The sequence below is a fragment of the Oryctolagus cuniculus genome, chromosome 2 (assembly GCF_964237555.1).
Source record: "Oryctolagus cuniculus chromosome 2, mOryCun1.1, whole genome shotgun sequence".
Classification (NCBI taxonomy): Eukaryota; Metazoa; Chordata; class Mammalia; order Lagomorpha; family Leporidae; genus Oryctolagus; species Oryctolagus cuniculus.
The window spans coordinates 93,795,296-93,867,384 of NC_091433.1; the positions used below are offsets into that span (position 1 = coordinate 93,795,296).

General features: G+C 41.3%; 1 protein-coding gene across 1 annotated transcript; it reads right to left on the reverse strand.

The window, feature by feature from the left end:
• Nucleotides 1–6,986: 6,986 nt before the first annotated feature.
• LOC103346526 (zinc finger protein 286A-like) lies at nt 6,987–37,024 on the reverse strand. The gene is given in 11 exon segments (XM_070069511.1): nt 6,987–7,156; nt 11,490–11,555; nt 20,431–20,477; nt 20,839–21,211; nt 21,214–21,407; nt 21,409–21,760; nt 21,763–21,951; nt 32,224–32,316; nt 33,223–33,337; nt 35,922–35,996; nt 36,935–37,024. Coding segments are annotated over 11 exon segments (1,764 nt in total).
• Nucleotides 37,025–72,089: the final 35,065 nt, after the last annotated feature.

Here is a 72,089-nt window from a genome sequence, read left to right on the forward strand (position 1 = left end):
CTCCTGGCTCCTGGCTTTGGAAAAGCACAACTCTGGCTGTTGCAACCAATTGGGGAGTGAACCATTGCATGGAAGACCTTTCTCTCTTTCTCCCTCTCTGCCTCTTCTTCTCTCTCTTTGTAACTCTGACTTTCAAATAAATAAATAAACCTTAAAAATTAATAATGATATGAGCCTTAACCTCTGAAAATTAGGGATGCATGTGACCAACATAGAACTACTGATCAAGTGTTTCTTACAAAACTTGTATTTCAAAGTCACTGTTAAAACACTTTTTTAAAATCAGATTAATACCTATTCCAAGCACATATACACTTGAATGTCCTTAGGTAAAATTAAAATATTCAACATAACATCTAATTTCTAGTCTTGTCCTTTACAGCTTTCCAACTTGATTCAGTAGCTTAGTCACTGTTCACTACTTCAAAGTCTGCCTGTAAGCTCTCTTCTCACCAGGATACCCTCACAAATACTTTTTGACAAGTTAAATCCCACCTATAATTGGGTAACAGCTTAAATCTATTCTCATGAATTTTCTGTTGACCAACTTAGCTAACACTAATGTCCCAACTGAAAGATTCTTTAAGAAAAAAGATCTATTTTTAATTTTTTTTAAAAAAACATTACTGTTTATTTTATTTTAGCGGATATCTCCATCTCCTGGTTTATTTGCCAAGTATTCCAACAACTAGGGCTGCACCAGGCTGGAGCCAGTAGCTGTGAATTTTTGGAAAGTGAATCTTCTAATAGATTGTATTTTACCATGATGAACCCAAATTTCCTGTGTCAAATTGTTAGGTTCAGTTTCCAGAGAGGGTTGGGTGAGGCAAAGTCCCAAACTTCAGAAGTAGAATACACGCAAATCAATACAGCAGGTTGGAAACAGAGGAAACCTTAACACACCAGAGGTCCAATGGAAAAAAAAAAAAAAAAAACTACAGCAGCCATGATCTCTGCTTCTGTGTTTCCCTCTCCAGAAAGAGTCGAGTCCGGCAAAGACATATCTGCAGAAGACAGGAAGTCACACAAACCAATATCGCTAGGGAGTTTCAGATACAAGTGAGCATGATCTACCTAAGGGAACACAAGAGTAATGTTCAAGATGAGAGAAGACCAAAGACTTTTGGTCCAAGAGATCTTGAAATCTGTTGTAATAATTATTTTCTGTAATTGTTTTAAAAATTGATTCTAAAGGCAGAGAGAGAGAGAGAGAGAGAGAGAGAGAATGAATGAATGAATGTCAACCGCTGGTTCACTGCCAAATGCCTGCAAAAGCCAGAACTGGGCCAGGTCAAGGTTGGGAGCCAGGAAATCAATCTCTCTCCCATATGGGTGGCAGAGACTGAATTATTTGAGCCATCACCTGCTGCCTCCTGGAGTGAGCATTAGCAGGAAGCCAGAACCTAGAACAGAGCCAGTACTTTATCCCAGGCACTACAATATGGGATGCAGGCATTCCAGGCATCTTATCTGCTACACCTAATGCCCATCCCAGATCTCAAGATTTTAATACTATTACAGGTAGTTACAGTTAGCAGGCCAGACATTGTACAAAGATTTTTTTTTAAAGATTTATCTATTAACTTGAAAGGCAGAGTTACAGAGAGGCAGAGAAAGAGAGAGGGGTCTTTCATCTCCAAATGGTCACAATGGCTGGAGCTGAGCCAACCTGAAGCCAGGAGCTTCTTCCAGGTCTCCCATGTGGGTGCAGGGGCCCAAGGACTCATGCCACCTTTCTACTGCTTTCCCAGGCCACAGCAGGGAGCTGTAATGGAAGTGGAGCAGCTGGGACTCGAACTGCTGCCCAAATGGGATGCTAGCACTGCAGGAAGCAGCTTTACCTACTAAGCCACAGAGCTGGCACCAGAGTTTAAAAAATACTCTTGGGGCTGGAATTATTTTATAGTGGGCAAAGCCACCACTTGTGACACCAGCATCCCACATGAGCATTTCTTCAAGTACTGGCTGCTCCATGCTTGCACCAGGGAAAGTAGTGCAAAGTGGCCCAAGTACTTGGGCCCCTGCCACCCATGTGGGAGATCCCTGGCTTCCGCCTGGCTAAGCCCCAGCCATTGTGGCCATTTGGAGAAGTGAACCAGTGTATAAAAGATGTCTTTCCAGCTGGCGCCATGGCTCACTAGGCTAATCCTCCACCTGCAGTGCCGGCACCCCAGGTTCTAGTCCCAGTTGGGGTGCCGGATTCTGTCCAAGTTGCTCCTCTTCCAGTCCAGCTCTCTGCTGTGGCCTGGGAAGGCAGTGGAGGATGGCCCAAGTGCTTGGGTCCTGCACCCACATGGGAGACCAGGAGAAAGCAGCTGGCTCCTGGCTTCAGATCGGTACAGCGTCCGGCAGTAGCAGCCATTTGGGGAGTGAACCAATGGAAGGAAGACCTTTCTCTGTCTAACTCTGCCTGTCAAAAAAAAAAAAAAAGATGTCTCTCTTTCTCCCTCTCTTTAAATAAATCTTAAGATAAAAAAACTATCATTTAATGTTCACATCAAGCCAACGGAGATTATATTTATATTCCATATATAAGGCAAGAGAGGTTTACAATAAGGAAACTACATATTTAAGGTCATGCAGATACATGACTTCTAATCAATGTAATTTCTTTCTTTTTTCCTTAAAAGATTTATTTATTTTATTTGAAAGGCAGTTACAGAGAGAGAGAAACAGACTGAAAGATCTTTCATCCTCTGGTTCACTCCCCAAATGGCTGCAATGGCTGCAACTGGCAGATTAAGCCAGGATCCAGGAGTTTCTTCCAGGTCTCCCACATGGATGCAGGGGACCAAGCACTTGAGTCATTCTTCGCTGCTTTCCAGGCCATTATCAGGGAGCTGGGTCAAAAGTGGACCACAGGCAGAGAGTTAACTCAATACACCACAGTGACAGGCCCTAATCAATGTAATTTCAAAGCTCATACCTTTCCCACTAAATCAATTTGCTGTATAAAGTGGAAGAAAATTCAATGTTTCTTTGACACAGTCACCCTCTCATTAAACAAAGAAATATTCCAAGAATATCTTTTTCCTTCCTTTTGTGTGAAAAGTCAATTTTTAAAAAATATTTCTGTTTTATTTGAAAGAATTAGAAGAGAGAGAGAGAGAGAGAGAGAGATCTTCCATCTGTTGGTTTGCTCCCCAAGTGGCTGCAATATCCAGAGCTGGGCTGGGCTGAAGCCAGGAGCTTCATCTGGATCTCCCATGTGGATGCAGGGGCCCAAGGACTGGGGTCATCTTCCACTGCTTTCCCAGGCCATTAGCAAGAAGCTGAATTGGAAGTGGAGCAGCCAGGAATCAAACCAGTGCCCACATGGGATGCCTGCATTGCAGGCAGCAGCTTTACCCATTACATCACAACACTGACCTTGAGTCAATTTCTTAAAATTTCCAGAGACTGCAGTTTCACTAAAGGGAACACCACAACTTCAAAATTTAAATACTGGATACCTTGACATTCCCCCTCTAATCTCATATTCAAATAATTTTTAATCTCTCTTTCTACATAAGGCAAATCAAAATAAACAAGACACAGGGATAACAAGAATAATAGAAAATAAAGTGGAATTCAATGCACAAAGCATTGAGTAGTCTTTTTATATTGAAGACACATGCCCATTCAAGGTTTTATACTATGGAGGAGTAGGGTGGTGGAGATCTTGTTCAGACGTGCCTGGCACTGATTCTACTTTTCCACCTGTATAAAGGAGGTAACTTGCTACTGCTGAATCTGGTTCAAGAATCAGAAGCACCCGATGTATAACATTTCCTTATACCCCCTGGTAGAGACTGTTAACACAAATTCTTCCAGGATGGGACCGTAAGACTCAGGAACAAAAGGGCAATGACAGAAAAAATATTTTTCAAAGATTTATTTATCTTATTTGAAAGGCAGAGAGAGAGAGAATCCTCCATTCACTGGCTCACTCAAATGGGTGCAATGGCAGGAGCTGGGCCAGTCTGAAGCCAGGAGCCAGGAGCTTTATCCAGGTCACTCACATCCGAGCAAAACCCAAGTACCTGGGCCATGTTCCACTGCTTTCCCAGGTGCATTGCAGGGAGCTGGATTGGAAGTGGAGCAGCTGGGACTCAAACCAGTGTCCACGTGGGATGGTGTTGCTGCACATGGCAGCTTTACCAGCTATACCACATCAGCCCTGAAAGAACAAGTATTGAGTTTTGGAAAACTCTAACTTGTGTAATTAAATGTTCCCTCATTTAGGGACTCTGTTATGCTTAAACATACTGACTCTGCACCTGCCATGAATGGGTACCTTACTCCCCATAAGGTTTAACAGCTTGCCCTATAAATAGAGCAGAACTAAATCTAATTTTAATATAGACTATGCCAATCAGAACCTCATCTGAATGATACTTGCAATAGTTAACCAGTACTTTGCTGAAAAGCAAGAATTAAAATACATAAAGCAAGACTGTCATAAATGCAAAGAACATTAGAGATACAGAAGTTAAGCAGATGTGAATATAATAAAACTAACATCTAAAAGTTATTTTCAGGCACTCAGGGAGCATTTGCTAAGATCTGCCACAGACTGCAAAGAAAAAGTTACAATCAAAAAGAAGAAACTAGGGTTGGTGCTGAGGTGTAGTGGGTAAAGCCACCACCTGCAGTGCCGGCATCCCATATGGGCTCTGATTCGAATCCTGGCTGTTCCTCTTCTGATCAGTTCTCTGCTATGGCCTGGGAAAGCAGTGGAGGGTGGCCCAAGTCCTTGGGCCCCTGCACCCATGTGGGAGACCTGGAAGAAGCTCTTGGCTCCCGGCTTCAGATCAGTGCAGCTCTGGCCATTGTGGCCAATTGGGGAATGAGCCAATGGATGGAAGACCTCTCTCTCTCTCTGCCTCTCCTCCTCTCTCTGTGTAACTCTTTCAAGTAAATAAATAAATCTTTAAAAAATAAAAAGAAATTGAATAGAGTACATTCTCTAAACATGATGCAATAGGATACAAATGTAAATGGAAGTTTGGACCAGAGGAATTTTTTTTGGCCTTGAACTTAAAATAGGTACTACTTAGTAGCTACTAAGTCAAAAATAAAATTTTAAAATTTAATTGCCAGTGAGTTAGGAAATGAAAGTATTATACATTAGACATACATGATTGCTGCCAAAGTTTTAAGGAGATTGAATTTATATCCCTAAATACTTTCAGGTAGGATTTTGGCAAAGAGCAAAAACATTATGTGTTCAAAATAAAGAAGAAAAACACTTAGCAAGGTAGCCATAAGAAAACTAAGAGGTAAAAATGATAAAGGAAGAAACTAATGAATTAAAAAAAAGCAAATAAAAAACAGGTGACAAAGCAAAGATCTGATTCTCTAAATAATGAAATCTAGAAGCCACTGGCTAAAGCAGGAAAAAAAAAAACAAAAAAAAAAACAAAACAAAACAGAAAAAAGAGGCTATAATAAACATTTTTTTCTTTCTTTTTTTTTTTTTTTTTTTTGACAGGCAGAGTGGACAGTGAGAGAGAGAGAGACAGAGAGAAAGGTCTTCCTTCTTGCCATTGGTTCACCCTCCAATGGCCGCCGCAGCTGGCGCGCTGCGGCAGGCGCACTGCACTGATCCGATGGCAGGAGCCAGGTGCTTCTCATGGTCTCCCATGGGGTGCAGGGCCCAAGTACTTGGGCCATCATCCTCCACTGCCTTCCCAGGCCACAGCAGAGAGCTGGCCTGGAAGAGGGGCAACTGGGACAGAATCCAGTGCCCCACTGGGACTAGAACCAGGTGTGCTGGGGCCGCAAGGTGGAGAATTAGCCTAGTGAGCCCCGGCGCTGGCCTATAATAAACATTTAAAAACATGCCAATAAAAATAAACTTCTCAAAGGATAATTTGTTTAAAAATGTTCTGTAACTGGAGGCAGGTGTTTGGTGCTGCTTGGGAGACCAGAGACCAATATTTGAGAGCCTGGGTTTGAGTCTCAGGTCCTGATTCCAGCTTCCTGCTGACGTGCAGCCTAGCAGACAACAGGTGGAAGACCTGGACTGAGTTCTGAGCTGCGGGCTTTGGCCTGGCCCAGCCATAGTGCTAGCAGGCATCTGGGGGAGTGTCTGTCTTCCCTGCCTTTCCAATTAAATAATCAGATCTGTAAAGATGAATCAAGTCTCACTTGGCAACACACTCTGTAGATTATGCTTGTAAAATATGTTTCACTACCAGGCTGTGCAATTAGCACATTTAAAATTGTAGACGCAGAAAATGTCATGCTAGTTAAAGGTCAGTATTATTCAGCTTTGTATCAGTCGATATCAACATACCCACAGGAAGAAAAGGCTGCAGGTGACCAAGCCAAAACTCTCCTGAGACCTCAGGGGCTGTGTTTCCCACTCCTCATGTTCTATATGGTCCAGGTGGACAGTGAGAAGCGGCCACACACAGTGTGGAACCAGCCTAAAGGAGGAGAAACTTCCCTCGCTTGTCTAGACCCCAAGTCGGTGCGGTCGTCTAAGAGCGATGAAGGACCACACATTCCTGAAGCAGCCTGCAGCGGCCAAGAATGCCACCGTCAGCTCACGGGGGCGACAGGTGATGTACCCGTGATTCTCCGAAATGCCCCCAAAATGGGCCCGCAAGGAAGAGCGGCACAGGCTGCCCAAAGGGAAACCGAGGTCCACCCGCCGGCCTCATCCTCACTCCCTAACCCGCTCTGGGTTCCCGTCCAGGAAGGGCCGGCCCAAGCCCAGGCCCCGCGTCTGGAGCCCGGCAGGACTCCCGACCCTGGAGAGGAAGCTCGGGACCCGGTTGAGCAGGAGCCCAGGGTGAGGGATGCCCAGACAGAGACGGTGCCTGGGGAGCTGCCCAGCCCCAATCATGTCCCTCACAGGTGGGCGGGCCCGGGTCTGCCCCCAGGTCCGGGGTGCCAGAGCGAACGGCCACGCCCCGGATGCCTCCACGAGCCAAGCGCTTAAGGAGGAGCGGAGAGTGAAAGAGGCCTGGCGCCAGGGCAAGGACTACCTGATGGTCTCACTGAGGACAACCAAGGACACTCTCAGAGCAGGGCGGGAACGCTTCCAGCAATGGCGCCGACTCGGCTGGCGAAATGCCAAGCAAGCCAGTGCGCCTGCGCCAATGCGGGACTGGAACTGCAATGCCCAGAATCCTCCGCACGTGTGGCTCCGCCCCCTTACAGCAGCCTTTGTGAGGAAGTTGACTGCGTTTAACCCTGCTCTTTGGGGGACCTCTGTAATTCAGCTGAACACCCTGTTCTCTGATCCTCAGAAGCTGAATGGGCAACCCAGACTTCCACCCTCACCTGACTGTGGAACCGATTAGTTACTGCGGCGGTTATGTCAGTGTGTGCAAAGCCTAGACACCTGCTGATACTGAACCTCTCCTCAGTCTCAACTGGAGCCCTGTGGGAAGCAGGAATAATGAGCTTCCTCCACTCCCAGCCAAGGTGTTATCAGCGGTGGCTTATTGGGGCGCCTGAAATATTATCCCTGCTCAACACTAACAAGGGACTCCCCCTCCCCAAAGCTGCCAAGGGAGGCCGGGTCCGGAGCTTGGAATTCCACTCTCAGCCACAGACAGGTAAGTGACTTTCTTCCCCACCAGGCTGGTGCCAGGTGAGGCTGGCTTGCTATAAACCCGAGGTTTAAGTAACATCCAGGTTAGCATAATACTCAAAGTGTACCCAAATTTAGCATGAATCCACAAATTCAAGAAGGTAAGAAAATGCCCAGCAAGATAACACACAAAGAAATCCTCTCTGAAAGATAATAACCCCTGGAGAACTCAAGACAAACCCTGACAACAGCAAGAGAGGAGACAAAGCCATGCAAGTAACAGCAACAACACGTTCAAATACCAGTAGATTTCTCATGAGACAGCTGGGAGGCCAAAAGGAAGTGGAATGTTTTTCAAGCACTGAAGAAAACAACTGTCAACTCAGAATTCTCTATTAAAATACACATAGGATTTTTCTATGAAAAGATACATAGGAATCAAAGCATTCTCAGATAATGGAAAACAAAGATAATTTATCATGGGCAGATCTACTCTAAAAGAATGGCCAAAAAATTGGGGGTACAAGTAAAAAATTTCAGTCATAGGAACCTGACAAAATTCATTACCAGCTGTGACAGGCAAAATAATATCCTCCCAAAGATGTTCACGTCCTAATCCATGGAATTCGGAAAAGGAGCTTGGCAGATGTAATTCAATTAAGATACGATTAAGAAGGGGAGAGTACACCAACTTATCCAGGTGGACACAATACAGCTATCTATGGCCCTTTAAGGTGGAGATCCTCCCTTCGCTCTGGTCAGAGGGGGATGCGACTATGGGAGAATGGCACAGGGGCTGGTGTTGTAGCCAAGCAAGTCAAGTCGATGCTTGTGATGTTGACATCCCAGGCTGGAGTGCTGTTTCCATTCCTGACTGTTTTCCACCCAGCTTCCTGTGAATGTGCCTGGGAAGGCACCAGAAGATGACCCAAGTACCCTGCCACCAATGTGGGAGATCAGGTTGGAGTTCCAGGCTTGGCCTGGCCTCGACTTGGCTGTTGTAGTCTTTTGGGGAGTGAAGCAATGGATGGAAGATATCTTTTTTCTCTATCACTTTGCCTTTCAAATAGATATATCTTTAAAAAAGAGGAAAGCACAGAGAAGCACAATGATTTTTGAAAATTTATTTGAGAGGCAGACAGAGACATAGAGAGAGGTCCCATCTGCTGGCTCATTCCACAACTACAATCACTTCTGCTTCCCAGGGTCTGCATTAGCAGGACACTGGAATCAGGAGCCATAGCTGAGAACTAAACTAGGTACTTTGAAATGAGGCATCGGCAGCCTGACCAGAATCTTTTTTTTAAGGATTCATTTATTTTTTTTTTTTTGAAAGGCACAGTTTACAGAGAGGAAGGGAGGGAGGGAGAGAGGGAGAGAGAGAAAGAAAATCTTCTATCCACAGGTTCACTCACTAAATAGCTGCAATGCTTGAGTTTGGGCTGGTTCAAAGCCAGCAACCAGGTGCTTCTTCTGGGTCTTCCCATGGGGGTGGCAGGGGCCTCAGGATTTGGGCCATCTTCTGCTGCTTTCTCAGGCATAATAGCAGAGAGCTGGATCTGAAGTGGAGCAGCCAGAACATGAACCTGTGCTCGTATGGGAGCCAGCATCACAGGTGGCAGCTTTATCCTCTATACCACAATGCCAGCCCCCTTAACCAGAATCTTAACTGCTAGGCTGAATACCTTCCCCAAGAATGGTGGTTTGCTCCCCAATTAGCGACAATGGTTGGGGCTGGACCATGCCAAAGCCAGGAGCCTGAAACTCCATCTGTGTCTCTCACATGGGTGGTAGGCCCAAATAGTTGGGGCATCTTCTGTTGCTTTTCCAGCCTCATTAGCAGGGAGCTGGGTGGGAAGCAGAACAGCCAGGACTCAAACCAGCCCTTTGATGTGGGATACTGGTGTTACAGGTGTCCGCTTAACCCACTGTGCCACAATGCTGACCCCAGTGACGATGATTTTAAATGAGTTTTTTTCCTTTTTGGAAAAGCACACACAGTATAAAAACTTAATAATCCACTCTATCTGAGTTTTCATAGATCTTCAACTTCAGCTCTGTATTTTGCAAACTTTCTGGCAGGTTCTGAATTTTTGTATTAGATGGAATAGCACAGGAAAATCTGTCAATTTAGTGATTTGGCTAATCATTTTCCTCAGAATGGTCACTACTTTGACTTACTTATCCTTCTCAAAAGCTGTTTGATGTGTGTGCTGCTGTTCTGAACAAGTGATTCTAGTTTCTTTTGTTATTGGTATAAGGTTATAATACTTAATGTCTCAATGCATTAATGATCAAATGTGACTTCTTTAGGTGTTTTTCAATGGCACCCTCTGGTATCGATTAACATGTTGGGAAAACCAGACATAGCTCCTTGTGCAGCCATAGTGCCTGCTGCCAATTGGTTTCACTCAAGTCCATTGACAATGTGTATTTCCTTGCGCTTTACAGGAAATTATTTTGGGGGATGGAGTTTATTGAGTGAGAGAGAAAGAGCAAGTACTAAGTCAGAAGATTGCCCTAGCTTCAGGTGGAAAGCTCCTTCTGTGAGAGGAAATGCTTTCTGAGAAATTGACAAATACCTCTGCATGTTGCCATTATGAAATCTGTATTCTTATGCAGATGGGAGATATCTCTCTCTGCTTTTCAAATAAAATGACAGCAAAAATCAAGTTTAAAAAAGTTTAGAGGTCTTCCCCTTTCAAAGGAGAATTGCTTTTTATTATATCAAGTGGCAGTGTATGTGTTTTGATATGCCACTGTTTGAACCTCCTTCTTGAAAGAATCTCAAATATGCTGATATTAGATGTTCAGTATGTTTGAGACAAAGCAATCTGGAAAGAATATATTTTTTTTTCCTGGGGTAAGATCAAAATGCTAATTTTTGGTTTATTGTGTAAGACTATGAATACTTTTGTCTGAGTTTTGTTTCTGTTCTTTACTGAAAACAAATATTCATTTGCCCAAGAAGAGGGGTAAAATGTGAGAACTCTCCTTGATAAGTACATTAATTCACATTGTGGCCTTTTAAGAGTTCTGAGAGGGGCTAGTGCTGTGACATAGTGGGTTAAGCCACCGCCTGCAATGCTGGCATTCCATATAGGCTCCAGTTTGAGTCTCAGAGCTTCACTTCCAATCCAGCTTCCTACTAATGTGCCTGGGAAAGAAGTGAAAGATGGCCCCAGAGCTTGGATCCCTGCACTCATATGGGAGACCTGGATGAAGCTCCTGGCTCCTGGCTTTAGCATGGCCAGCCCTAGTTGTTGTGCCCATCTAGGGAGTGAGTGGAAGATCTCTCTTTCTGTCTCTCCCTCTGTCCCTCTGTAACGCTGCCTTTCAAATAATTAAAATCTTAAAAAAAAAAGACAGCGCTGTGGTATAGTGGGTAAAGCCACCACCTGCAGTGCCGTAATCCCATATGGGCTCTGATTGGAATCCTGGCTGCTCCTCTTCTGATCCAGCTCCCTGCTATGGCCTGGGAAAGCAGTAGAAGATGGCTCAAGTCCTTGGGCCCCTGCACCCATGTGGGAGACATGGAAGAAGCTCCTGACTCCTGTCTTCAGATCAGCGCAGCTCTGGCCATTGTGGCCATCTGAGGAGTAAACCAGCAGATGGAAAATTATCTCTGAGGCCGGTGTCACAGCTCAATAGGCTAATCCTCCACCTGTGGTGCTGGCACGCTAGTTCTAGTCCTGGTAAGGGCACTACATTCTGTCCCAGTTGCCCCTCTTCCAGGCCAGCTCTTTGCTGTGGCCCAGGAGTGCAGTGGAGGATGGCTCAAGTTCTTGGGCCCTGCACCCACATGGGAGACCAGGAGAAGCACCTGGCTCCTGGCTTCGGATCAGTGCAGTGAACCAACGGCAAAGGAAGTCCTTTCTGTCTCTCTCTCACACTGTCCACTCTGCCTGTCAAAAAAAAAAAAAAAAAAAAGGAAAAGAAAAGAAAAGAAAAAGAAAATTACTTCTGCAAGCTCTCCCAAATTCATTGCATTTGTATGGCTGTTCTCCAGAATGGGTCCTGAGGTGCCCAGTGGGATGTGGGTCACTGCTAAAAGCTTTCTCACAATTTGCTGTATTTAGTGGACTTCTCTCCAGTGTGAACTCATTGATATCTGGCAAATTTGATGTCTAGTCAGATGCTTTTCAATATTCATGAAATATGTAAAGTTTCTCTTCAGTATCAATTCCCAGATGTTGGGTAAGATGTGCATATTTATGGAAGGCTTTTCCACAGACTGTGCACTCATAGGGTTTCTTCCATATGAATCCTCTGATGGATTGAGTTGGGAGAACAACAGAGGGCTTTCCCACATTCGTTACATTTTTTTCTTCTTTTTCTTCTTTTTTAAAGATTTATTTATTTACCTGAAAGTCAGAGTTACACTGAGAAAGAAGGAGAGGCAGAGACAGAAAGGTCTTCCATCTGCTGGTTCACTCCCCAAATGATGGCAATGACTGGAGCTCTGCCAACCCAAAGCCAAGAGCCAGGAGCTTCTTCTGGGTCTCCCACACAAGCAAAGTGGCCCAAGGACTTGGGCCATCCTCTACTGCTTTCCCAGGCCACAGCAAAGAGCTGGATCAGATGTGGAACAGCCGGGACTTGAACCAGCACCCATATGGGATGCCGGTGCCATAGGCAGAGGCTTAGCTTTCTATGTCCCAGCGACAGCCCCTACAATTGACTCTTGATTCATATAGGGCCTGTGTGTAGTCACCATTGACTTATAAAAAAGATAAAGCTGTACCAACCAGTAAGTTGTAAATGATTTTTGTTTGGTAGACAAGATAGTTCCAAAGGTTATGGTAGTAGCCCTGCAGGACCAATTTTCTAATTAGCAATCTTATTTGAGCTTTTATTACTTCTCTACACACTCTCTCTCACACACACACAAATACCCCTTCTCTGGTGTTTTCTTTCAAGCTGATCTACTAGTTTAATAATTCCTTCATCAAGTCCAAATCTTTATCAACTTAAAAAAATTATAACTTGACATCTTGTCTCCCAAGAAAACAGCAACATTTATTGTCTCATTTTCTGTTTTGGATAATGGAAACTGCTTTTGTTTTAAGAATGTGGCTTATACAAACCAAAAATAATGTCTACCCAGTATATGTGTGTATAACTGTGTGCTTAAGAGATCTTAGTTATAGCTGTGAACCAAGATGAGCAATGGGAGAAGACAGAGAGCCCTTTACAGAGGATGAGAGGAGGAAGCTTTATCTGAGATGCCTCCGTCTCTTCCCTACTTGCTGATGTACAACCTCCACACTTGCTCCCAGCCATCAGTTTTGTTCTTCTTCCTTCTATTGTCCATACTGCAAAACTAAACTTGGTCTGTGTTATCTCACTTGCTAAAAATGACAATTGAAATCCTCTGGTTCCTTGCTTCCATATCTGAAGCACCAGCATCCCATATGGGTGCCGGTTTGAGTCCCAGCTGCTCCACTTCTGATCCAACTCTCTGCTATGGCCTGGGAAAGCAGTAGAGGATGGGCCAGGTCTTTGAGCCCCTGCACCCATGTGGGAGACCCAGAAGAAGCTCTTGGCTCCTGGCTTTGGATCACCATAGCTCCAGCCCATTGCAGCCAAATATGGAGTGAACCAGCGGATGGAAGACATTTCTCCCTGCTACTCTGGTTTTCCATGCTCTACACAAATATAAACACATAATATGTAGTTCCTGAAAATCACAAACCTTCAGCTCACACCTTCTCCCTCTAGAACATCATACCCTTCCATATCATTTCTTCATGCACAATTCCTTCTCCCTGGGATGCAGCTGTGATGGCATCTTCTTGGCTTTGTAAGGTGCCAACTTATCTGACCATGAAACACTGTGTTGGGTGTTCCTCCTGTGTTTCTGGTCTCTGATGCACCCTGTGAACTAGCACTTCTCATACCAGATTGCAGCGATCTGTTTGCATAGCTATCTCTCTTAGCTAAGGGCCCTGTGTCTTTGCCATCATTTTATCATCAGTACCTAGCACCTGGCACATAGAACTTGCCCACAAAGACAGTCTGAACCATACTGGGCATGGACAAGGAATATCCATGGGAACCAGTCACCAGAATGAAAAAAAAATCATCATTAAGCTAAGGAGTTCAAATAATTATAAGGTCAAAATGTCAGGCATAGCATACATATGACTTCTCATAGTACTTAGAAAGCTGCAAAGGAGACTATATTTTCTGGACCTCATTAGAGAAGTTTGGATGGGAGCAAGTGGTTTATTTTGGAGAATAAAATTCTAAGTAGAAGTGAAGGGTATCAGTGCAAGGTCCCTTAGTTCTTGTCTTTCTATGCAGCATGGCAAAAGCTATACAAGTTGAGTATCCCTTAGCTGATGTCCTTGGGACCAGGAGTGTATTTGATTTTGAATTTCTTGGGATTCTGGTATATTTGCAAATATATAATCAGATATCTCAGGGTTAGGATCCAAGTCTAAAAAATTCATTTGTATTTCATCTACACCTTACACACATGATTAAATGGTAATTTTATACAATATTTTTAGTGTGTCTGTGTTTGGACAAGTCACATGAGTCCAGATATGGAGTTCTCACGTTGGTGTTTAACATTTTTTGATTTCCAGATTAGAGATTTCCAATCTGTATCTGAGACAGTGGCTATTTTTTTTATTTGAGAGGCAGAGTGGACAGTGAGAGAGAGAGAGACAGAGAGAAAGGTCTTCCTTTTGCCATTGGTTCACCCTCCAATTGCCATCGTGGCTGGTGCACTGTGGCTGGTGCACCATGCTGAATTGATGGCAGGTGCCAGGTACTTATCCTGGTCTCCCATGGGGTGCAGGGCCCAAGCACTTGGGCCATCCTCCAATGTACTCCCGGGCCACAGCAGAGAGCTGGCCTGGAAGAGGGGCAACTGGGACAGAATCCGGCACCCTGACCGGGACTAGAACCCAGTGTGCCAGTGCCGCAGGTGGGGGATTAGCCTAGTGAGCCATGGCGCTGGCCCGACAGTGGCTATTTCAATAGAGTGTTGTGGGGCAATAGGTTAAGCTATGGCCTGCAAGGTTGGCATCCAATATGAGTGCTGGTTCAGTTTCCAGCTACTCCACTTGCCATCAGTTCTCTGATAACGGGCCTGGGAAAGCAGCACAGGATGACCCAAGTCTTTGGACCCCTGAGCACATGTGGGAGACCTTGAAGAAACTGCTATCTCCATTCTATGGCCTGGCTCCACCATTGTGATCATTTGGGAAGTGAACCAGCAGATGGATGACCCCTCTCTCTCTGCAACTTTGTCCTTCAAATAAATATATATGTATAAGTATAAAAAGAATGGGCTTGATCTAGCAATGCCTCTGATTCCCATGATGTGAACTTTTCTGACACTAATCATGTGTTTATGGGTGAACTGATGGGAGTAGGAGGGAGGTGAAGTATGTACCTTTGATTTAGAGTAACTCAAGCTAAGGGCAGATTATCTGGTTTATGGATGAACAGATTAAAAAAAACAAGAGGTATATAGTGAAAAATGTAAATGATTCAGTGAAAACATATAATTTTTTTAGGGCATTAACTGGAACAATACAGTAACCCATAGATGCCGCATTGCATGTATTACCAACTACAGGGGAATACTCTTTCCCCTGACCAGTAAAATTTATGGTAAGGGAGAACTCAGATGGGTCTGGGCCCCAATATTTCCCATTTTAGGCCAAAAATAAGTATAAGAAGGGAAAAGAGAACATGGGAACATATAGCTTCTAACTTGAATCCTGTTCTAGTATTTTATTTTTTAAAGATTTATTTATTTACTTACAATCAGTTACATAGAGAGAGGAGAGGCAGAGAGAGAGAGAGAGAGAGAGAGAGAGAGATCTTCCATCCGATGGTTCACTCCCTAATTGGCTGCAATGGCTAGAGCTATGCCCATCTGAAGCCAGGAGCCAGGAGCCTCCTCTGGGTCTCCCATGCAGGTGAAGGGTCCCAAGGACTTGGGCCATCTTCTATAGCTTTCCCAGGCCACAGCATAGAGGTGGATCAGAAGTGGAGCAGCTGGGTTTGGAACTGGCACCCATTTGGGATGCCACTGCACCACAGTGCCAGCCCCATTTTAGAATTTTTAAAAGTGAGGATTTATCTAAGAAATAAAAACTATGAGTATCTTTTAAAAGATGATTGAACACTTACCAACAGATTTGAATGTTTAATTATTCTTAATCTTTTTTTAAATTTTTTTTGACAGGCAGAGTGGATAGTGAGAGAGAGAGACAGAGAGAAAGGTCTTCCTTTGCCGTTGGTTCACCCTCCAGTTGCCGCCGCAGCCAGTGCACCACGCTGATCTGATGGCAGGGGCCGGGTGAATATCCTGGTCTCCCATGGGGTGCAGGGCCCAAGCACTTGGGCCATCCTCCACTGCACTCCCTGGTCACAGCAGAGAGCTGGCCTGGAAGAGGGGCACCGGGACAGAATCCGGTGCCCCAACCAGGACTAGAACCCAGTGTGCCGGTGCCACAAGGCGGAGGATTAGCCTAGTGAGCTGTGGCACCAGCCCCTATTCTTAATCATTTTATATCTGTGTGCTGTTAAATTGCTTTTCCCCAAGCCATATATATTTCAAACTTCAGTGTTTTAAAGCCTATTTTGCCTGGTTTTACTGTCTTCCTTTTATTGTTGCCCCATTGCCCCTGCAAAGGGAATAGTGCCTGTGCTTGGCCTGAGATTCAGTACTACATGATAGAAACCACCCTCCTCTCCTCCTCAACTTATATATATGTAGGCTCCCAAGGGCATCTCCATCTCATCTTCCAGATGAACAATTAGGAATGTGATTGGCTTCCTGGATATGGAGATAATTTATGTTGGTCCTTCTTTACATCATGAAAGATTCTATATTATGTGAACTTAAAAGCAATTTACACAAGTTCCTCTCTCTCTCTCTCTCTCTCTCTCTCTATATATATATATATATATATAATATAGTTCCTATATAGATACAATATATAAGTTCCTGACTATATATAATATATATGTATATATTATGTATAATATATAATATAGCTTCTAACTTGAATCCTGTTCTAGTCTTTTATTTTTTAAAGATTTATTTATTTATTTGCAATCAGTTACATAGGGAGGAGAGGCAGAGAGAGAGAGAGAGAGGGAGAGAGAGATCTTCCATCTGATGGTTCACTCCCTATTGGCTGCAAATACATATATATATATATATATATATATATGTATATATATATGTGTGTGTTTCAAATGTTTTTGGTTACCTACAAACAATTTGTTCTTACTATCCCATTGTCAATATATACAAACAACATCTTTATTGATAATGGGATAGTAAGAACAAATTGTTTATAGGTAACCAAAAACATTTGAAACACACAACATTAAAGCTTTCAACATTTACGCTGGAGTACAAACACACAGTCAAGTTGAACATCGGGTGTAGTGAATACAAATACTGAAACACAAAGAGCCATATTTCCCAGTAAAATTAACAGTGGAGTTAAGTCCCTTCACATTAAATTGCAAACTTGTTTCTGGAGCCAGCAAATAGCCCCTGTTTAAGTCAGACCCATAAGGAAAAAAGCATGTTCCAGGAGATCTCAAAGAGGCTGTGCAGCACCAGAAAAGAAGCAAGAGCAGGAAGAAGTAAATCTTCAACTCTGTGACAGGCCAGGAAGCAGGGCAGTCATGGTTCTTAATAGGTAAAAAAAAAAAAAAGTATGGAGAATACAATGACTCTCAACTTCCACGGGCTGATTCTTAGCCACATCATTTTACACACACACACACACACACACACACACATACATATACACACAGGTTCCAAAAAGCTCTTGGGAAATCTGAATTATGAAAATATATTATGCACAGGTTTTGAAAAACTTTAGCACCAAAATATACATACTTTTAATTCCACTGACTTTCTGAGGCACTCTTGTATACAAGTGTACACATATGTACACAAACACACATACACACACACACCACACTCTGATGCTTAACTGCTTCATTTAGGAATAAATGTAGACAGTGAAGGGGGAATTGGGAGTACTTGCTCGCATAAGTGGAAGGGGGGCTCCTCATGCTTTTGCACCAGATTCTTTCGATGTACTGTCTTATTTAATCCTCATGACAACATTATGAGAAAGGGATGATTTATTTCCATTTTATGAATAAAGAAACTGAGACTCAGAATAAGTTGCTTCCTAAGGTCACACAATTGCTAACTGAGCTTGGTAGATTTTAAGCTCAACTTTCAAACACCCATGGTGGGCATGCATATTTTGTTAGTTTAAATGTGGCCCCCAAATGAATTTCTTTTCACTGAACCATATGGTATATTTAAAACATTTCACAGCTTCAATTCTCTCCACAACACATTGTAACATCCTAAGTTAGGAACATTTTGATGCATTTCCCATCTCTTTTATTTTCCTTTCACATAAACTCACACGGTTCTGTAATCTTAACAACAAACTAGAGGGACAGGGCTACTGTTATGGAGTAGTAACAACTCAGTGTTCATCTGCATTGCTCTGCTTACCAGTTTGGTACATGGAGGTAACTTCAATGGCTTTAGTCCCTAGTGAAGGATTACTTCACCATTACTACAACTTCTCCAATTTCTCTGTTTTCTCTGTCTCTACCTCACTTCTTGACAGATGCTCTAGCATAGGAGCTAGCATTTTCTGTAGAGCCAGATAGTAAATATTTTAGGGACATGCAATCTGCTGTTGACTGAATGTCCAAAGTCCATACCCTGAAACCCAGTCAATACCTATGTGATGGTCTTTGTAGGTAGGGCCCTTGTGAATGAGATTAGTGTCCTTATAAGATGGGCCCCATTCTACCTAGTGAGGACACAGTGTAAAGGTGCCTTCTATCAACCAGAAAGTAGGCCTTCATCAGACCCCAAATCTGCCAATGCCTTGATCTTGGGACCTCTTAACTTCCAGAACTATGAGAACTATATCTCAGCTGCTTATAAGCTACATAGTTTTGTTTTGTTAAAGCAGTCAGAAGACAATTTCTATTGTAGCTACTTGATTCTGCCACTGCAAGGAAAGGCAACCAAAGACAACATGTAAATGAATGTGTGGCTGAGTTTCAATAAAATTTTATTTAGAGAAATGGACTGTAGGCCCAAGTTTATCTATGGGTCTGGGCTACAGTTGTCTGCTCAAAACTATTAATACTGAATATTAAGGTGGTGAAAGAGTTCCTTTTCCTATATTGTGATGAGTCAGCCATTATCCTACCCAAACCCTTCAGACCCAAGTCTTCCCTCCCAACTCTATCTCCTTCAATGTTTTTTGTTCATTCTACAATCTCTTTGTCAAGAGCCCTTTTGTTCTCATTTCCATCATTGCTAGATTTATATTCCATGCATCCCTAATGATAGTGCTCTTCACTATCCCTACTTCTTTAATCTATCTCCCTACTTTTCTTCCATCATAAAATTAAGTTCTACTGAGAGGGAACTGTACAGGTAACTGGGATTATGTGGAAGGGACAAGAGTATAGACTGATAATTGATCATGAAGGATAGGAGTCAGGAGAGAAGAAAGTAGAAATCTGTACTTTTTATCATTTTACATAATTTTCTTTATATAGAACATATATAGAATAAAAATGGCATTTACATAGTGTTTTACTATTTATTTGACCTTTGGCTTTTGTGTTTCCAACCCCACCACTGGTCTTGGTCACCCTTGTAATTTATGCTAATATATCACTGTGATTTCATGCCTTGTCCATCTTTAGAACTCTGGGATAAAGACCAACCAATACATGGAGAACAACAATAACAACAATAGGATAAACATTAAGGACAGAGAAACTGCTTTTTCAGCTGCTTATGTCAAGTGAGTTGCTTGAGGATTGTCCTGTTATTATTTTCCATACCTGACAGGGATGTATGAGCTACTGTCTCACAGTTGCTTCAGTTCTTCTTGACTGGAACCTTAAATATAATAACACATTGATCCAATCCATCAGCTTTCCAAACCCTCAATACCCATGGGGTCTTTTCTCAAAGTGACACAGCACAATTTACAGAATGCTAAATAACATGGAGAAACAATGTTTCCTGGATATTTGTGGACATTAGAAAACCAAGGATTTATTCAATGCCAAGGATAAACAAAGAGGGGCTTGATCAACACTTAAGATTCTGACCAACTCTGTATTTCAGGCTAACTCCAGGAAAAGGTGGAAAATGAAGATAGATTTCCATATACAGGGATAACAGTGCCTCAATCTATAATTAATATAACTCATATGACCATAACCCAGAACCTGCTGTAAATACTTTGTTTATATTCATAAAAGTAGATAGCAACTTTTGGGAGATAGGAAGGAAATCCAAAACAACTTTCAACTCTTGGCTTATTTAGCTTTTTTGGATAATAGATATGACATTTTCTAGAGAAATGTATCACCTGTATATCTGGATCTCTATTTTGGATTCAAAGATTTATAACTTTGTGAACTCTTCATGATAAGGATCTACTATAAGCTATCAACCTAACCTATCAAAGAATTTCCTTTCCAAAGTGACAAACTACAATAGGGCTCCAATATGACCAGGAGAAGGGAAAACAATTTCATAATTTATAATGCTACCCTCTCTGGGATTGCATGCATTTCCTTGGATGGGTATTTGAGAGGTTGAATATTAAAATTTTGAGATCTCTGGACAGAAGTTTTAATAAGCAAATCAATGGACATAAGAACCATCCTGTCTGTGGCTCAAAACTATGTATTATGTGAGTGAAATTAGATGCTTATATAAAATTAGTCTTCAAGTGCATACAATGGCTTTACATCTAAACACTTAGGTACTTAACACAGTTATAAACCCAACTTACATTATTTTACATTCAGGGATTTTTTAGGGTTATTCTTCAATGTGAATTCTTTGATGAGGGATGAACTACACTTAAAGCTTTTCCCACATTCATTACATCTAAAGGGTGTGCTGGCCAGCCACACCAGTTGAACGGAACCTGAAGGAGGGAGTGGCAATGAAAACAGGGACAAGGGTGCAGAGAATGGAGCCAAGACAAAAGTCTGATCAAGGCTCATTTATTCCAGTATCTCAGAGATATTTATGTATAACCAGCTGTAACTCAAGGCAACTCAGAAGTTAACAACACATGCAAGCAACTTATCAGGCTTTCTGCAAAACAGTCACAACATAGTCAATTTTAACAGAGTGTTCTTGTTTGATCATTCTCCTTCAACATGGGAGTATGGGGCTTTTTCATCCCAGGAATTCCACAAGCCAAGACTGACCTTGACTTGTCTATGACTTGTTTATGGGCTGCCTACAAAAGGGCTTCTCTCCAGTATGAGTTCTCTGGTGTTGAGTAAGAGCTGATGAATGAATGAAGGCTTTTCCACACTCACTACATTTGTAGGGTTTCCTTCCAATGCAAATTCTTTGATGTTTAGCAAAATCTGAGCTCTGACTAGAGGTTTTCCCACATTCACTACACTCATAGGGTTTCTCTCCAGTATGAATTCTCTGATGCTGAACAAAATGTGTGCTTTGACTAAAAATTTTTCCACATTGACTACATTCATATGGCTTTTCCCCAGTATGAACCCTCTGGTGCTTAGTAAGGGATGAACAGTGTCTAAAGGCTTTCCTACATTCTTGACATTTACAGGGTTTCTCTCCAGTATGAGTTCTTTGATTTTAATAAGTGCTGATAAATGAATGAATGCTTTATCACATTCATTACACTCATAGGGCTTAACTCCAGTATGAATCAACTGATGTACAAGATGTGTACTTTGGTTAAAACCCTTCCCACATTCGCAGCATTCATATGGTTTTTCTTCAATGTGAATTCTCTGATGAATTGGAAGGGATGAACTTTCTGTGAAGGTAGAGAATTCTAGTATGAGTTTTCTGATGCTTTGTTAAATTAGCTCTGTGGGTAAAAGATTTCCCACATTCATTGCAGGTATAAGATTTCTCTCCAGTGTGGACTCTCTGGCATTGAATAAGTACTGAATGGTAAGTGAAGAGTTCACCACAATCATTGCAGTTAGGAGGCTTCTTTTCTTTAGACATTCTCTGCTTTTCCATTAAGCTTAACTTCTGTTTCAATCTTTTATCAAGTGTATGAAAGGAACAGGATCCTTTGGGAACTCTGTCTTGAGTGGTAAGAACAGACTTCTGACTGTAGTTCTCCCCATCAACATCATGTTCATGATCTGTTTCTTCAGGTAATGAACAATGTTGGTGAACATTTCTCCCAAGTGTCTCTCCTGACTTCCTTGCATATTCTCTAACCAACTGTCACATTCAAGAGCTGTTTCCAAGCCATTATTCTTTGTCAGTCTCTCTATTATTGCAACCTGGCAGGAATCTTCTTTGGAAAAATCTTGCACTGAAGTTGAATCCTTGCTCTTGGGTCTTGTCTCCATGTCTGAAAGACATTGGAAATGCAAATTCCCTTCATTTTCTGTGCTCAACAGAAAGGCAATTCTGTAATAGGTAAAAGTTAATGAAAGTGAAAGGCATGCCTTCACGGAGTAAGTGGATCTGACTCATTAGATGATTTGTAAAGAGAAGCAAATGGAGGGAAACAAATATTCAGTATATGCAGAGAAAATGAGTATACTCCATCCAGGAGAGTCCCAAGAGGGAAAAGACATCCAGAAATATAGGAAAATATGGGTTATATATGAAGCAATATATCCATTTATGAGCAGACAATGAGTGCATCAGGTCAGATGGGAGAAGTAACTTTTTATACAACACACATTGCTGCAATAAATATCCAGGCAATTATCTCAGCATATAGTTATGACTTCTAAGTTCTCAGTCTTCCAATCTTACCACTTCCAAATTTAAAACCCACTGCCAGTTTAATGTTCCTAACAATGCTTTTCTACTATTCTCCTCATTAGAAACCTTCTATGGTCTCTCAAAGTAATTTCTAAGTAAAAAAGAGTATAATTTAGCATGCATGGTTTGATTTTGGTGTAGGAAAAAAGGGAAGGGTAGCAATAAAAATCTTCAAAAAGATCGTAGAAAATGCATATCATGAAAAAACCAAAGAGGGTTTTCAAATCTTGCCACACCCAAATAAACATCTTTTGGGACCGGCACTGTGGCATAGCAGGTAAAGCCGCTGCCTGAAGTGCCAGCATCCCACATGGGCACCGTTCGAGTACTGGCTGCTCCACTTCCAATCCAGCTATCTGCTATGGCCTGGGAAAGCAGTAGAAGGTGGCCCAAGTCCTTGGTCCCCTGCACCTGCATAGGAGACCCGGAAGAAGCTCCTGGCTCCTGGCTTCAGATAGGCACAGCTCCAGACATTGCAACCAATTGGGGAGTGACCCAGCAGATGGAAGACCTTTCTCTCTCTCTGCTTCTCCTTCTCTCTCTGTGTAACTCTGACTTTCAAGTAAAATAAATAAATCTTTAAAAACAAAACAAAACAAAACAAAACAAAACAAACATCTTTTAATTCTATTTTCCACGATGTTTCATGTACCCTGTATATACGGTATTTGGTTATAGTTTCAAAAGCCAAAGGATGCGTGAAAAACTAATGAAAATGATTACTTATAGAGAAAATATCAGAACATAAAAAAGAGGGCCAGAATGAGAGCTAAACTTTTCTAAATACCTTTAATATAAATATACTGCAATTTTTGTATCTAATAAACTTTTATAAAGACAAAATAAACTGTGGTTCAAAGGAATAAATATATTAGTGAAATAGAAGAGCAAGTTCAAAAATAAATTCAAGTATATATAAGAATTAGAGATAATATGAAGGAGGTATTTCAGTTAGTGAACAAGATTTGTCTTTCCAACAAATGGTGCCATGACAATTAAACATTTGAATAATATTAAATTAGATTTAGTTATATCTCTCCTTTTATTACACCGAAATAAATTCTATTCACCAACTTATCTACTATTTATTGATTTTATTCAATAGTATTCATATCTAATGAATATACACCATGTGCTACATGCACTGTTAGTCCCTGAGGAAAACCACATATAGTTCCTATGTATGTGATGGAAGAGAATTTAATCTAACAATCACAAATACAAAACTATACTTGTTAAAAGTACTGAGGTATTGAGAAGTCAAAGGCATATGATGCTATGAAGACAGAATGAGAGGAGGAATATGAGGGAGACACTTCTCTGAAGGAAGTACATCACTGAGCTGAACCAAAGGAGCTGGAGCTGGGGTTTGGGATGAGCATTTGAAATAAGCACACAAGTGGGCCGGTGATGTGGTGTAGCAGGTAAAGCTGCCTCCTGCAGTGCCAGCATCCCATATGGGTGCTGGTTCGAGTCACAGCTGTTCCACTTCCAATCCAGGTCTTGCTGTGGCCTGGGAAAGCAGAATATGGCTCAAGTCCTTGGGCCCCTGAACCCATGTGGGAGACCCAGAAGAAGCTCCTGGCCCCTGGCTTCAGATTAGTAAAGCTCTGGCCATTGTGGCCATCTGGGGAGTGAAGCAGTGGATGGAAGACCTCTCTCTGCCTCTACCTCTCTGTAACTCTGTCTTTCAAATAAATAATATTTAAAAAAAAGTACACAAGCACTGATGTGAGTGTTGCAGGTGGAGGGAAGGAAATGTAGGAAAGCCCTGTGGGGAGGGGGCCATCCAGGTAAAGCACAGTGCAAATTGGGCTCTGCCATCAGAACATATGAATCTGAATCCCAGCTCTGCCTTTTACAGGGGCATCAGGGACCTAAGCATTTGAGCCATCACCTGCTGCCACCCAGGATCCCCTCTAGCAGGAAGCTGGGATTAGGAGCACAGCCAGAATCTAAATCCAAGCTCTGATAGGGGATGCAGGTGTCTTAACCACTAGGCCAAATGGCTGTCCTTGTATCTAATCTTTAATTAACTACCTCCTGCTTAGTTTGAGAGTCTTATAGCAGAACAGTCATAATTATATCTGACAAGGATTGTAAATATAAAACACTTCTCCCTTTTCCAACTATCTATCTAGTCATAATGGATTTTCTTCATACACTTAAACTAGAACAACAGCATATCACAGGTGCTGGTACCATGGCACAATGGGTTAGGATGTGGCCTGTGATGCCAGCATATCATATCTCAGTGCTGGTTAGGATTACAGTTACTCGGCTTCCAATCCAGCTCCCAGCTAATGTGCTTGGGAAAGCAGTGGAGGATACCTCAAGTACTTGGGCCCCTGACACCCAAGTGGGAAACCTAGATAGAACTCCCAGCTTCTGGTTTCAGACTGGACTAACTACAGCCATTGTGACCATCTGTGTAGTTAAAGCAACAGATGGAAGATCTCCCTCCCCTTCTCCTTCAAATAAATAAATCTTTAAAAAGTAAACATAAAATAACCCCAACATATCACAAAAAACTACATTCAGCAGCAACTATGAGAATAATTATCTTTGATGTGCATATTTTGGAGAGATTTACAGAAATGTGAAAAAAAAAAAGAAATCCTGTATGGGTGTTGATTTGAATCCCAGCTGCTCCACTTCTGATCCTGCTCCCTGCTAATGAGCCTGTGAAAGCAGCAGAGAATGGCCCAAGTCCTTGGGCCTCTGTACTCACATGGGAGACCTGGAAGAAGCTCCAGGCTCCTGGCTTTGCTCTGGCCCAGCCGTGGTCATTATGGACATTTGGGAAGTAAACTAGCACATGTAAGACTTCTCTCTTTCTCTGTAACTCTGCCTTCCAAATAAATAAAATAAATCTTTAAAAAGTCAAGAAAACTACAAAAACCCACCACTCTTATAGGTAACATATTTTTGTTCATGAAATTTTCTTCATAAAAATTGTAATGCATTATCACTTCTTAGCCTTTTTGTTAAGATAAAGTGTAGTAAAAATTGTAATGCAGTAGAGGGTAATGGGTTTATAATTATTTTAAAATTAATAGCTTATTTTTGCTCAGTCTTAATTTTTTTTTAATATTTCCTCCTTTTTTGATTTATTTATTTACTTGAGAGGCATAATTACAGACAGAGAGAGGGAGAGACAGAGAAAGAAAGTTATCTGCCATTCACTGGTTCACTCCCCAAATGGCTGCAATGACTGGAGCTGGGCCAAGCTGAAGCCAGGAGCTAGAAGTTACTTCCTGGTCACCCACATGGGTGCAGGGGCCCAAGCAGTTGGACCATCCTCCACTGCTTTCCTGAGCCATAGCAGAGAGCTGGATTGGAAGTAGAGCAGCTGGGATTAGAACCAGTGGCCATATGAGATGCAGGCACCGAAGGTGGATGCTTAACCTACTGCACCACAAAACTGGAACCTTAGTTTTCATTTCTAATGTGGTATTTTGGTAGATATCACCTGTATGGACAAAATCTCTTTACAGTCTTCAATAATTTTTAGTTACACTAGGTCTATGGATGCGAAAACATTCAAGAACTGCTAAGACATAGCCCGGGGAAGGAGGGAAATCAGGGGAGGTAAAAATGTCAAAGTGAGTAAAAGCCAGAGTTTTACAAGATTTTGTCAGCCTCAAGGATTTTGGTCATTAAGCCAATGGGTGTGAGAATCCTTGAAGTGTTTGGAGCAAAGGGATAACTTGATTTGACTTGATTTTGAAAACATCACTCTCAGTACAATGTAGAGAATGGAAGGCATGGGGCAAAGGTAGAATTGGGGAGATTTATCATAACCATTCAGGCAAACAACAGGCATATGGGTGTTAATAGTGCATGAGTATTTGCTAATTACATTAAAATGTAATTAAGAAAATGTGTTCATGCATAAAGGAGAGGAGAAAAAGTAAAAACTGTCCACAGAGTTCTGGCATGTACATTTTGATAAGGCAGGGAGTATCAGTAAGACAACTACTGGAAAAGTATCCTGTTTGCATGGGAATTTGGGCATATTTCAGGCATTCAGTTTTAAGCATGTTTTACTGAGATGTCTTTGACATAGTAAATAAAGGCATCAAATAGTTATACTGTGCAGGTGTTCAGAATAGGCTCTGAGGAGAGACCTAGGATGGAAATAGCAATTTGGAACTCATTTGGATAAATGATAGTGGGTTGTGGGAATGATGAGACGACTAAGGGGAAGGTAGAAGCTACAGGTAGATGTCCTGTTGGCCAAGTCTGACTGCTATGTTGTGTTTGACCCATACTGTTTATGCAAATTAAAAACAATTAGTTGCCAACATTTAAAAATAGGGAGAATTTACAAAGTAATCTAAATTTTGATCATGTCTTGAAAATTACCATAGAATGATACTCTATGTCAACAACCAGTGAGGGCAGGAATTGGCAACAGTCACCTGCTACCTACTTTTCTAAATAAAGCTTTATTGGAATATAGTCATACCCATTTATTTTTATACATTGTTGAAGCTGCTTTCACATGAATGGTTGTGAAGACAACATGTGCCACAAAATTCACTGTTTGCCATCTAGCCCTTTATATCAAAGTCTGCCTACCCCTGAGTGACAGTGAGTTGAGTGAAGGCTTTTGCTTTCAGTTGAGGCATGTATTCTAGCTTCCAGCACCCACCCAGCTCACTTCACTTAGTAATATTACATGACAGCCATCTAAGCACTCAAGTTTACAGCTATTTATACAGAGGAGAGGAAATTAAAATCAAAGTCTGAACAATTCAAACATCTAACTGCTCTAAAAAGAAGGCTAAGAGGATGCTCCCAGAGGAGTAAGAGGTGACTCCAAAAGGATGAAGGATTTCAAGGAAAAATCAGGGATGGTTCAATGTGTGCAAAACAATCAATGTGATTCACCACATTAACAGACTGCAGAAGAAAAACCAAATGATTATCTCAATAGATGCTGAGAAAGAATTTGATAAAATACAACACCATTTCATGATGAAAACTCTAAGCAAACTGGGTATGGAAGGAACATTCCTCAATACAATCAAAGCAATTTATGAAAAACCCACAGCCAACATCCTATTGAATGGGGAAAAGTTGGAAGCATTTCCACTGAGATCTGGTACCAGACAGGGATGCCCACTCTCACTACTGCTATTCAATATAGTTCTGGAAGGTCTAGCCAGAGCTATTAGGCAAGAAAAAGAAATTAAAGGGATACAAATTGGGAAGGAAGAACTCAAATTATCCCTCTTTGCAGATGATATGATTCTTTACTTAGGGGACCCAAAGAACTCTACTAAGAGACTATTTGAACTCATAGAAGAGTTTGGCAAAGTAGCAGGATATAAAATCAATGCACAAAAATCAACAGCCTTTGTATACACAGGCAATGCCATTGCTGAGGAAGAACTGATAAGATCTATCCCATTCACAATAGCTACAAAAAACAATCAAATACCTTGGAATAAACTTAACCAAGGACGTTAAAGATCTCTACAATGAAAATTACAAAACCTTAAAGAAAGAAATAGAAGAGGATACCAAAAAATGGAAAAATCTTCCATGCTCATGGATTGGAAGAATCAACATCATCAAAATGTCCATTCTCCCAAAAGCAATTTATAGATTCAATGCAATACCAATCAAGATACCAAAGACATTCTTCTCAGAACTGGAAAAAAATGATGCTGAAATGCATATGGAGACACGGGAGACCTCGAATAGCTAAAGCAATCTTGTACAACAAAAACAAAGCCGGAGGCATCTCAATACCAGATTTCAGGACATACAACAGGGCAGTTGTAATCAAAAGAGCATGGTACTGGTACAGAAACAGATGGATAGACCAATGGGACAGAATAGAAACACCAGAAATCAACCCAAACATCTACAGCCAACTCATATTTGATCAAGGATCCAAAACCAGTCCCTGGAGTAAGGACAGTCTATTCAGTAAATGGTGCTGGGAAAATTGGATTTCCATGTGCAGAATCATGAAGCAAGACCCCTACCTTTCACCTTACACAAAAATTCACTCAACATGAATTAAAGACTTAAATCTATGACCTGACACCATCAAGTTATTAGAGAGCATTGGAGAAACCCTGCAAGATACAGGTACTGGCAAAGACTTCTTGGAAAAGACCCCAGAAGCACAAGCAGTCAAATCCAAAATTAACATTTGGGATTGCATCAAATTGAGAAGTTTCTGTACTTCAAAAGAAACAGTCAGGAGAGTGAAGAGACAACCGACAGAATGGGAAAAAATATTTGCAAACTATGCAACAGATAAAGGGTTAATAACCAGAATCTACAAAGAGATCAAGAAACTCCACAACATCAAAACAAACAACCCACTTAAGAGATGGGCCAAGGACCTCAATAGACATTTTTCAAAAGAGGTTATCCAAATGGCCAACAGACACATGAAAAAATGTTCAAGATCACTAGCAATCAGGGAAATGCAAATCAAAACTACAATGAGGTTTCACCTCACCCTGGTTAGCATGGCTCACATTCAGATACCTACCAACAATAGATGCTGGAGAGGATGTGGGGGAAAAGGGACACTAACCCACTGTTGGTGGGAATGCAAACTGGTTAAGCCACTATGGAAGTCAGTCTGGAGATTCCTCAGAAACCTGAATATAACCCTACCATACAACCCAGCCATACCATTCCTTGGAATTTACCCAAAGGAAATTAAATTGGCAAACAATAGCTGTCTCCACATTAATGTTTATTGCAGCTCAGTTCACAATAGCTAAGACCTGGAACCAAAACGGGACATGTACTCTATAGAATACTATACAGCAGTCAAAAATAATGAAACCCAATCATTTGCAACAAAACGGAGGAATATAGAAAACATTATGCTGAGTGAATTAAGCCAGTCCCAAAGGGACAAATATCATATGTTCTCCCTGATTGGCGACAACTAACTGAGCACCAAAGGGGAAACCTGTTGAAGTGAAATGGACACCATGAGAAACAGTGACTTGATCAGCTCTTGTCCTGACTGTTGATGTACAATGTAATACTTTATCCATTTTAATATTTTTTGTTCTAGTACTATTGGTTGAACTCTGTAATTAACACACAATTATTCTTAGGTGTTTAATTTTAACTGAAAAGTTATCCTTGCTAAATGTAAGAGTAGGAATAAGAGAGGGAGGAGATGTACAATTTGGGACATGCTCAATCGGACTTGCCCTAGATGGTGGAGTTAGAAATGTGCCAGGGGATTCCAATTCAATCCCATCAAGGTGGCATGTACCAATGCCATCTCACTGGTCCAAGTGATCAACTTCAGTTCACAATTGATCACACTGATAGGTCTAAAAGTCAAAGGGATCACACAAACAAGATTAGTGTCTGCTAATACTAACTGATAGAATCAAAAAGGGAGAGAACAATCCAACATGGGAAGCAGGATACACAGCAGACTCATAGAATGTCAGATGTCCTAAATAGCACTCTGGCCTCAGAATCAGCCCTTAAGGCATTCGAATCTGGCTGAAGAGTCTGTGAGACTGTTTTAGGCATGGAAAGCGAAGACACTCTGGAAAAAAAAAAGAAGAAGACCCAAATGAAAGATCTCTGCAAGTGAGATCCCAGTGGAAATTATGGGCCATCAAAGAAGGAGGTACCTTTCTCTGAAGGGAGGAGAGAACTTCCACTTTGACTATGCCCCTGTCGGAATAAAATCAAAGTCTGCGAGCCCAAAAGGCTTCCATAGCTTTGGCAACTCATAACTAGAGCCTAAGGAGATTACTGATGCCATAAACAAGAGTGTCAAATTGTTCAGTCTACAACAGGAGTCACTGTGTACTTACTTCTCATGTGGGATCTGTCCTTAATGTGTTGTCCAATGTGAAGTAATGCTATAACTAGTACTGAAACAGTATTTTTACACTTTGTGTTTCTGTGTGGGTGCAAACTGATGAAATCTTTACTTAATATATACTGAATTGATCTTCTGTATATAAAGATAATTGAAAATGAATCTTGATGTGAATGGAATGGGGGAGGGAGCAGGAGATGGGAGGGGTGCGTGTGGGAGGGAAATTATGGGGGGGAAGTCAATGTAATCCATAAACTGTACTTTGGAAATTTATATTTACTAAATAAAAAAAAAAGAAAAACTGCCGCCTGCAGTGCTGGCATCCCATATGGGTGCCGATTTGAGTCCTGGCTGCTCCACTTCTGATCCAGCTCTCTGCTGTGGCCTGGGAAAACAGCAGAAGATGGCTCAAGTACTTGGGCCCCTGCACCCATGTGGGAGACCCGGAAGAAACTTCTGGTTCCTGGCTTTAGATCACTGCAACTCTGCCCCTTTGAGGCCAAATACGGAGTGAACCAGTGGATGGAAGACCTTTCTCTCTCTTTCCCTCTCATTGTCTTTAACTCTACCTCTCAAGTAAATATATATATGTAATAGCATTTTACACCAGTCAGACTGATGAAAATAACAAGTCTGAAAACATTAACTGTTGGCCAGCATGGCAGTAGGAGCTTTGCATCCCTAATAAAGCTAAATCTGTGACACATTAAGTCTCAGTAATTCCTCTTCCTGTTACGCACCCTAAACCAACTATCAGCATGAATATATAAGGAGACAATAAATGGATGATCATTGCAACTCTGCTACTAATAGTACAGAAATAAAAAATAAACTGCTGAGTTTATTTATATAGTGGACTTACTCCATAACAGTTAAAATAAATATGATTCTTATGTGTTAAAACATAGCTTAATACAAAAAGACAATATGAAGTTAAAAAATACAACAGAAGGAAAAAATAACAAAGTATATATATATATATATATTGTTTTATGTACACACATAACTGTATATGTGTGTATACATACATATGGATGCAAACAGGGAAGTGATTCATATCAATTTCAAGATATAGTGTTATTTCTAGTAGAGGAAGAGAATGAAAGGGTTTTAACTGAGTCTAATATTTTTTATTAAGTAAAAGATATCACACATTCATAAGAATGGCTCAAATGAAGACAGACAATTAGGTGTTGATAAACATGTGGAACAAATAGAACTGACAAATTGTGCTGGTGGGTATCTAGAATGATGATGCTACAAACCTCTTTGGTGTTACCTACTAAAAATGAACACACACCTACCTCATGGCTTAATAATTCTAATTGTATATATCCAATAGGACTGCATGTATGTGTTCACCAAGACATGTAAAGAATATAAATAGCAGCAATGTTAGCCCCAAACTGGAAACTATTCAAATTCCTACCTTCAGGAGAATGGATAAATGGTATACTGACATAATGGAAGCATGTACAACAATGAGAATGTGGGAAATACAATGATATGCACAAGCTAATGTTCTGCAAAGGAAGCCAGAATATATACAATATGGTTTCATTTATGTGAAGCTCAAGAGCAGTCAAAATTAGTCTATGGTGTATCCAGTTAGGATCAGGTTACCCTTGGGAGAAGAGAGGTGATACGAAGAGGGGCCTGTAGGGGTGCTGCTGAGTTGTTTTCCTGATCTAGCCACTGGGTATGTGGATGTCTTTACTTTGTGAAAATTAGGACTGTACAGTTAAGATGCAGTTATAATGCTTTTATGCATTTTATATTGTGAAGAAAGAGGCAAATGAGGCAAAATATTACCATGTCTTTAGTCTTGGTGATGAATACATGCGTATTACTTTCTTTTCTGGACTTCTGTATGTATCTGAAATGATTTAGAATTTAAAAGATTTAAAAAAATAAAGGCACATTACACTCCTAATATTCTTCCTTGGGCAGTGAAAATGCCACTTCTTCACTGTCCTGCTGGACTGTCATGTCTAAAGACGCCCATCGCCAACTCACCTAGATAGCTGCTACTGGGCACTTTTCTCTCAAGCATCAATGGCTCTTTTCCATTCTCCAAATCGTAGCTCTCAGGTTTGGAAATGGGAAGCCCTATTCATAAAAAAAGAAAAGGAAAGGAAAGAAAGAAGAAATGGGCCTTAGATACTTGTGGTATGCATAAAGATCTACAGCATAGTTTCCACCCCCTTGATCTACAAAGAAGACAAGTTATTACAGAAAGATCTGGTAAGAAGTAGCTAAATGGATTTGTACAGATGAATTGTTCATCAGTCAAAAGATGAGAATGTCTTTTAATTGTGTCAGGAAATTCCAGAGAGATATTACATATTAGTGCTATCTTAGGAAAGAAAATGGAAAAAGTGGGACCTCATGGCAGCAGGACAAAATTATGACTGCAGTAATTAGAAGTTTTGTCTGGTTTTTACTTCCCTCCTTCTTCAGGTAGTAGTAGAAGTTTCTGATGGGATTTGCCATGTGAGGTTTGGGAGGGGCTTATCCGCATACAAACATATGCATACAGGTTTGCATACACACACACACACACACACACACACAGGCAAAGGATCCAGAAGAGGCCAGAGAGTCCTTGGCTTTTCTGGCTCCAGTGCTGGGCTTGTGACACTATTTGCAGGCATTTTTTTGTTTTTGCTGATCTCTCTAACAGGAAGAATACCACAGCACTGGGGCTGCCAATGGCCATCTCTGCCATGTGGGAGATGTAAGAATAAAGCTGAGTGAAGCCCAGCCAACTGACTGCAAATAAACAAAAGAAATCCTAATGATGCATTCGATTCCTTGAACCAAGATGTGGATTTTGTTTCTGTCACTTGAATGTGGACTCAGAGCAAGCACACACATTTTACCAAGAACATAAAGCAGAAACAGATTTTTCTCAACGTTCCAAAGAATGGACACTTTGTTAAGCTGTTTTTACTTTTATAAAGTGACGACATCTCCCTGAGTAGGTTTCAAGTCAGAGAGTGAGTCTGTTCTTACACAGTGAGACCAGGTTCCTGTAGTTCTCCAGCAGCACTGCCCTTTGTGTAGGGCCCAGCTTCTCCCACTCTTCCAGTGTGAAGTCCATGGCCACATCCTTGAATGTCACTGCTGTCTGGGACACAAAATACACTTTTGGTCAGTTACATGCGACAGCCTCTTTGTCATCCCTCACTTTCTGCATAAACCACTGCTTAAAAGGAGGGAAAATACCAAAGGAGAAACAAAGAAAGCATAGGAAACAGAAACATAAAAGTCACTTGGTGGGGCAGTGCTGTGGCATAGCGGGTAAAGTGCTGGCATCCCATATGGGCGCTGGTTCAAGTCCCAGCCGCTCCACTCCCAATCCTGTTCTCTGCTATGGCCTGGGAAAGCAGTATAAGATGGCCCAAGTCCTTGGGCCCATGCACCCATGTGGGAGATCCAGAAGAAGCTCCTGGCTCCTGGCTTCAGATTGGCTCAGTTTTGGCCATTGGGGCCATCTGGGGAGTGACCAGCAGATGGAAGATTGATCTCTCTCTCTTTCTGCCTCTCTGTAACTTCCTTTCAAATAAACAAATCTTAAAAGTCACTTGGCAAGAAGAATTCAAAACATATATTTTAAATGTGAATGAGTAAATTTCCTTATTAAAAGGTTTTTTGTTTGTTTTCTAAAAAGCTATATCCTGTTTACATAATAGGCCACCCAAACAAAATATTATTGCCAAGGCTGGAGACTAGAAAGGAAATGGAAGGAAATACAATACAATAGATGCCTACAGTAGTGCAAGCTCAAACAAAAGTATGGGAAAATATACATCAGTAGGGAGAGGTGAGAAAGTAATATTACCTTTACATTTCTAGTCTGTGCTGTTCTTTCTTGTTAAATAGGCTAGAAAATTTTGTAAGTAAAAGATAAAAAATAGCCAAGTCAAATTCTAACAAGAAAAGACCTGCAAAACCAGAGGTGTTTTTAATTTCTCTAACAGTTTCCAACCATCCTGCTGCTACAACAATCTTGAATCCAGTATCACAGGGTTGGAATGGATGAAGTAATCACCCTCCCTCTACTACCTGAACCCTGACGTTCCCTCTAGCCCTGATCCCTGGCCACTTTCATTGAGTCGGTATAGTCTGGGTAGCACTGACTCTTGGGTGAGATATGTTTGTAGCGTATGTGTAAGTCTATTCCACACAGAGTTCCACATAGAGTTGACCAGTAACTGGTTCAGATACGGGCAAATTAACTTGATAGAATTAATCTCAGCACTTCTGCCAGAATTTCTAGGAAAGAAGCTGCCTCTTTTCTCTGGCCCTCAACATGAGAAGATGTAAGTAAGCCTAAACCTGTTTGTAGCCAATGCTGGAGGAAAATTGTGCTTGAGAGCAAAACCCATGGAGAAAAAGAAAGCTTTGTGAAATGAAGACAATAGGTTTTAACATTATTTCCTGGGCCCCACATCTGGCCAGACCTCAATTTTTCAATAACATTTCAGTCAATAAATACCTCTCTTTGCTTAAGCCAGTTTTTTTCATCAGCTCCAACTGACTAATAAAGTCTTCAAGAGTAATGTAAGGTGGCTGAGAAGCCAATGGAAGACAGCAAGTATATAAAGGACCTGCAAAGTCACTTGTATACACACTGCCAGTGTCTAGTAATTACTGTGTATGCCCTGGATCACAGTGGCCAAGAGAAAGGCAGAGGAATCTTTGGGTTGTGGCACTCCACACACAACATGGACAGCTCCCTTTCTCCTCAGCTCCTTCAAATAAAACTTTTCAAAATGTATAAACTTGAAAGACAAACACAATGATCACCCATATAGTATGACTACCACCTAAATTCAGCAATTTAAATATACATATTTATATATATATATATATATATATATTTGAAAGGCAGAGCAACAGGGAGAATGAGAGAGAGGACGAGGGAGTGGAGGGGAGAGAGAGTGAGAGCTAGAGAAATCGATCCTCCATTCACCGGTTAACTCCTGAAATGTCCACAACAGTCAATGCTGAGCCAGAAATTCTATCCAGGTCTCCCATGCAGATGGCAGCAGCCCAAGCACCATCAGCAGGAAGCTGGGCTGGAAGTGGAGCAGCTGGGACTCAAGCTAGCACTCCGATACATGATGCTCACGTCAGAAGCAAAAGCTTAACCCACTGTGTCATAATGTTAGCCCCAACAATTCTTAATATTAGCTATTCTGGCCCTGTGGGGGGAAGGGCAACAACTTACAATTGCAGACACACTACCTCAGCATACTTCATCTTGGAGGGCTGAATTCTAATTGTGACCACTGGATTCTCATAGAACTTCCTTTTAACTATCCGGACACTTGTTTTTAGAATCACATCAGCATTTAAGGTGCTTTCCTAAATTCCTTCAAAGGTATATGTGTGTTGTTTCCCCATAGAAAAACAAGTTTTAAGTGACATGTACCACATTATCTGCAAAATAGTTTCCCATATGACCAAACAGCAGGTAGAAAGAGGAAAATACTGCTTATTTGTCTGCCAAACAATAAATATGGATGGAGAAGAAAGGAACCATGGGTAAGTAGGAGACATTTTCTACTGAGCCCTTTGTAATTGCCTAGAACTCAGCTCTCTATAGAGTGGATCTAGTGGACAAAGAAACTCCGTATCACAAAGGAATGCACCTGTACTTTGAGAAGTAAGGTGGGATTTCCACAATCATTAGCGCTCACACTCACCTGGGATCTGGCTGTGAGGTGCAGAGCTGCCACTTCACCTTCTTCTGCACTCTTTTCTTGGGAAAGAGGAGACTCCTGGAACAACAGAGCCAAGGGCAAGGAAGCAGTAATGATGGGGCCTCAGCCACTCTTGTCCTCAGAACTGCAAGTCTAAAAATCCTGCTCCCACACAAAATGTGCTCCCTACAAACACTGAGACTGAAGGGAGCCCAAGTCAACCCACTGCCTCGCAAGACCATGGAAAGTGTTCATGAATATTGCTACTTGGGTTTATATCTGAACACATTCTAGAAGGTGGCACTCTCTGATCCAGAAATTAAAACAGATCAGTTCCTTTTGTTGGAGAAGTAGGCTCCATGGCCCTCAAAACTTATTCCATATGCTTATTTAAAATGTAGACTGCTGGAGCTGATGCTGTGGCATAGCTGGTAAAGCTGCCACCTGCAGTGCCGGCATCCCAGTTGGACACCAGTTTGAGTCCCAGCTGCTCCACTTCCAATACAGCTCTCTGCTATGGCCAGGGAAAGCAGTGGAGGATGGCCTAAGTCCTTGGGCCCCTGCACCCACACAGGGCACCTGGAGGAAGCTCCTGACTCCTGGATTCTGATCAGTGAAGCTCCAGCCATTGCAGCCACTTCGGGGGTGAACCAGTGGATGGAAGATCTCTCTCTGCCTTTGCCTCTCTGTAACTCTGCCTTTCAAAGAAATAAATCTTAAAAAAATAAATAAAATGTAGGATGCCAAACACCACCTCAAATTAACTTTCACTGGTTGAGCCCGGGGTGCAATCTAGAAGTTTTTTAAGTATGAGAGAAGGAAGAGAAATCTCATGTAGAGATCACAAACCAAACTTCAAGTGACCATTGGTCTAGCAGAATTGGAAGTCGCTGACCAACTTCCACATCTGTTTTCTTGTATGTTCAATGACAAAATTCGCTGTACTGAAATCACAGGGTAATTGTACAGATAAGTGGGTAGCAGGTTTGGGGCCCTGTTTTTTGCCAAGAGCAAACCTTAATTCTCAGACCACCGGATGGAGACCGCTGGGACAATAATTTGGGAGGAAAAACGTGAGAAAAAGTAATTGAGGACACTATGCTCATGCCTCTAGAGCTTAGCATTTTGCTGTTTTTGGTGGTTCTGAAGGGTCTACCAGCACCCTGCAGGGCTGTGGCTCCATCCCAAGCCCTGCATACTCCAAAGAGCCCATGCATCCCCAAGATGATCGCGACAGCCAGCCAAGCAGGGATCTCCCCCGAAGCAACCGTTTTCCCTTCCAGAGTAGAATCCCGCCCTTCCACAGGTTCAATCCTACCTCTTCCTCAGCATTGCGCCAAATCTGTCTCCATGCTCCCAGCCTCCTCCATGCCCCAAAGATGCTGTGCTTCTCCCCAGCTCAGGACTCTGCGGGCAGAACAGCCAGAAGCCCTCAAGGGTCTCGCAGTCCTCCTTGCTGCCTTCCCGTGGGGGAATCTGCAGAAAGGCCATGGTCAGGTCTGGATGGTGTCTGGCTCACGGTGGAGCTTGCCTCGGTCCCACCAAGCAGGAGCCTGGAAAGCCTGGGACAGCACCCTGAGGCTGGGTCCTTACTCGTCCCTACCCTCGGCAGCAGTCCTTGGGGTGGGGGTGGGGGCCCAAGATGATGCGGGGGTCATCCCTGGGGCACAAGGAGCGTGGACAAGTCCCACTCCGCTCCAGGCGCTGGCCCCAGACCAGCGCCTGCCCCGCGTCCACGGCTCTGCCCGCCCCGCCCGTCGCGCACCGGTGTCCCAGAGGGGAGGGCTTCCAGCTTGTGGTCAGTCCCTCCAGCCCCCTTTATCAAACACAGACTCCTCACGGAACAATCCCCAGGCCCAACACCTAGCCCACACACCCAACTCACCTCCCATCCCAGGCTGGACAAAGGCTACAAACTTCTTGGGCCAGCTCAGAGTCGCGCATGCCTAAGAAACAGCGGAGCGAGGCTGTCGGGCCTTTTCCCACTCGGAACTACAGTTCCCAGGAACGCCTGCGCCCCGCCAGCCTGTTTCACAGGTGGGAGTGCGCATGAGGCTCCGAGGTTCCAGCAGGATCCTTCCCTCTCGCGAGAGTTTTTGGCGGCGTGTCTTGCATGTGATAACTGAGTTGGGGAGGCAGCAAACGCCTGAGACGTGGGTTCCTCCTTGGGCTTTGTCTACCCCTGTGCTCATAGTGCGGCACTTAGGACTGCTGAGTTTAAACCAGGTTAATGTGCTGTTAGGCATGTTGGAGTATTTGGCTTTTATCCATGCCTTTGCCCTCCTCAAACTCATCCTTTGCCTTCAAACAACGTGAACGGTTTTAGGTTCTTAGGAACAGGGCTTGGATGCAGACTCCGTCCGATGTTCTTGCATCCGTAGGCTACCTGTAATACTTAAAATTCACCTGTGTGAGATGAGCTGGAAAAATTGAACCATTAAAAAATGTTCAAGCAATAGCCTCTTTGGAGGCATAACAATTAGTTTCAATCTATCAGAAACGTTTGTTCTTGCTAGGGAGTGTACACTGATTCAACCCCCTCAAACTCAGCATGTCTAAACTGTCGTCCCTTCTCGGTGAATGATACTGCTTCCCACACCAGTTCAACAACCCAGAACCGGAATATTCTCGTCTTCTCCCTCACTGGCTATTTTTTTTAACACTGAGTCCTATTTATTATATGACTTAAATAACCCTCCAATTTGTCCACTTCTGTTTTCACTAGTGTTCCCTTGGTTGGGGGCCCCATCATTTCTTTAGGAATACAAACATAATCATCCTAAATGAATTCCTTAAGTCAAGTTTTCTCTCCCACCAATCTGTTCTCCATTCCTTTTGGGTAGTGACCATTGTAATGCCAGAATGTGATGGTGCTTTACTGCTTAAAACCCTTCAATGACTTTCAAAAATTTCGAGGAAAGGTGGTTTCCAGATCCCACAGAAGGGACTGTGACTTGCATTTCACAAGTCTCCTGGAAAGTCATGTCCTTGCGTGATCCCTTCCCCTTCAGTGTGGTTGGGATGCGATGCGCTTCCAACCAGTATATTACAACAAAAGCTGACACAGAGTCTAATGCTTGTCTTGCTAGGAGACTCTTCTCTTCCTGGCTTTGATGAAGTTGTGTGGTGATGTTGTAGAGGTCCACATGACAAGGAACTGGGCATGGCCTCCAGCTTAGGTGAGCAAGAACACAGAACCCACAGTTCCAGAGACTGCAAGGACCTGAACCCTTTCTCCAGCCCACATGGTTGAGGTAGAGCATTCTTTTTCTCTTCCCATGAGAACCCAGTCCTGCCTGACACCTTGATACAGCAGGCTGCAGAGGACCCAGGTGGGCCATGCCCAGACCCTCACCCACAGAAACTCTGAGATAATAAGTGTGTGCTCTTATTGTTATGTGTGGTATTATTATGCAGGAAAACAGAAATAACACAGCATTCTAACCTAAACAGCTGTTTTCTTTCCCAAAATGGTGGCTATAATGGAAGATTCCTAGATGCCACAGGGGTTTTGTGTAGAGTTGCTACAGGAAGTGGGGATGCATTTTAGGGTTTTATTGTGCTGCCTCCTGTCTACTTCCCACATTACTTTGGGTAAATCTTTGCCCACTTTTCGCTATTGCAAGGGATAGTTTAGTGCTGGGCTGGGAGAGGGGTGGATATCAACAGATATAAGCAGACTCACCTCAAAGGGTTTTATTTACATTCCTCTGACCACATACACACAAATACACTGTGAGACAGATTATTACTGTACAAAGAGATGGAAATAGAGAGGTTTTCTGAGGGATAGGGTCCCCTGGTTGAAAGAAAATGGTAGACAGAGCTTGGTCTCACCCAATTGGAAAACCACAGACTCTCTGCTTTAGGATACACATAACACAGCTTCCTGGCAATACTGGCCCTCAGAAGCAGCAGGGAGATGGCTCAAGTAATTGGGTTCCTACTGGGTCATTCAAGAAATCAAAAGAGAAATCAAAAACTTTCTGGAAGTAAATGAGGATAACAACACAACATATCAAAACTTATAGGATACAGCAAAAGCAGTACTGAGAGGCAAGTTTATAGCAATAGGTGCCTATATCAAGAAATTGGAAAGGTACCAAATAAATGAGCTTTCAGCGCATCTCAAGGACCTAGAAAAACTGCAGCAAACCATACCCAAATCTAGTAGGAGAAGAGAAATAATTAAAATCAGAGAAGAAATTAGCAGGATTGAATCCAAAAAAAGTTACAAAAAATAAGCCAAACGAGAAGCTGGTTTTTTGAAAAAATAAACAAAATTGACACCCCATTGGCCGAACTAACTAAAAAAAGAAGAGAAAAGACCCAAATCAATAAAATCAGAGATGAAAAAGGAAACATAACAACAGACACCACAGAAATAAAAAGAATCATCAGAAATTACTACAAGGACTTGTATGCCAGCAAACAGGAATATCTATTAGGAATGGATAGATTCCTGGACACATGCAACCTACCTAAATTGAACCATGAAGACATCGAAAACCTAAATAGACCCATAACTGAAACAGAAATTGAAACAGTAATAAAGGCCCTCCCAACAAAGAAAAGCCCAGGACCAGATGGATTCACTGCTGAATTCTACCAGACATTTAAAGAAGAACTGACTCTAATTCTTCTCAAACTATTCAGAACAATCAAAAAAGAGGGAATCCTCCCAAATTCTTTCTATGAAGCCAGCATCACCTTAATCCCTAGGCCAGAGAAAGATGCAGCACTGAAAGAAAATTATATACCAATATCCCTGATGAACATAGATGCAAAAATCCTCAATAAAATTCTGGTCAATAGAATACAACAACACATCAAAAAAATCACCCACCCAGACCAAGTGGGATTCATCCCTGGTATGCAGGGATGGTTCAACATTCACAAATCAATCAATGTGATTCACCACATTAACAGATGGCAAAAGAAAAACCATATGATTATCTCAATTGATGCAAAGAAAGCATTTGATAAAATTCAACACCCTTTCATGATGAAAACTCTAAGCAAATTGGGTATAGAGGGAACATTCCTCAATATTATCAAAGCAATTTATGAAAAACCTACGGCCAGCATCCTATTGAATGTGGAAAAGTTGGAAGCATTTCCACTGAGATCTGGTACCGGACAGGGATGCCCACTCTCACCACTGCTATTTAACATAGTTCTGGAGGTTTTAGCCAGAGCCATCAGACAAGAAAAAGAAATTAAAGGAATACAAATTGAGAAGGAAGAACTCAAACTATCCCTCTTTGCAGATGATATGATTCTTTACTTAGAGGATCCAAAGAACTCTACTAAGAGACTATTGGAACTCATAGAAGAGTTTGGCAAAGTGGCAGGATATAAAATCAATGCATAAAAATCAACAGCCTTTGTATACACAAGCAATGCCATGGCTGAGAAAGAACTGATAAGATCTATCCCATTCACAATAGCTACAAAAACAATCAAATACCTTGGAATAAACTTAACCAAGGACGTTAAAGATCTCTACAATGAAAATTACAAAACCTTAAAGAAAGAAATAGAAGAGGATACCAAAAAATGGAAAAATCTTCCATGCTCATGGATTGGAAGAATCAACATCATCAAAATGTCCATTCTCCCAAAAGCAATTTATAGATTCAATGCAATACCAATCAGGATACCAAAGACATTCTTCTCAGATCTGGAAAAAATTATGCTGAAATGCATATGGAGACACAGGAGACCTCGAATAGCTAAAGCAATCTTGTACAACAAAAACAAAGCCGGAGGCATCTCAATACCAGATTTCAGGACATACAACAGAGCAGTTGTAATCAAAAGAGCATGGTACTGGTACAGAAACAGATGGATAGACCAATGGGACAGAATAGAAACACCAGAAATCAACCCAAACATCTACAGCCAACTCATATTTGATCAAGGATCCAAAACCAGTCCCTGGAGTAAGGACAGTCTATTCAATAAATGGTGCTGGGAAAACTGGATTTCCACGTGCAGAAGCATGAAGCAAGACCCCTACCTTTCACCTTTCACACAAAAATCCACTCAACATGGATTAAAGACCTAAATCTATCACCTGACACCATCAAGTTATTAGAGAACATTGGAGAAACCCTTCAAGATATTGGCACAGGCAAAGAGTTTCTGGAAAAGACCTGGGAGGCAGAGGCAGTCAAAGCCAAAATCAATATTGGGATTGCATCAAATTGAGAAGTTTCTGAACTGCAAAAGTAACAGTCAGGAGAGTGAAGAGACAACCGACAGAATGGGAAAAAAATATTTGCAAACTATGCAACAGATAAAGGGTTAATAACCAGAATCTACAAAGAGATCAAGAAACTCCACAACATCAAAACAAACAACCCATTTAAGAGATGGGCCAAGGACCTCAATAGACATTTTTCAAAAGAGGATATCCAAATGGCCAACAGGCACATGAAAAAATGTTCAAGATCACTAGCAATCAGGGAAATGCAAATCAAAACCATAATGACGTTTCACCTCACCCTGGTTAGAATGGCTCACATACAGAAATCTACCAACAACAGATGCTGGCGAGGGTGTGGGGAAAAAGGAACACTAACCCATTGTTGGTGGGAATACAAACTGGTCAGGCCACTATGGAAGTCAGTCTGGAGATTCCTCAGAAACCTGAATATAACCCTGCCGTTTGACCCAGCCATCCCACTCCTTGGAATTTACCCAAAGGAATTTAAATTGGCAAACAAAAAAGTGAATTGCAGCACAATTCACAATAGCCAAGACCTGGAACCAACCTAAATGCCCATCAACAGTAGACTGGATAAAGAAATTATGGGATATGTACTCTTTAGAATACTATACCACAGTAAGAAACAACGAAATGCAGTCATTTGCAACAAAATGGAGGAATCGGGAACACATCATGCTGAGTGAACTAAGCCAGTCCCAAAGGGACAAATACCATATGTTCTCCCTGATCGGTAACAACTGACTGAACACCAAAAAGGAAACCTGTTGAAGTGAAATGGACACTATGTTAAACGGTGACTTGATCAGCATAGCCCTGACTGTTAATGAACAACTTAATACATTATCCCTCTTAGTAGTTTTTTTTTGTCTGTTCTACATAATATGACTGGTTTAATTCTGTAATTAATACACAGTTATTCTTACGTGTTAAAATTTAACTGAAATGTGATCCCTGTTAAACATAAGAGTGGGAATAAGAGAGGGAAGAGATGTACAATTTGGGACATGCTCAAGCTGACTTGCCCCAAATGGTAGAGGTAGAAACATACCAGGGAACTCCAATTCAATCCCATCAAGGTGGCATGTACCAATGCCATCTCACTGGTCCAAGTGATCAATTTCAGTTCACAATTGATCATAATGAAAGGACTAAGAGTCAAAGGGAGCACATAAACAAGTCTAGTACCTGCTAATACTAACCGATAGAATAAAGGGGAGAGTGATCCAACATGGGAAGCGAGATACTCAGCAGACTCATAGAATGGCAGATGTCCTAAACAGCACTCTGGCCTCACAATCAGCCCTAAAGGCATTCGGATCTGGCTGAAAAGCCCATGAGAGTGTTTCAGGCATGGAATGCCAAGACACTCTGGCAAAAAAAAAAAAAGACCTAAATGAAAGATCTCTGCGAGTGAGATCCCAGTGGAAATAACAGGTCTTCAAAGAAGGAGGTACCTTTCTCTGAAGTGAGGAGAGAACCTCCACTTTGACTATGACCTTGTCTAAACAAGATAAGAGTCAGAGAACTCAAAAGGCTTCCATAGCCTTGGAATCTCATGACTGGAGCATAGGGAGATTACTGATGCACAATTCAGGAGTGTCAATTGGTAAAGTCAACAACAGGAGTCACTGTGCACTTACTCCTCATGTAGGATCTCTGTCCTTAATGTGCTGTACATTGAGATTTAATGCTATAACGAGTATTCAAACAGTATATTTCACTTTGTGTTTCTATGGGGGTGCAAACTGTTGAAGTCTTTACTTAATATATACTAAACTGATCTTCTGTAAAAAAAAAAGAAGAAGAAATTATCAATTCCCAACTTGACTCTCACTGGGATTAAACATGACAATAGGTCTGATCTGATTTCATCATCATTTTAAAAATCACCTATTATTTTTCACTTTATGTTTCTGTGTGGGAGCAAACTGTTGAAATCTTTACTTAATGTATACTGAACTGATCTGTATATTAAGAGAATCAAAAATGAATCTTGATGTGAATGGAAGGGGAGAGGGAGTGGGAAAGGGGAGGGTTGTGGGTGGGAGGGACGTTATGGGGGGAAGCCATTGTAATCCATAAGCCGTACTTTGGAAATTTATATTCATTAAATAGAAGTTAAAAAAAAAAGTAATTGGGTTGCTGCCTCCCACATGGGAGACCTGGATTGTGTTCCCTGCTGCTGGCTTCCCTCCCACCCCCTTCACTTGGGTGTTGCAAGCATTTGAGGAGTGAGCCAGCAGTTAAAATCTCTCTCTTAAATCAATAAATGAGTCTTTCTAAAAAAATAAAGAAAAGTTATGGGGCTGGTACTGTGGTGTAGAGGGTAAAGCACTGCCTGCAGTGCCGACATCCCATATGGGTGTCGGTTCAAGTCCCAGCTGCTCTAATTTTGATCCAGCTTTCTGCGATGGCCTGGGAAAGCAGTAGAAGATGGCCCAAGTCTTTGGGCTCCTGCACCCATGTGGGAGACCCAGAAGAATCTCTTCGCTCCTGACTTAGGATCGGCACAGCTTCGGCCATTGCAGCCAATTGGGGAGTGAACCAGTGGATGGAAGACTCTCTCTCTCTCTCTCTCTCTCTCTCTCTCTCTCTCTCTCCCCCTCTCTTTCTCTCTGTGTGTAACTGACTTTCAAATAAATAAATAAATATTTTTAAAAAATAAGAAAAGTTAAGGACCTTATATTGATAATTTGCATAAAGCCAAATAAGAAAAGTATGAAAAGATACCACACATGATAGTGAAATCTAACTATAAAAAAAGAGAAAAATTCAGAGACAGAACACAGATCATAGGATCTCTGTCCTTAATGTGCTGTACAGTGTGATTTAATGCTATAACTAGTACTCAAACATTATTTTTCACTTTGTGTTTCTATTTGGGTGCAAACTGTTGAAATCTTTACTTAATATATGCTAAACTGATCTTCTGTATATAAACAGAATTGAAAATGAATCTTGATGTGAATGGAAGGGGGGTGGGAGAGGGAAAGGGGAGGGTTGCAGGTGGGAGGGAAGTTATGGGGGGGAAGCCATTGTAATCCATAAGCTGTACTTTGGAAATTTATATTCATTAAATAAAAGTTAAAAAATAAATAAAAAAGAACACAGATCATGTACAAAACAGAAACTTGAAATTCTTTGAAAAAACTTATTGTATCTCCAGTGTCAAAAATGGTGCTTGACACTTTGTGGGCCTTCTACAAGGAATAATTGGAAAACATATCTGATTTGTCAATCTAAACTGACAAGTAATCAAGACAGAAATTAAATCAATAATAAAGACCCTCACAGCAAAGAAAAGCACAGGACTGGGTGGCTTCACTGCTGAATTCTACCAGACATTTAAAGAACTAACTCAAATACTTCTCAACCTATTCAAAACAATTGAAAGAGAGGGAATCCTTCTAAACTCCTTCTATGAAGCCAGCATTACCTTAATTACTAATCCTGAAAAAAAAGAGAAGAAAAGCTACAGAACAGTTTTTCTGATGAACATAAACATAAAAATTCCCAACAATATAAGTCAATTGAATCCAACAACACATCAGAAAATCAATCACCCAGAATAAGTGGGGTTTATCACAGGTATGTAGAGATGATTCAACATTTGCAAATCAATGTGATACATCACATTCACAAAATGAAGAACAAAAACCATATGATTATCACAATAGGTGATTTCAAAGAGAGATTTTAAAATTCTCTATGATGAGAATTACAACTCATTAAAGAAACAATAGAAGACACAAAAAATGCAAAAAATTGTTCCTGTTCATGGATTAGAAGAATCAATATCATCAAAATGTCAATACATCTGGTGCCACAGCTCACTTGGCTAATCCCCCGCCTGCAGCACTGGCACCCTGGGTTCTAGTCCTGGTTGGGGTCCTGGATTCTGTCCCGGTTGCTCCTTTTCCAGTCCAGCTCTCTGCTGTGGCCCAGGAAGGCAGTGGAGGATGGCCCAAGTCCTTGGGCCCTGCACCCACATGGGAGACCAGGAGGAAGCACCTGTCTCCTGGCTTCGGATCAGCACAGCGTGACAGACGTAGCAGCCATTTGGGGGTGAACCAATGGAAGGAAGACCTTTCTCTGTCTGTCTCTCTCACTGTCTAACACTTCCTGTAAAAAAAAAAAAAACACCAAAATGTCCATACTATCAAAAGCAATTTACAAAATCAATGTGATGCCAATCAAAATACCAAGGACATTCCTCTCAGACATAGAGAAAATGATACTGAAATTCATATGGAAACACAAGAGACCCTGAATAGCTGAAGCAATCTTATAGGACAAAAACAAAGTTCGAAGCACCACAATACCGGATTTGAAGATATACTGCAAGAGATCTATAATGAAAAAACCCAGGTACTGGCAGGAAAAAAGACAGACAGACCAATGAAACAGAATAGAAACTCCAGAAATCAACCCATGCTTCTACTACCACCTTATCTTTGACAAAGGAGCCAAAATCAATCCCTGGAGTAAGGATAGTCTCTTCAACAAATGGTGCTGGAAAACTGGATCTCCACTTGCAGAAGCATGAAGCAAGACTACTACCTTACTCCCTATACAAAAACTACTCAAAATGGAAAAAGACATAAATCTGTGACTCAATACCATCAAATTACTAAATAAAACATTGGTGAAACCCTCCGAGATACTGGCATAGACAAAGAGTTCTTGGAAAAGAGCCCAGAGGCACAGCCAATCAAAGCCAAAATTGGCAACTGGGATTATATCAATTTGAGAAGCTTCTGCACTGCAAAACAAACACTCAGCAAAGTGAAAAGGCCACCAACAGAATGAGAGAAATTATTTGCAACCCATGCGACTAATAAAGGATTAATAACCAGATTATGTAAAGAGCTCAAGAAACTAAGCAACAATAAAACAAACAATCCAGTTAAGAGATGGGCAAAGGTCTTAAATGGTTATTTTTCAAAAGAAGAAATCCAAATAGACACATGAAAAAATGCCTGGTATCACTAGCTATCAGGGAAATACAAATAAAAACCACAATGAAGTTTCACTTCATCTCCATTTGAATGGCTTTCAACAACAAATGGTGGTGAGAATGGAGGAAAAGGTAATCTGATCCACGGTTTGTGGGAATGTAAACTGGTACAGCCACTATGAAAGACAGTATGGAGATACCTCAGAAATCTGAATATAGAACTACCATATGACCCAGCCATCCCACTCTTGGAATTTTACCCAATGGAAATGGAATTTGCATATGCAAGAGTTATCTGTACACCCATGTTTATCGTAGCTCAATTCACAACAGCTAAGACATGGAATAAATCCAAATGCCCATCAGCTGAAGACCTGATAAAGAAATTATGGGGTATATACACCATGGAATACTACAGAGCAATAAAAAAATGAAATCCTGTCAGTTGGGATACAATACATGTAACTGCACAACATCATACTTAGTGAAATAAGTCAGTCCCAAAAGGACAAACACACTCTCTATAATCTGTGATACCTAATACAGCACCTAAATGATAATCTATAGAAGTGGAATTAACATTTTGAGATTTCATGACTTTGAACAGCACTTGTCTTGACTGTTGAGAAAAACAATTTTTTTTCACACAACTTGTGGAACTCAGTATAGTTAATTGAATGCTTATGAAATTATTTGAAAATAGATCTTAGTAAAAATAAGACTGGGAATAGGAGAGGGTGGAGGAAGAGGAGTGGGAGTGTGGGAAAAATCACTATATTCCTAAAGTTGTTTTTATAAAATATAAATAAATATTTACACATTCAAAAACAAAAACAAAAAAAAAAAGAAAACAAGATCAAAGTTGGAGGTCTCATAGTTCCTTAATACAGAAGGGAAAGTAACCAAAAAGTGTCCTATTAGCATTAAAACAGATACACAGACCAAAGGACTGGAACAGAGAGACAAGCATTTAATATATAAGCTATGCTAATAAAAGAAAATGAAGGTTTGATAAATTCATTGATAGAGAAAAAACTGACTAAGTTCAGCTTATGATTTAAACCCTAAACAAACTATGAATTGAAGAGAATCTCACCACAGGAAGGGCACCAATGGATAATCTATAATAAATTCCTACAAAATTGTCAACCCAGAATACTATACTCAGCAAAGCTCTCATATATGATTGAAAGTGAAATAAAGAAATTCCTTAAGAAACAGAAATTGAAAGAGTTTGTCACTGCTCCTCCAGCCATACAAAATATGCTTTAGCTACACACAGCAACACAGAAATAGGCATAGATATTTTAACACTTCTGTTCAACAGTGTAATGGAACATTGTGCTAAAGAAATCACACACAAAAGAAAAATACTCCAGATTGCATACAAAAGAGCAAACGTGTCTTGTAACATCTAAGACATATTTGCAAGCAAAAGACATTGTGAGGTATTCACTAAAATCCCAAAGTAAGACTCAGTGATGTTCAGAATATAAAATAAAGATATAAGTATCAATTATATTTCTGTACAGTTGCAATGAACATCATGAAAATACAATTAGCATTAGCATTCAATGTAGCATCAAAGTGAAATATTACTAACACATTTTAAAAAATGGATTTTATATTAGAAAAGAAAAATATAAGAACACAATTTTTAAAACAAAGCAGTGATTTCAGTAAGACATTTAGATTTTAATACTCAAAAAATGATTGCTATTAGTCATTGGAAATGCAATCAAATCTTGGGAAATATATCAATTCATATTCAGTAAAATGACTGATTCAGTCATAGATAAATGTGCCAGGGACATGATGAGCATGGAACCCTCATAAACTTCCAGAGCAGTCACTATGGACACTAATTCGGCAGTTTCTCAGCATGTTCTACATGGGACTGTTTATTGCCTCAGTAGTTTATCTCCCAGGTATGCCACTAAAAGATATAAAATCCACATACCAGTAAAGGCTCACTGCAGCAGTATTCATGAAAGCCAAATATAAAAGCAACCCAAATACTAATGTGTAAGAAAAACAGTGTGCAGTATATCTTTTATAATGGCATACTATTTGGCAATACAAATCAATTAAGAAATGAAAGACCACAAAAATAACGGAAGTCAAAATATTTTAAGAAAGAGAGGAAATCAGAAGCAAAACCCCACACACTGTAGCATATCCAAAAGAATGGCCAATCTCTGGAGATAGAGTTCAGATTAATGCCTGTCTGGGGCTGCTGGTGGATGAGGAGTTATTATAAACAATATGAAGAATTTGGTGATTAATGAAAATGCATTTATATTAGACTGTGCTTATGATCATATAACTCCAAAAATATGACAAAGCATGGAATACTCACTTGAAACATTATGGCTGGGCAGAGAGGCTTCTATTTTTTAGCACATGCAGTACACAGAAGATCTGTAACCTAGGGGTAGAGAGACACAGTTTACAGGAGTTCTGTAGCCTGACTGTAGCAGACACAGTATACGGGAGTTCTGTAACCTTAGTGTAGGAGACACAGCTTACAGGAATTCTTCAGGTTGGGAGTGGCATACGCAGTATACGGGAGTTCTGTAGCCTGAGTGTAGCAGACACAGTTTATGAGAGTTCTGTAACCTGAGTGTAGAGAGACACAGCTTATGGGTGTTCTGTAGTTTGGGAGAAGGCAAAAGCAACACATGGGATTTCAATAACTTGGGTGTAGAGAGATGCAGTTTATGGGAGATCTGTAGCCTGAGTGTAAAGAGAGGCAGCTTACGGAAATTCTGCAGCTAGGGAGTAGACAAACGCAGTACATGGGAGTTCAATAATGTGGGAGAAGAGAGATGCAGTTTATGGGAGTTCTGTAACCTTAGTGTAGGAGACACAGATTACCAGAGTCTGTAGCTTGGGAGTAAGTATACGCAGTATACTGGAATTCTGTAGTCAAGAGTTGGCAGATGCAGTATATGGGAGTTCGGTAACCTAGGGGTAGAGAGTGCAGTATATGATAGATCTGTAACCTAGAGGTAGAGAGAAACAGTTTACGTGAGTTCTGTAGCCTGAGTGTAGAGACAGAGCTTACAGGAGTTCTGTAGCTTGGAGGTAGGCATAAGCAGTATATCTGAGTCTGTAGCCTGAGAGTTGGCAGATGCAGTATATGGGAGATCTCTAACCTAAGTGTAAAGAGTGCTGTACACGGGAGATCGGTAACCTGGGGGTAGGGAGACACAGCTTACGTGAGTTTTGTTGCCTGAGTTTAGGAGACACAGCTTACAGGAGTTCTGTAGCTTGGGAGGGTTATACGCAGTATACTAGAGTTCTGAAGCCTGTGATTTTACAATCGCACTATGAGGGAGTTCTGTAACCTAGGGGTAGCACATGCGGTATACAGGAGATTTGTAACCTATGGGTAGAGAGACACATTTTATGGGAGTTCTGTAGCCTGAGTATAGAGAGACACAATTTATAGGAGTTCTGTAACCCTAGTGTAGGAGACACAGCTTTAGGGAGTTCTGTAGCTTGGGAGTTGGCAGACACAGTATATGGGAGTTTTGCAACCCTAGTGGTTGAGACACAGCTTACGTGAATTCTGTAGCCTGAGTGTAGAACACAAAGCTTAAGGGAGTTCTGAAGCTTGGGAGTGGTAAATGCAGTATACTGGAGTTCCATAGCCTGAGAGTTGGCAGATGCAGTGTACGGGAGTTCTGTAACCACGGGGTAGTGCATGCAGTACAGGGGAGATCTTTAAAGTAGGAATAGAGAGACACAGTTTACGGGAGTTCTGTAGCCTGAGTGTACCAGACGCATTTTATGAGAGTTCTGTAACCTTACTGTAGGAGACACAGCTTACCAGAGTTCTGTAGCTTGGGAGTATGTAAACACAGTATACTGGAGTTCTGTAGCCTGAGAGTTGGCAGATGCAGTATATGGGAATTCTGTAACATAGGTGTAGTGTGCAGTACACGGGAGATTGGTAACCTAGGTGTAGAGAGACACAGTTTACATGAGTTCTGTAGCCTGAGTGTAGGAGACACAACTTGCGGGAGTTCAGTAGCTTGGGAATGGTATACGCCATATACTGGAGTTCTGTAGCCTGAGAGTTGGCAGACACACTATGAGGGAGTTCTGTAACCTTGGGGTAGGGCATGCAGTATATGGGAGATCTGTAACCTAGGTGTAGAGAGACACACTTTATGGGAATTCTGTAGCCTGAGGGTAGGAGGTGCAGCTTACAGGACTTCTATACTCAGCAAAGCTCTGGATTAGTCACAAGGAAACCGGCTGTTTCCGGATTCATCCACCCCTCCCAGCTGACTGGCTTTGGAATCTAATTGAATTCACCTGAAAATCTCCGTCAAACTTGATAGGAGAGGAATTAATTATCGGTCCCCTCTGCAAAAGGGTTCCATTATTTTTCCAAAACAAAAAAACTCATCTTGGTCGTGCTGCCTGGAGATTTCTAAGCATGACATGCCAATTGGTTGTGTTTTTTATTTCATAATGGATCCACTGTCTAAACTCTTGTACGTATTGTGTCAGAATCCAAAACTTGGGAGGGAAGAAGGCAAAACCAACTCAGACCCAGAAACCATTTAGGAAATTGCCGCTCAAGAAAACAAAAGTAGGAGGAAGCACCCAAAAAATGACAGAAAGCCAGCATTGGAGCAAGCCAACAGCTGTGTCCTGATTGGAAAAGCCCATTCCTTCCGTGTCTTGAACTCCATATAACAGCCTCAAAGTCAAAGCTCACATCCGAAAATTCATTACAAACCATGATAATGAAGAAAAATGGGGAAAAAAAAGCCAAAGAAATGCAAGAGTCCTTTGTGATATTGGGCTTGATTTAGTCACATGGAAACCGGCTGTTTCCGGATCATCCACCCCTCCCAGCTGTCTGGCTTTGGAAACTAGTAGAATTCACCTGAAAATCTCCGTCAAACTTGACTGGAGGGGAACTAATTATCGGTCCCCTCTGCAAAAGGGTTCCATTATTTTACCCAAACACAAAAACTCATCTTGGTCGTGCTGCCTAGAGATTTCTAAGCATGACACGCCAATTGGTTGTGTTTTTCATTTCATAATGGATCCTCTGTCTAAACTCTTGTTTGTATTGCGTCAGAATCCAAAATGTGGGAGGGAAGAAGGCAAAACCAACTCAGACCCAGAAACCATTTAGGAAATTGCCGCTCAAGAAACCAAAAGTCGGCTGAAGCACCCAAAACAATGACAGAAAGCCGGAATGGGAGCAAGCCAACAGCTGTGTCCTGATTGGAAAAGCCCATTCCTTCCGTGTCTTGAACTCCATATTCCAGCCTCAAAGTCAAAGCTTACATCAGAAAATTCATTACAAACATGATAAATTAGAAAAATGTGAAAAAAGACAAAGCAATGCAAGAGTCCTTTGTGATATTGGGCTTGATTTAGTCACAAGGAAACCAGCTGTTTCCGGATTCATCCACCCCTCCCAGCTGACTGGATTTGGAAACTAATCGACTTCCCCTGAAAATCTCTGTCAAACTTGATTGGAGAGCAATTAATTATCGGTCCCCTCTGCAAAAGGGTTCCATTTCTTTTTCCAAAACACAAAAACTCATCTTGGTCGTGCTGCCTGGAGATTTCAAAGCATGACATGTCAATTGGTTGTGCTTTTTATTTCATAATGGATCCTCTGTCTAAACTCTGGGTTGTATTGTGTCAGAATCCAAATGTTGGAGGGAAGAAGGCAAAACCAACTCAGACCCAAAACCATTTAGGAAATTGCCGCTCAAGAAACCAAAATTCAGCTGAGGCACCCAAAACAATGACAGAAAGCCAGAATAGGAGCAAGCCAACAGCTGTGCCCTGATTGGAAAAGCCCATTCCTTCCGTGTCTTGAACTCCATATTCCAGCCTCAAATTCAAAGCTCACATCAGAAAAACAACACAAACCATGATAATTAAGAAAAATGTGAAAAAAACCAAAGAAAATCTCGAGTCCTTTGTGATATTTGGCTTGATTTAGTCACAAGGAAACTGGCTGTTTCCGGATTCATCCACCCCTCCCAGCTGACTGGCTTTTTAAACTAATTGAATTCACCGGAAATCTCCGTCAAACTTGATTGCGGAGGAATTAATTATCGGTTGCCTCTGCAAAAGGGTTCCATTTCTTCTTCTAAAACACAAAAACTTATCTTGGTCGTGCTGCCTGGAGATTTCCAAGCATGAAATGCGAATTGGTTGTGTTTTTCATTTCATAATGGATCCTCTGTCTAAACTCTTGTTTGTATTGCGTCAGAATGCAAAATGTGGGAGGGAAGAAGGCAAAACCAACTCAGACCCAGAAACCATTTAGGAAATTGCCGCTCAAGAAACCAAAAGTTGGATGAAGCTGACAAAACAATGACAGAAAGCCAGAATGGGAGCAAGCCAACAGCTGTGCCCTGATTGGAAAAGCCCATTCCTTCCGTGTCTTGAACTCCATATTCCAGCATCAAAGTCAAAGCTCACATCAGAAAATTCATTACAAACCACGATAAATAAGAAAAATGGGAAAAAGCCAAAGAAATGCAAGAGTCCTTTGTGATATTGGGCTTGATTTAGTCACAAGGAAACCGGCTGTTTCCGGATTCATCCACCACTCCCAGCTGACTGGCTTTGAAAACTAGTAGAATTCACATGAAAATCTCCATCAAACTTGATTGGAAGGGAATTAATTATCGGTCCCCTCTGCAAAAGGGTTCCATTACTTTTTCCAAAGCACAAAACCACATCTTGGTTGTGATACCTGGAGATTTCTAAGCATGACACGCCAATTGGTTGTGTTTTTCATTTCATAATGGATCCTCTGTCTAAACTCTTGTTTGCGTTGCATCAGAATCCAAATTTTGGGAGGGAAGAAGGCAAAACCTACCAAGACCCAGAAACCATTTAGTAAATTGCCGCTCAAGAAACCAAAAGTCAGCTGAAGCACCCAAAACAATGACAGAAAGCCAGAATGGGAGCAAGCCAACAGCTGTGCCCTGATTGAAAGAGCCCATTCCTTCCGTGTCTTGAACTCCATATTAAAGCCTCAAAGTCAAAGCTCACATCAGAAAATTCATAACAAACCATGATAAATAAGAAAAATGTGGAAAAAGCCATAGAAATGCAAGAGTCCTTTGTGATATTGGGCTTGATTTAGTCACAAGGAAACAGGCTGTTTCCAGATTAATCCACCCCTCCCAGCTGGCTGGCTTTGGAAACTACTTGAATTCACATTAAAATCTCTGTCAACCTTGATTGGAGGGGAATTAATTATTGGTCTCCTCTGCAAAAGGGTTCCATTTCTTATTCCAAAACACATAAACTCATCTTGGTCGTGCTGCCTGGAGATTTCTAAGCATGACATGCCAATTGGTTCTGTTTTTATTTCATAATGGATCCTCTGTCTAAACTCTTGTTTGTATTGCATCAGAATCCACAATGTGGGAGGGAAGAAGGCAAGCCAACTCAGACCCAGAAACCATTTAGGAAATTGCCGCTCAAAAAACAAAAATCAGCTGAAGCACCCAAAACAAGGACAGAAAGCCAGAGTGGGAGCAAGCCAACAGCTGTGTGCTGATTGAAACAGTCTATACCTTCCATGTCTTGAACTCCATATTCCAGCCTCAAAGTCAAAGCTCACATCCAAAAATTCATTACAAACCATGATAAATTAGAAAAATGTGACAAAAGCCAAAGAAATGCAAGAGTCCTTTGAGATATAGGCACTGATTTAGTCACAAGGAAACTGGCTGTTTCCAGATTAATCCACCCCTCACAGCTGACTGGCTTTGAAAACTAATTGAATTCACCTGAAAATCTCCGTCAAACTGTACTGGAGGGGAATTAATTATGGGTCCCCTCTGCAAAAGGGTTCCATCTTTTTTCTAAAACACAAAAACTCATCTTGGTCGTGCTGCCTGGAGATTTCTAAGCATGAAACGCCAATTGGTTGTTTTTTTTCATTTCATGATGGATCCTCTGTCTAAACTCTTTATTGTATTGCGTCAGAGTACAAAATTTGTGAGGGAAGAAGGCAAAACCAACTCAGACCCAGAAACCATTTAGGAAACCAAAAGTTGGCTGAAGCACCCAAAACAATGACAGAAAGCCAGAACGGGAGCAAGCCAACAGCTGTGCCCTGATTGAAAAAGCCCATTCCTTCCGTGTCTTGAACACCATATTCCAGCCTCAAAGTCAAAGCTCACATCAGAAAATTGATTACAAACCAAGATAAATAAGAAAAATGTGAAAAAAACCCAAAGAAATGCAAGAGTCCTTTGTGATATTGGGCTTGATTTAGTCACAAGGAAACCGGCTGTTTCTGGATTCATCCACTGCTCCCAGCTGACTGGCTTTGGAAACTAATTGAATTCACCTGAAAATCTCCGTCAAACTTGATTGGAGGGGAATTAATTATTGGTCCCCTCTGCAAAAGAGTTACATTTCTTTTTCCAAAACACAAAAAATAATTTTAGTCATGATGCCTGGTTAGTTCTAAGCATGACACGCCAATTGGTTGTGTTTTTTATTTCATAATGGATCCTCTGTCTAAACTCTTGTTTGTATTGCGTCAGAATGCAAAATGTGGGAGGGAAGAAGGCAAAACCAACTCAGACCCAGAAACCATTTAGGAAATTGCCACTCAAGAAACCCAAAGTCAGCTGAAGCACCCAAAACAAGGACAGAAAGCCAGAATGGGAGCAAGGCAACAGCTGTACCCTGATTGGAAAGCCCATTCTTTCTGTGTCTTGAACTCCATATTCCAGCCTCAAAGTCAAAGCTCACATCAGAAAATTCATTACCAGTCATGACAAATAAGAAAATGTGAAAAAAGCCAAAGAAATGAAAGAGTCCTTTCTGATATTGGCCCTGATTTAGTCAGAAGGAAACTGGCTGTTTCCGGATTCATCCACCCCTCCCAGCTGACTGGCTTTGGAAACTAATTGAATTCACCTGAAAATCTCCGTCAAACTTGATTGGAGGGGAATTAATTATCGGTCTCCTCTGTAAAAGGGTTCCATTTCTTTTTCCAAAACACAAAATCTCATCCTGGTCGTGCTGCTTGGAGATTTCTAAGCATGACATGTCAATTGGTTGTATTTTTTTTATTTCATAATGGATCCTCTGTCTGAACTCTTGATTGTATTGCGTCAGAAAACAAAATGTTGGAGGGAAGAAGGCAAAACCAACTCAGACCCAGAAACCATTTAGGAAATTGCCGCTCAAGAAACCCAAGGTCTGCTGAAGCACCCAAAACAATGACAGAAAGCCAGCATTGGAACAAGACAACAGCTGTGCCCTGATTGAAAAGGCCCATTCCTTCTGTGTCTTGAAATCCATATTCAAGCCTCAAAGTCAAAGCTCACATCAGAAAATTCATTACAAACCATGAGAAGTAAAATAAATGGGAAAAAGCCAAAGAAATGCAAGAGTCCTTTGTGATATTGGGCTTCATTTAGTCACAAGGAAACCGGCTGTTTCTGGATTCATCCACACCTCCCAGCTGACTGGCTTTGGAAACTAATTGAATTCACCTGAAAATCTCCGTCAAACTGATTTGGAGGGGAATTAATTATCGGTCCCCTCTGCAAAAGGGTTTCATTTCTTTTTCCAAAACACAAATACTCATCCTGGTCGTGCTGCCTGGAGATTTCTAAGCATGACACACCAATTGGTTGTGTTTTTTATTTCCTAATCGATCCTCTGTATAAAATCCTGTTTGTATTGCGTCAGAATACAAAATGTGGGAGGGAAGCAGGCAAAACCAACTCAGACCCAGAAACCATTTAGGAAATTGCCGCTCAAGAAACCCAAAGTCTGCTGAAGCACCCAAAACAATGACAGAAAGCCAGAATGGGAGCAAGCGAACAGCTGTGCCCTGATTGAAAAGGACCATTCCTTCCGTGTCTTGAACACCATATTGCAGCCTCAAAGTCAAAGCTCACATCAGAAAATTCATTACAAACCATGATAAATAAGAAAAATGGGAAAAAAGCCAAAGAAATGAAAAAGTTCTTTGTGATATTGGCCCTGATTACTCACAAGGAAGGCAGCTGTTTCCGTATTCATCCACCCATCCCAGCTGATTGGCTTAGGAAACTAATTGAATTCACCTGAAAATCTATATCAATCTTAATTTGGAGGGGAATTAGTTATTGGTCCCCTCTGCAAAAGGATTCCATTTCTTTTCCTAAAACACAAAAACTCATCTTGGTCGTGCTTCCTGGAGATTTCTAAACATGACACACCAATTGGTTGTGTTTTTTATTTCATAATATATCCTCTGTCTAAACTCTTGTTTGTATTGCATCATAATACAAAATGTGGGAGGAAAGAGGGCAAAACCAACTCAGACCCAGAAACCATTTAGGAAATTGCCGCACAAGAAACCAAAAATCAGCTGAAGCACCCAAAACAATGACAGAAAGCCAGAATTGGAGCAAGCTAACAGCTGTGCCCTGATTGAAAAAGCCCATTGCTCCCATGTCCTGAACTCCATATTCCAGCCTAAATTCAAAGCTCACTTTCGAAAATTCATTACAAACCTTGATAAATAAAAAAAAATGTGAGAAAAGGCAAAGAAATGCAAGAGAACTTCGTGATATCGGGCTTGATTTAGTCACAAGGAAACCGGCTGTTTCCGGATTCATCCACCTCTCCCAGCTGACTGGCTTTGGAAACTAATTGAATTCACCTGAAAATCTCCATCAAACTGGATTGGAGGGAATTAACTATCGGTCCACTGTAGAAAAGGGTTCCATTTCTTTTTCCAAAACACAAAAGCTCATCTTGTTCGTGCTGCCTGGAGATTTCTAAGCATGACACGCCAATTGGTTGTGTTTTTTAGTTCATAATGGATCCTCTGTCTAAACTCTTGTTTGTATTGCATTATAATACAAAATGTGGGAGGGAAGAAGGCAAAACCAACTCAGACCCAGAAACCATTTAGGAAATTCCGCTCAGGAAACCAAAAGTCAGCTGAAGCACCCAAAACAATGACAGAAAGCCAGAATCGGAGCAAGCCAACAGCTGTGCCCTGATTGGAAAAGCCCATTCCTTCCGTGTCTTGAATTCCATATTCCAGCCTAAAGTCAAAGATCACTTTCGAAAATTCATTACAAACCATGATAAATATAAAAAAAGTGAAAAAAGCCAAAGAAATGCAAGAGAACTTTGTGATATTGGGCTTGATTTAGTCACAAGGAAACCGGCTGTTTCCGGATTCACCCACCCCTCCCAGCTGACTGGCTTTGGAAACTAATTGAATTCACCTGAAAATCTCCGTCAAACTTGATTGGAGGGGAATTAATTATCGGTCCCCTCTGCAAAAGGGTTCCATTTCTTTTTCCAAAGCACAAAAACTCATCCTGGTCGTGCTGCCTGGAGATTTCTAAGCATGACACGCCAATTGGTTGTGTTTTTTATTTCATAATGGATCCTCTGTCTCAACTCTGGTTTGTATTGCGTCAGAATACGAAATGTGGGAGGGAAGAAGACAAAACCAACTCAGACCCAGAAGCCATTTAGGAAATTGCTGCTCCAGAAACCAAAAGTCGGCTGAAGCAGCCAAAACAATGACAGAAAGCCAGAATTGGAGCAAGCCAACAGCTGTGCCCTGATTGGAAAAGCCCATTGCTTCCGTGTCTTGAACTCCATATTCCAGCCTATAGTCAAAGCTCACTTTCGAAAATTCATTACAAACCATGATAAATAAAAAAAATGAAAAAAAGCCATAGAAATGCAAGAGTCCTTTGTGATATTGGGCTTGATTTAGTCACAAGGAAACCGGTGGTTGCCGGATTCATCCACCCCTCCCAGCTGACTGGCTTTGGAAACTAATTGAATTCACCTGAAAATCTCCATCCAACTTGATTGGAGGGTATTAATTATCGGTCCCCTCTGCAAAAGGGTTCCATTTCTTTTTCCAAAACACAAAAGCTCATCTTGGTCGTGCTGCCTGGAGATTTCTAAGCATGACACGCCAATTGTTTGTGTTATTTTATTTCATAAGGGATCCTCTGTCTAAACTCCTGTTTGTATTGGGTCAGAATAAAAAATGTGGGAGGGAAGAAGGCAATAGCAATGCAGACCCAGAAGCCATTTAGGAAATTGCTGCTTCAGAAAGCAAAAGTTGGTTGAAGCAGCCAAAACAATGACAGAAAGCCTGATAGGGAGCAAGCCAACAGCTGTGCCCTGATTGGAAAAGCCCATTCCTTCCGTGTCTTGAACTCCATATTCTAGCCTCAAAGTCAAAGCTCACATCAGAAAACCAATTACAAACCTTGATCAATAATAAAAGTGTGAAAAAAGCCAAAGAAATTCAAGAGTCCTTTCTAATATTGGGCCTGATTTATTCTCAAGATAACGGTCTGTTTCCGGATTCATCCACCCCTCCCAGCTGACTGGTTTTGGAAACTAATTGAATTCACCTGAAAATCTCTGTCAAACTGGATTGGAGGGGAATTAATTATCGGTCCCCTCTGCAAAAGGGTTCCATTTCTTTTTCCAAAACACAAAAGCTCATCTTGGTCGTGCTGCCTGGAGATTTCTAAGCATGGCACGCCAATTGGTTGTGTTGTTTATTTCATAATGGATCCTCTGTCTAAACTCCTGTTTGTATTGGGTCAGAATACAAAACTTGGGAGGGAAGAAGGCAAAACCAACTCAGACCCAGAAACCATTTAGGAAATTACCGCTCCAGAAACCAAAACTAGGCTGAAGCACCCAAAACAATGACAGAAAGCCAGAATTGGAGCAAGCCAACAGCTGTGCCCTGATTGGAAAAGCCCATTGCTTCCGTGTCTTGAACTCCATATTCCAGCCTATAGTCAAAGCTCACTTTCGAAAATTCATTACAATCCATGATAAATAAAAAAAAAATGAGAAAAAAGCCAAAGAAATGCAAGTGAACTTTGTGATATTGGGCTTGATTTAGTCACAAGGAAACCAGCTGTTTCCGGATTCATCCACCCCTCCTAGCTGACTGCCTTTGAAAACTAATTGAATGCACCTGAAAATCTCCGACAAACTTGATTGGAGGGTATTAATTATCGGTCCCCACTGCAAAAGGGTTCCATTTCTTTTTCCAAAATACAAAATCTCATCTTGGTCGTGCTGCCTGGAGATTTCTAAGCATGACACGCCAATTGGTTGTGTTTTTTATTTCATAAGGGATCCTCTGTCTAAATTCTGGTTTGTAGTGCGTCAGAATAAAAAATGTGGGAGGGAAGAAGACAACACCAACTCTGACCCAGAAGCCATTTAGGAAATTGCTGCTCCAGAAACCAAAAGTCGGCTGAAGCAGCCAAAACAATGACAGAAAGCCAGCATTGGAGCAAGCCAACAGCTGTGCCCTGATTGGAAAAGCCCATTCCTTCCGTGTCTTGAACTCCATATTCCAGCCTCAAAGTCAAAGCTCACATCCGAAAATTCATTACAAACCTTGATAAATAAGAAAACTGTGAAAAAAGCCAAAGAATTGCTCCAGTCCTTTGTATATTGGGCCTGTTTTATTCTCTAGGAAACCGGCTGTTTCCGGATTCATCCACCCCTTCCAGCTGACTGGCTTTGGAAACTAATTGAATTCACCTGAAAATCTCCATCAAACTAGATTGCAGGGTATTAATTATCGGTCCCCTCTGCAAAAGGGTTCCATTTCTTTTTCCAAAACACAAAATCTCATCTTGGTCGTGCTGCCTGGAGATTTCTAAGCATGACACGCCAATTGGTTGTGTTGTTTATTTCATAATGGATCCTCTGTCTAAACTCTTGTTTGTATTGTGTCAGAATACAAAACTTGGGAGGGAAGAAGGCAAAACCAACTCAGACCCAGAAACCATTTAGGAAATTGCCGCTCAAGAAACCAGAAGTCGGCTGAAGCAGCCAAAACAATGACAGAAAGCCAGAATTGGAGCAAGCCAACAGCTGTGCCCTGATTGGAAAAGCCCATTCCTTCCATGTCTTGAACTCCATATTCCAGCCTCAAAGTCCAAGCTCACATCAGAAAATTCATGGCAAACCATGATAAATAAGGAAAATGTGAAAAAAGCCAAAGAAATGCAAGAGTCCTTTGTAATATTGGGCTTAATTTAGTCACAAGGAAACCTGCTGTTTCCAGATTCATCCCCCCCTCCCAGCTGACTGGCTTTGGAAACTGATTGAATTCACCTGAAAATCTCCATCAAACTGGATTTGAGGAGAATTAATTATCGGTCCCCTATGCAAAAGGGTTCCATTTCTTTTTCCAAAACACAAAAGCTCATCTTGGTAGTGCTGCCTGGAGATTTCTAAGCATGACATGCCAATTGGTTGTGTTGTTTATTTCATAATGGATCCTCTGTCTAAACTCCTGTTTGTATTGGGTCAGAATACAAAACTTGGGAGGGAAGAAGGCAAAACCAACTCAGACCCAGAAACCATTTAGGAAATTGTCGCTCAAGAAACCAAAAGTCAGCTGAAGCAGTCAAAACAATGACAGAAAGCCAGCATTGGAACAAGACAACAGCTGTGCCCTGATTGGAAAAGCCCATTCCTTCCATGTCTTGAAATCCATATTCCAGCCACAAAGTCAAAGCTCACATCCGACAATTCATTACAAACCATGATAAATAAGAAAAATGTGAAAAAAGCCAAAGAAATGCAAGAGTCCTTTGTGATATTGGGCTTGAGTTAGACACAAGGAAACCGGCTGTTTCCGGATTCATCCACCCCTCCCAGCTGACTGGCTTTGGAAACTAATTGAATTCACCTGAAAATCTCCGTCAAACCTGATTTGAGGAAAATTAATTATCGGTCCCCTCTGCAAAAGGGATCCATTTCTTTTTCCAAAACACAAAAGCTCATCTTGGTCGTGCTGCCTGGAGATTTCTAAGCATGACACGCCAATTGGTTGTGTTGTTTATTTCATAATGGATCCTCTGTCTAAACTCCTGTTTGTATTGGGTCAGAATAAAAAATGTGGGAGGGAAGAAGGCAAAACCAACTCAGAGCCAGAAACCATTTAGGAAATTGCCGCTCAAGAATCCAAAAGTCGGCTGAAGCAGCCAAAGCAATGACAGAAAGCCTGATAGGGAGCAAGCCAACAGCTGTGCCCTGATTGGAAAAGCCCATTCCTTCCGTGTCTTGAACTCCATATTCTAGCCTCAAAGTCAAAGCTCACATCAGAAAACCAATTACAAACCTTGATCAATAATAAAAGTGTGAAAAAAGCCAAAGAAATGCAAGAGTCCTTTCTAATATTGGGCCTGATTTATTCTCAAGATAACCGTCTGTTTCCGGATTCATCCACCCCTCCCAGCTGACTGGCTTTGGAAACTAATTGGATTCACCTGAAAATCTCTGTCAAACTGGATTGGAGGGGAATTAATTATCGGTCCCCTCTGCAAAAGGGTTCCATTTCTTTTTCCAAAACACAAAAGCTCATCTTGGTCGTGCTGCCTGGAGATTTCTAAGCATGACACGCCAATTGGTTGTGTTGTTTATTTCATAATGGATCCTCTGTCTAAACTCCTGTTTGTATTGGGTCAGAATACAAAACTTGGGAGGGAAGAAGGCAAAACCAACTCAGACCCTGAAACCATTTAGGAAATTACCGCTCCAGAAACCAAAACTAGGCTGAAGCACCCAAAACAATGACTAAAGCCAGAATTGGAGCAAGCCAACAGCTGTGCCCTGATTGGAAAAGCCCATTCCTTCCGTGTCTTGAACTCCATATTCCAGCCTCAAAGTCCAAGCTCACATCAGAAAATTCATGGCAAACCATGATAAATAAGGAAAATGTGAAAAAAGCCAAAGAAATGCAAGAGTCCTTTGTAATATTTGGCTTGATTTAGTCACAAGGAAACCTACTGTTTCCAGATTCATCCCCCCCTCCCAGCTGACTGGCTTTGGAAACTGATTGAATTCACCTGAAAATCTCCATCAAACTGGATTTGAGGAGAATTAATTATCGGTCCCCTATGCAAAAGGGTTCCATTTCTTTTTCCAAAACACAAAAGCTCATCTTGGTAGTGCTGCCTGGAGATTTCTAAGCATGACATGCCAATTGGTTGTGTTTTTTATTTCATAATGGATCCTCTGTCTAAACTCCTGTTTGTATTGTGTCAGAATACAAAACTTGGGAGGGAAGAAGGCAAAACCAACTCAGAGCCAGAAACCATTTAGGAAATTGCCGCTCAAGAATCCAAAAGTCGGCTGAAGCAGCCAAAGCAATGACAGAAAGCCTGATAGGGAGCAAGCCAACAGCTGTGCCCTGATTGGAAAAGCCCATTCCTTCCGTGTCTTGAACTCCATATTCCAGCCTCAAAGTCCAAGCTCACATCAGAAAATTCATGGCAAACCATGATAAATAAGGAAAATGTGAAAAAAGCCAAAGAAATGCCAAAGAACTTTGTGATATTGGGCTTGAGTTAGACACAAGGAAACCGACTGTTTCCGGATTCATCCACCCCTCCCAGCTGACTGGCTTTGGAAACTGATTGAATTCAACTGAAAATCTCCGTCAAACGTGATTTGAGGAGAATTAATTATCGGTCCCCTCTGCAAAAGGATTCCATTTCTTTTTCCAAAACACAAAAGCTCATCTTGGTCGTGCTGCCTGGAGATTTCTAAGCATGACACGCCAATTGGTTGTGTTGTTTATTTCATAATGGATCCTCTGTCTAAACTCCTGTTTGTATTGGGTCAGAATACAAAACTTGGGAGGGAAGAAGGCAAAACCAACTCAGACCCAGAAACCATTTAGGAAATTGCCGCTCCAGAAACCAAAACTAGGCTGAAGCACCCAAAACAATGACAGAAAGCCTGATAGGGAGCAAGCCAACAGCTGTGCCCTGATTGGAAAAGCCCATTCCTTCCGTGTCTTGAACTCCATATTCCAGCCTCAAATTCAAAGCTCACATCCGAAAATTCATTACAAACCTTGATAAATAAGAAAAGTGTGAAGAAATCCAAAGAAATGCAAGAGTCCTTTGTGATATTGGGCCTGATTTATTCTCAAGGAAACCGACTGTTTCTGGATTCATCCACCCCTTCCAGCTGACTGGCTTTGGAAACTAATTGAATTCACCTGAAAATCTCCGTCAAACTTGATTGGAGGAAAATTAATTATCGGTCCCCTCTGCAAAAGGGTTCCATTTCTTTATCTAAAAAACAAAATCTCATCTTGGTCGTGCTGCCTGGAGATTTCTAAGCATGACACGCCAATTGGTTGTGTTTTTTATTTCATAAGGGATCCTCTGTCTAAATTCTGGTTTGTAGTGCGTCAGAATAAAAAATGTGGGAGGGAAGAAGGCAAAACCAACTCAGACCCAGAAGCCATTTAGGAAATTCGTGCTCCAGTAAGTAAAAGTCGGCTGAAGCAGCCAAAACAATGACAGAAAGCCAGCATTGGAGCAAGCCAACAGCTGTGCCCTGATTGGAAAAGCCCATTCCTTCCGTGTCTTGAACTCCATATTCCAGCCTCAAAGTCAAAGCTCACATCCGAAAATTCATTACAAACCTTGATAAATAAAATAGTGTGAAACAAAGCCAAAGAAATGCTCGAATCCTTTGTGATATTGGGCCTGATTTATTCTCAAGGAAACCGGCTGTTTCCGGATTCATCTACGCCTCCCAGCTGACTGGCTTTGGAAACTAATTGAATTCACCTGAAAATCTCCATCAAACTAGATTGCAGGGTATTAATTATCGGTCCCCTCTGCAAAAGGGTTCCATTATTTTTCCAAAACACAAAATCTCATCTTGGTCGTGCTGCCTGGAGATTTCTAAGCATGACACGCCAATTGGTTGTGTTGTTTATTTCATAATGGATCCTCTGTCTAAACTCTTGTTTGTATTGTGTCAGAATACAAAACTTGGGAGGGAAGAAGGCAAAACCAACTCAGACCCAGATACCATTTAGGAAATTCCTGCTCCAGAAAGCAAAAGTCGGCTGAAGCAGCCAAAACAATGACAGAAAGCCAGCATTGGAGTAAGATAACAACTGTGCCCTGATTGGAAAAGCCCATTCTTTCCATGTCTTGAACTCCATATTCCAGCCTCAAAGTCAAAGCTCACATCAGAAAATTCATTACAAACCTTGATAAATAAGAAAAGTGTGAAAAAAGCCAAAGAAATGCAAGAGTCTTTTGTGATATTGGGCCTGATTTATTCTCAAGAAAACCTGCTGTTTCTGGATTCATCCACCCCTCCCAGCTGACTGGCTTTGGAAACTAATTGAATTCACCTGAAAATCTCCGTCAAACTTGATTTCAGAATTAATTATCGGTCTCCTCTGCAAAAGGGTTCCATTTCTTTTTCCAAAACACAAAAGCTCATCTTGGTCGTGCTGCCTGGAGATTTCTAAGCAACACGCCAATTGGTTGTGTTGTTTATTTCATAATGGATCATCTGTCTAAACTCCTGTTTGCATTGGGTCAGAATACAAAACATAGGAGGGAAGAAGGCAAAACCAACTCAGACCCAGAAGCCATTGAGGAAATTGCCGCTCAAGAATCCAAAAGTCGGCTGAAGAAGCCAAAGCAATGACAGAAAGCCAGCATTGGAGCAAGCCAACAGCTGTGCCCCGATTGGAAAAGCCCATTCTTTCCGTGTTTTGAACTCCAAATTCCAGCCTCAAAGTCAAAGCTCACATCAGAAAATTCATTACAAACATTGATAAATAAGAAAAGTGTGAAAAAAGCCAAAGAATTGCTCGAGTAATTTGTGGTATTGGGCCTGATTTATTCTCAAGGAAACCAGCTGTTTCTGGAATCATCCACCCCTCCCAGCTGACTGGCTTTGGAAACTAATTGAATTCACCGGAAAATCTCCATCAAACTTGATTGGAGGGGAAATAATTATCGGTCCCCTCTGCAAAAGGGTTCCATTTTTTTTTTCCAAAACGCAAAACTCATCTTGGTCGTACTGCCTGGAGATTTCTAAGCATGACACGCCAATTGGTTGTGTTTTTTATTTCATAATGGATCCTCTGTCTAAACTCTTGTGTATATTGCATCAGAATCCAAAATGTGGGAGGAAAGGAAGGCAAAACCAACTCAGAGCCAGAAACCATTTAGGAAATTGCCGCTCAAGAAGCAAAAAGTCGGCTGAAGCACCCAAAACAATGACAGAAGCCAGAATGGGAGCAAGACAACAGCTGTGCCCTGATTGAAAAGCCCATTCCTTCCGTGTCTTGAACTCCATATTCCAGCCTCAAAGTCAAAGCTCACATCAGAAAACCAATTACAAACCTTGATCAATAATAAAAGTGTGAAAAAAGCCAAAGAAATGTTTGAGTCCTTTGTGATATTGGGCCTGATTTATTCTCAAGGAAACTGGCTGTTTCCGGATTCATCCATGCCTCCCAGCTGACTGGCTTTGGAAACTGATTGAATTCACCTGAAAATCTCCATCAAACTTGATTGGAGGGGAATTAATTATCGGTCCCCTCTGCAAAAGGGTTCCATTTTTTTTTTCCAAAACACAAAACTCATCTTGGTCGTACTGCCTGGAGATTTCTAAGCATGACACGCCAATTGGTTGTGTTTTTTATTTCATAATGGATCCTCTGTCTCAACTCTGGTTTGTATTGTGTCACAATACAAAACTTGGGAGGGAAGAAGGCAAAACTAACTCAGACCCAGAAACCATTTAGGAAATTGCCGCTCAAGAAACCAGAAGTCGGCTGAAGCTCCCAAAACAATGACAGAAAGCCAGAACTGGAGCAAGCCAACAGCTGTGCCCTGATTGGAAAGCCCATTCTTTCTGTGTCTTGAACTCCATATTCCAGCCTCAAAGTCAAAGCTCACATCAGAAAATTCATGGCAAACCGTGATAAATAAGGAAAATGTGAAAAAAGCCAAAGAAATGCAAGAGTCTTTGTGATATTGGGCTTGATTTCGTCACAAGGAAACCGGCTGTTTCCAGATTCATCTACCCCTCCCAGCTGGCTGGCTTTGGAAACTAATTGAATCCACCTGAAAATCTCCGTGAAACTGTATTGGAGGGGAATTAATTATCGGTCCCCTCTGCAAAAGGGTTCCATTTCTTTTTCCAAAACACAAAATCTCATCTTGGTCGTGCTGCCTGGAGATTTTTAATCATGACAGCCAATTGGTTCTGTTTTTTAATTCATAATGGATCCTCTGTCTAAACTCTTGTTTGTATTGCGTCAGAATAGAAAACTTGGGAGGGAAGAAGGCAAAACTAACTCAAACCCAGAAACCATTTAGGAAATTGCCACTCAAGAAACCAAAAGTCGGCTGAAGCACCCAAAACAATGACAGAAAGCCAGAATTGGAGCAAGCCAACAGCTGTGCCCTGATTGAAAGAGCCCATTCCTTCCGTGCCTTGAACTCCATAATTAGCCTCGAAATCAAAGCTCACATCCGAAAATTCATTACAAAACATGATAAATAAAAAAAATGGGAAAAAACCAAAGAAATGCAAGAGTCGTTTGTGATATTGTTCTTCATTTAGTCACAAGGAAACCGGCTGTTTCCGGATTCATCCACCCCTCCCAGCTGACTGGCTTTGGAAACTAATTGAAGTCACCTGAAAATCTCCGTCAAACTTGATTGGAGGGGAATTAATTATCGGTCCCCTCTGCAAAAGGGTTCCATTTCTTTTTCCAAAATACGTAAACTCATCTTGGTCGTGCTGCCTGGAGATTTCTAAGCATGACACGCCAATTGGTTGTGTTTTTTATTTCATAATGGATCCTCTGTCTAAACTCTTGTTTGTATTGCATTAGAATTAAAATTTTGGAGGGAAGAAGGCAAAACCAACTCAGACCCAGAAACCATTTAGGAAATTGCCACTCAAGAAACCAAAACTCAGCTGAAGCACCCAAAACAATGACAGAAAGCCAGAATTGGTGCAAGCCAACAGCTGTGCCCTGATTGAAAAGCCCATTCCTTCCGTGTCTTGAACTCCATATTCCAGCCTCAAAGTCAAAGCTCACATCTGAAAATTCATTACAAACCATGATAAATAAGAAAAATGTGATAAAAGCCAAAAAATGCAAGAGTCCTTTGTGATATTGGGTTTGATTTAATCACAAGTGAACTGGCTGTTTCCGGATTCATCCACCCCTCTCAGCTGACTTGCTTTGGAAACTAATTGAAGTCACCTGAAAATCTTCGTCAAACTTGATTGGAGGGGAATTAATTATCGGTCCCCTCTGCAAAAGGGTTCCATTTCTTTTTCCAAAACACAAAAACTCATCTTGGTCATGCTGCCTGGAGATTTCTAAGCATGGCACGCCAATTGGTTGTGTTTTTTATTTCATAATGGATCCTCTGTCTAAACTCTTGTTTGTATTGCATCAGAATACAAAATGTAGGAGGGAAGAAGGCAAAACCAACTCAGACCCAGAAAGCATTTAGGTAATTGCCGCTCAAGAACCCAAAAGTCGGCTGAAGCACCCAAAACAATGACAGAAAGCCAGCATTGGAGCAAGCCAACAGCTGTGCCCTGATTGGAAAAGCCCATTCCTTCCGTGTCTTGAACTCCATATTCCAGCCTCAAAGTCAAAGCTCACATCCGAAAATTCATTACAAACCATGACAAATAAGAAAAATGTGAAAAAAAGCCAAAGAAATGCAAGAGTCCTTTGTGATATTGGGCTTGACTGGCTTTGGAAACTAATTGAATTCACCTGAAAATCTCTAATAATATGATGGTGTCAGGTGATAGATTTGTCTTTAATCCATTTTGAGTGTATTTTTGTGTAAGGGGAAATGTAGGTTTCTTGCTTCATGATTCTGCATATAGAAATCCAATTTTCACAGCACCATTTATTGAATACACTGTCCTTACTCGAGGGATTGATTTAGGATCCTTGATCAAATATGATTTGGCCGTAGCTGTTTGGATTCATTTCTCTACACCATGTGGAAATAATTAGCTTTTCCAGTAGAAAAAAAAAAAAGTTGCCATCTAAAATTCATTCAAAACTGTAAAGTCTGTGGATAATGTCCAGAAAACACAAACAAACACAGAGGCTGTAGCAAGATCTGGGATTTAGATGGCCACAACACACCAGATATATCTGCTTTCCTACATGCATATCCAGACAAAGTGTTGAGGAATTCGGGTGAAATGTAACCAACAAATCACCGTCAGAGTGGTTTTGGAGAAAAGCACAATTTTTTTCTTCGGCAAGTGGATCCAATGTCATGTTTACAAACACAAATATCATGTTTGCTCAGTTTTCCTAAGCTTTCTGCCAGGAAAACACGAATGTGTGGAGGATTTGACTCCATCTGGAACCTATTAGCGTTTGCCGGCAGAAAACAAAAAGGTACATGCTAAAATACTTTCAAAACTGTAAAGTCCATAGATAACGTCCAGAAAACACAAACAAACACAGAGGCTGTAGCAAGATCTGGGATTGAGATGGCCACAACACACCAGATATATCTGCTTTGCTCCACGCATATCCAGACAAAGTGTTGTGGAATTCGGGTGAAATGTAACTAACAAATCACCGTCAGAGTGGTTTTGGAGAAAAGCACAATCTTTCTCTTTGGCAAATGGATCCAATGCCATGTTTACAAACACAAACATCATGTTTGCTTGGGTTTCAGAAGCTTTTTGCCAGGAAAACTCGAATGTGCGGAGGATTTGACTCCATGTGGAACCAATTAGCGTTTGCCGGTAGAAAACAAAAACTTACATGCTAAACTGCATTCAAAACCGTCAAGTCCATAGATAAAGCCCAGAAAACACAAACAAACACAGAGGCTGTAGCAATATCTCGGATTGAGATAGCCACAACACACCAGGTATTTCTGCTTTCCTCCAGACATATCCGGACAAAGTGGTGTGGAATTTGGGTGCAATTTAACCAAAAAAATCAACGTCGTCAAAGTGGTTTTGGAGAAAAGCACAATTTTTGTCTTCGGCAAGTGGATCCAATGTCATGTTTACAAACACAAATATCATGTTTGCTCGGGTTTCTTAAGCTTTCTGCCAGGAAAACACGAATGTGTGGAGGGTTTGACTCCATCTGGAACCTATTAGCGTTTGCCGGCAGAAAACAAAAAGGTACATGCTAAAATACATTCAAAACCGTAAAGTCCATAGATAATGTCCAGAAAACACAAACAAACACAGAGGCTGTAGCAAGATCTCGGATTGAGATACCCACAACACACCAGATATTTCTGCTTTCCTCCAGGCATATCCCGAAAAGTGGTATGGGGTTTGGGTACAATTTAACCAAAAAATCACCGTCAAAGTGGGTTTGGAGTAAAGCACAATCTTTCTCTTCGGAAAGTGGATCCAATGTCATCCTTATAAATGCAAATATCATGTCTGCTCGTGTTTCTGAAGCTTTCTCCCAGGAAAATCTAATGTGTGGAGGATTTGACTCCATGTGAAACCAATTAGCGTTTGCCGGCAGAAAACAAAAAGTTACATGCTAAAATGCATTCAAAACCGACAAGTCTGTAGGTTTTTTCCAGAAAACGCAAACAAACACAGCGGCTTTAGCAAGATCATGGATGGATATTGCCACAACACACCAGATATTTCTGTTTTCCTCCAGAAATATCCAGACAAAGTGTTGTGGAAACAGGTGAAATTGAACCAAAAAATCACCGTCAGAGTGGTTTTGGAGAAAAGCACAATCTTTCTCTTGAGCAAGTGGATCCAATGTCATCTTTACAAACCCAAATATCATGTTTGCTCGGGTTTCTTAAGCTTTCTGCCAGGAAAACTCGAATGTGTGGAGGATTTGACTCCATGTGGAAATAATTAGCTTTTCCAGTAGAAAAAAAAAAAGTTTCCATCTAAAATTCATTCAAAACCGTAAAGTCTGTGGATAATGTCCAGAAAACACAAACAAACACAGAGGCTGTAGCAAGATCTGGGATTGAGATGGCCACAACACACCAGATATATCTGCTTTGCTCCACGCATATCCAGACAAAGTGTTGTGGAATTCGGGTGAAATGTAACCAACAAATCACCGTCAGAGTGGCTTTGGAGAAAAGCCCAATCTTTCTCTTTGGCAAATGGATCCAATGCCATGTTTACAAACACAAACATCATGTTTGCTTGGGTTTCAGAAGCTTTTTGCCAGGAAAACTCGAATGTGCGGAGGATTTGACTCCATGTGGAACCAATTAGCGTTTGCCGGTAGAAAACAAAAACTTACATGCTAAACTGCATTCAAAACCGTCAAGTCCATAGATAAAGCCCAGAAAACACAAACAAACACAGAGGCTGTAGCAATATCTCGGATTGAGATAGCCACAACACACCAGGTATTTCTGCTTTCCTCCAGACATATCGGGACAAAGTGGTGTGGAATTTGGGTGCAATTTAACCAAAAAAATCAACGTCGTCAAAGTGGTTTTGGAGAAAAGCACAATTTTTGTCTTCGGCAAGTGGATCCAATGTCATATTTACAAACACAAATATCATGTTTGCTCGGGTTTCTTAAGCTTTCTGCCAGGAAAACACGAATGTGTGGAGGATTTGACTCCATCTGGAACCTATTAGCGTTTGCCGGCAGAAAACAAAAAGGTACATGCTAAAATACATTCAAAACCGTAAAGTCCATAGATAATGTCCAGAAAACACAAACAAACACAGAGGCTGTAGCAAGATCTCGGATTGAGATACCCACAACACACCAGATATTTCTGCTTTCCTCCAGGCATATCCCGAAAAGTGGTATGGGGTTTGGGAACAATTTAACCAAAAAATCACCATCAAAGTGGGTTTGGAGTAAAGCACAATCTTTCTCTTCGGAAAGTGGATCCAATGTCATCCTTATAAATGCAAATATCTGTCTGCTCGTGTTTCTGAAGCTTTCTCCCAGGAAAATCTAATGTGTGGAGGATTTGACTCCATGTGAAACCAATTAGCGTTTGCCGGCAGAAAACAAAAAGTTACATACTAAAATGCATTCAAAACCGACAAGTCTGTAGGTTTTTTCTAGAAAACGCAAACAAACACAGCGGCTTTAGCAAGATCATGGATGGATATTGCCACAACACAC